We start from the raw sequence: 72,089 nt of genomic DNA, 5'->3' as shown, positions 1-72,089 counted from the left end.
AAATGAACCCCGCCCCCCAAAGCCCAATGGGAGTGGCTGTGCACTGTCTCGCCATTGGTTCATAAGGCGGCCTGTGCAAACGGCGCTATACATTTATGAAATACCTTGCCCGTTGCTTTCCGTGATGTTGTGCAGCAGAGACAATGCTCGCTCTTCAAGTTACAGAACCATGATGAAGGGAATCGCATTGCCATAATCCGAGTCTACCACCCCAAATTCCCAACCCTTTGCGCACCCAAACTACAGTATATCCGATAATATGGTTGCGCTCTGCTAAGTAGTGCTGCGCACTTTTAGTATTAGTTCCTAAACCAGTTTATTTAGCAAAAAACACTAATTGTATACCATTAAAACACAGTGCTTACTAATCTGCGATTTTTCCATCCCCTGGAATGCGGAAACTTTTGGTCCTAGGGAAAAAATGAATCTGACACTTTATGAAGGAAATACAGTATAATTAAATTTTGTAATGGAAATATTTTCGCTACATGCTGCTGTTTTAGAGATATTCAAGAGAAACATATAAAAGTTAACCTCCATACGCCCGGCCCACCCCCACTCTTACGCTCACACCCTATTGGTCAGAATTTTTATTTGTTGTTCATGACACGACCTCCTTGCACTGTATAAAAAATTGCGACTACATGAATCTTTACCCCCGTCGACATTATTCGGTTTTCGTTGACTGGGCTATATTACAGCACTTGAGAATCCACCAGCACTCAGAAACGTGAGCTGCCATCTATCTAGGCATACCGGACAGTCTAGCACTAGATCACCTGATTGATTGCAGCGCCACGTGTTTTAATCTGTTATCAGGTGGGAGAGAGTGGTGATTTACTGTACAGGGTTCCACCCTACATCATAAACGCCTCGCCTTCCTACCCAAACGAGATGCTTTCTGTACTCACCACTATATTATATAACTCGGAAAAGGTCTGAAATTTATTTGTGAAAAGACTGCACGACCGATCTTCTGTACGCTTACCTTCTAGAATACCATTTACTGCCTACAGTTTGGTAATCCTAAGGCAAACATCTGACATGGCTAGCCGAGCATCCTCTATATACCTAACGAATGGCCACTATTATTTTGAATGTGATAGAAATGTTGACTGACCAACTAATTGTTAATTCTCCTAGACAAATATTTCATACGACAATTTCTTATAGAGGCTGACGAACTGCTCACGGTTATCGAGGGAGTCGGGTTAAAATTTTGTTCAATTTGCCACAGATCAACGTATAAATAATTAGAAAGACGATTGAATGGGTCATTTGTAGAGCTCTGGCCTGACTAAGGAAACGAATGGTTATCCACAAAAGATGTACAGTCTCAATAATAGTGTTTATCGATAACTTTTCAGTGCTGTATGCAACTGACAAAAGCGGAATTGATAATTTCTTAAACAGCCTGCAGCCTTCCTCGCTATTCCCAAACGAGGCTTCAAACCACTCACTACGATCTCTTGGATCAGGAAGAGGACTATCTTCCCTATCCGGCCCAGAGGTATCTTTCCAACTCAACAAACAGGTAGCAGGTTGTAACTGAATGACTTTACTGCGCAGCTAAAAAAAAAGGGTCATCTTTAGAATCAGTATTTACCAAACATAAATTCTGAAGGCGCTTACACAAGTGATTCAGATGTGTTGAACCCTAAGGACTTGTAAAGTGAGGCTTCAGTTCCCTGAATAACTCAATAGAGAGCAAACTGCCACACATGGAGCAGGCGTCACACAACTCGTCAACGTTTTCAGTTGTCTTATTGTGGTGGAGCGGCGGTGCAGTGCATCGTGCAACAGGCGACTAAGCTTGGCTATGCTCTTTTTTACGGGTAGATCTCGATACAGCCTTTACAGACACCTGAAATCAACGACACACGCAATATATGTTGCCCACACTATACAACCATATGTATTACTCAAACTCCGTAATTTATTTATAACACGAATGCAATATCGAAACGATACTCTGTCAACACACAAACTGAGGGGAGCTTGAAATTTTCAGTGGGCGTTAAGGCCACAATCATTTTCAACATATTTATTAGCCACAGAGGTCAGCTTCAACATAAATAATGAACAATTAAACATAAACACTACACAATTAAACTCAAGGAAACACCAAAATGCACCACAACAAGTTATCAAAACCTTAAATACCACCTTTGAATACTTCTGAGAGTACCCTTTTTTTTAATTTATAGCAAAAAAAAAAAAGATTTGGAATTGATAAACACTAAGAAATTGTCACCTAAGCTATTCAGTTGATTTAATAATAATTTAAGACCATTCAAAATCTATATTACAAAAACCACAATATGAATAACACTTTAAACATTTAAAAAATCTTTCATGATAGCAGAATATGTAACTTGTACATTGGTTTCAAAATAAGAAATGGATCTTTGTCCAATCAACAAGCTAAGGAAATTATCATTCACAAGAGCAACCACAGATAGGTTCAAATTCTATAAAGGAAGAGAAACACATGGATTATCTAATGCATAATAACTGGTTTGACCTCTTCCCTCATCCAAAACGATTGCTCAGTTCAGTTCAGATTCTAATTCCCATACATAGAGTAAATATCAGCTTTCCATACAAAAAAAATCATAAGCAGTGCACTCCAAACATCATAAAAAAATCAAGGCACACAACTGAGCTCATTTGATCAACAAGGAATAATGGAGTGAGATTTACACAGAATTAATTATAACATGTACATGACTATTTAATCCTAACTCAGGAACCCAAATCAAATAACTGAGTCTATTTGAACCCATGTAACTGGTTTTCATTTTTGTCTTCTCAATCCCAGGGTGGTAAACAAACATTCTACATAGCTATTAATTTTTACCCTGTAATACCGGTAATGTTAGGTATGGATGGTCTCAAATTATTAGAAATTCTGCTGTGACATAAGAGGAATGCACAAATCGATATAAATGAGAGTTTGGGATATTTTCTAAAATCACAACACAACATCTCCCTTTTCCATTCTATATTTAATTTATCACTGATTTCAGGGTTCAAGTGATACATAACAAGCAAGTTCACTTACTTTCAACTCTCAATAAAATACTTAAAAATTAGACACTGAATATGTGACTATTAAATCTTTATCTCTATATATGAGAATGTTATAACCAGCAAAACAATTAAATCTTCATCAGTGAAATCTACACCTACATTGTTGTAGCTGTTCAATGAACTAAGTTGGTGGAGAATGAAATTTTATCTTTTAAACTAATCAAACTCCCATGTACTCAATGAAGGGTATGTTAGTATTCAGCTCTGGAAATTCTATATTCACAGTGCACACAGGTTGGAAGTATCAAACTCTCGACTCAACATTTAATGTCGCCTAATGCGCATTGGTATATTACCAATCAGGAACTGTGGTGGCGTTGTCTCTATGCTGGATCTGAAACGCTAGTTCCCTACTCTGGCCTTGACTGAATCAGTAAGTCTCAACTTTCCTGTGTTCTGTAGAACGTTAAATTATCCCTAGTCAAAATAATGGCTATTTCACACTCGCTAAGGGATGGAGCAATGTGCACAATGCTCTGCCCACATAAATTCCTGCAGGAATATGAATTACCTCTTTACATCAGTCACCACGATACATAAAGTATACCGCCCTCACTTTGCAGATGCAAAGGTCTCAATGTCTTCACTATTTTTTTCACACATAGGTGTGGCCTGCTGCAAGAGAAGAGAGCTCTGTTAATTTAGTTCTCAAAAATGATTTTATATGACTTGACTCTCCCCACCATGTCTCTTCTATGTCCCACAGTATGGCTTCTGCCAACTGCTTTCTCGTTGTAGGTGAATTTTTATTTTTCTTTGTGGGTCGCCACTGGCCTTGTTAATGCTGTGTAGCCATTTACCCACGGTCTCGGCTGTGTTTATTTAAAAGATATTACGTTGTTCTCGCCTTATTTAATTTTGTGCTGCAGCTGAGCCTTCTTTTGTTAATGTTAATTGGGGTTTCCCAACGCCATTAGCCACGTGCACAGTCCACCTATAAACTGCATTCACTTTATCTCATTTACACATGTCCCTGTCGTTATAGGGGTGCATTTTATTTTCTTATTTGGTACATGAGATTATTTCATTTGTTTGCTGATAACAAGTTAGAGTTTCTGGGGATTTCATTCTGAACCGTAATTATGAAGCTCATGTAAGGTCTGAAAATGCAGACACCTTACACATGCCCTTCCAGCTTTATATTGTGCTGCTGTGAGCAATGGTTTGGGAATTGGTCATTGCAGTGCAAAATTATAAGCTCAATTAATTTTTTATCTTTGTTCAGCTACTGGTCTAGCTTATTCTAGCGATCTTGTCTTAATATTCTAAATTTTTAATTTGAAATCTGCCTTTACACGGTATTGTCTATCTAGATGATTACTGTTTTGTCTTTACAGTCTTTCATAGCAGCTGTGATTAATTTAATCCTACAATATTTCCATTGTCTTATTGTTAACTTGAGTCAAATGGTTCATCCACTCTTTATCTTGTCCCTTTTTTTATTCCAGGCATTCCAGAGTTACCAAGCACTCATGATGTTGATTATGGAAGATGAATTGAAGTTAAGGAAGCGTTTGTTTCTATTATCAGTAGTCTCAACACATCTGCTACATTAATTAAATTGTTATCATATCTAAAATAATTAATAATTTTTTCATAATAGAAATTTTACATTCATTCACATTATTTATCTTTACAAATACTGTTTCCTTAATATCTACAACACACAAATATCAGATTAACTGATCAAACTTTGTATATGAAATACAAAATATAAAAATACTGTACATTTTTAATTACATTCCAATTACAAGTGAAATTACAAAATACAATGAATTACAAAATTACAAATGCGCAGTGGTACAGGTGTGATTTATTATTTACTGGTATTTCAATTCTTTGTTCAAATGAGTGTCATTCTCACCCTTTTTACAATATTACAATGACTTTGCCACATACATCACCTTTTTTTGTTACACTTTCACATTAATTTTGGGCAGGGTTTCTTCTCGATGCTTCTGTTGTTGATAAGTAGTGGCTGATGTGAATAGTCAGTTGTCGACTCTGCTGTTGCTGAAGATCATCTGTGTCTACAGTCCTGAGTGGCTGATTACGATGGCTATTACATGGTCCATTCATCCAAGGCACTGTCATGATGTAATGACTGAGGTGTCCTTGTCCCTTTTTGGGGTAGTTGTTATCGCAGTGGATTGCTGCAGGTTGATGTATGTTGTCCCCAATATGCAAGCTCTGCTTGTAAGTATGATCGCCTTTATTCAAGGAATAAGTTAATTGTTATGGTTTGTTGAATACTACTTCCAGTTCATTTTGCTTAATCTCATCCTGGTTTAAGGTAAGTGATGGGGAAGGAATCTTTTGTATTCTGCCCTTATCTTGGGACCTTTTTTACTTTTTGTTTTTTGCTGTAACTTCATGTCTTCTTTCTTGGAGCTTGTGACTTCTCTGGCATAGGGATAGAATTTGTTGTTTAGTGAAAATTATTTGAAATGATTAACAGTTATGTGATACGAAGTTTGAATGGATCATGGAAGTGATAATCTGCCTTCAGATATAGGTAATTAAGAGAAATGTTCTCGTGTTTATTTTTCCCAGGTGATCGTAATGGTAATGCGGAGCTTGTTTCTGGTCGCTGCTATTGTTGTGGAGGCTATTATCTGTCACTAACAGGGTTTGCTTGCTTTCCGCACAGGTGTGCATCCCTTGTCCCGTGCTGCCACTGGACTTCCCCCATCCTTTTGGTAATGGGGCGAGGCGTGAGACACATTCTTTAACTTCCACCTCGCTTGTTATCTGCCCTAATGTAAGGCGTGAGTCAGTGAATTATTTTTATTGGTCGCTGGTCTGATGCTAAGGCCATGTTCTTGAACCGTTTACTCTCTCACTCAGACCTGTAGCTTCCCATCGACTTTGCGCTTTTTACATCAGCTTAGCTGTTACTTCCTTCCCAAGATGATAGTAATGAAATGGTTCTGCTTATTCTGTATCACCTCATGATCACTACTTACAAGTTTATATCATATAATTATACAGATAACATAACAAATATGAACTTTTACATCGAATAATTACATAGATAACATTGTACCTGAATAACTCAATGAATTCAATGATGGATATTACATTTCCTCCCCCCCCATCCCATGAACCATGGACCTTGCCGTTGGTGGGGAGGCTTGCGTGCCTCAGCGATACAGATGGCCATACCGTACACGCAACCACAACGGATGGGTATCTGTTGAGAGGCCAGACAAATGTATGGTTCCTGAAGAGGGACAGCAGCCTTTTCAGTAGTTGCAGGGGCAACAGTCTGGATGATTGACTGATCTGGCCTTGTAACACTAACCAAAACGGCCTTGCAGTACTGGTATTGCGAACAGCTGAAAGCAAGGGGAAACTACAACCACAATTTTTACCGAGGGCATACAGCTTTACTGTATGGTTAAATGATTATGGCGTCCTCTTGGGTAAAATATTCCGGAGGTGAAATAGCCCAATATTCGGATCTCCGGGCGGGGACTACTCAAGAGGACGTCATTATCAGGAGAAAGAAAACTGGGATTCTACAGATCGAAGCGTGGAATGTCAGATCCCTTAATCGAGCAGGTAGGTTAGAAAATTTATAAAGGGAAATGGATAGGTTAAAGTTATATACAGTGGGAATTAGTGAAGTTTGGTGGCAGGAGGAGCAAGACTTTTGGTCAAGTGAACACAGGGTTATAAATACAAAATAAAATAGATGTAAGGCAGTAGTAGGTTTAATAATGAATAAAAAAATAGGAAGCGGGTAAGCTACTACAAACAGCATAGTGAACACATTATTGTGGCCAAGATAGACATGAAGCCCTTGCCTACTAAATGGCTCTGAGCACTATGGGACTTCACTGCTGTGGTCATCAGTCCCCTAGAACTTAGAACTACTTAAACCTACCGAGTGAGGTGGCGCAGTGGTAGCACATTCAGAAGGGCGACGGTTCAATCCCGCGTCTGGCCATCTTGAGTTAGGTTTTCCGTGATTTCCCTAAATCGCTCCAGGCAAATGGTGGGATGGTTCCTTTGAAAGGGCACAGCCAACTTCCTTCCCCATCCTTCCCTAATCCAATGATACTGATGACCTCACTGTTTGGTCTCTTCCCACAACGAACCAACCAACCTACTTAAACCTAACTAACCTAAGGACACCACACACATTGATGCCCAAGGCAGGATTCGAACCTGCGACCATAGCGGACGTGCGGTTCCAGACTGTTGCACCTAGAACCGCTCGGTCACTAAGGCTGGCCCCCATGCCTACTACAGTAGCACATGTTTATATGCCAATTAGCTCTGCAGATAATGAAGAAATTGATTAAATGTATGATGAGATAAAAGAAATTATTCAGGTAGTGAAGGAGACGAAAATTTAATAGTCATGGTTGACTGTAATTCGAGAGTAGGAAAAGGGAGAGAAGGAAACATAGTAGGTGAATATGGATTGGGGGTAAGAAATGAAAGAGGAAGCGGCCTGGTAGTATTTTGCACAGAGCATAACTTGATCATAGCTAACACTTGGTCCAAGATCATAAAAGAAGGTTGTATACATAGAAGAATCCTGGAGATACTAGAAGTTATCAGATAGATTATATAATGGTAAGACAGGGATTTAGGAACCAGGTTTTAAAATGTAAGACATTTCCAGGGGCAGATGTGGACCCTGACCACACTCTATTGGTTATGAGATGTAGATTAAAACTGAAGAAACAGCAAAAAGGTAGGAATTTAAGGAGATGGGACATGGATAAACTGACTTAACCAGAGGTTGTACAGAGTTTCAGGGAGAGCATAAGGGAACAATTCACAGGAATGGGGGAAAGAAATACAGTAGATGAAGAATGGGTAGCTCTGAGCGATCAATTAGCGAAGGCAGCAGAAGATCAAGTAGGTAAAAAGACGACGGCTAGTAGAAATCCTTGGGAAACAGAAGAAAAATTGAATTTAATTGATGAAAGGAGAAATAAAAATGCAAAAAGGAATACAAACCTCTCAGAAATGAGATCGACAGGAAGTGCAAAATGGCTAAGCAGGGATGGCTAGAGGACATACGTAAGGATGTAGAGGCTTATCTCACTAGGGGTAAGATGGATACTGCCTACAGGAAAATATAACAGACCTTTGGAAAAAAGAGCCACTAGTATGAATATTAAGAGCTCAGATGGAAACCCAGTTCTAAGCAAAGAAGGGAAAGCAGAAAGGTGGAAGGAGTATATAGAGGGTCTATACAAGGGTCATGTACTTGAGGACAATATTATAGAAATGGAAGAGGATGTAGATGAAGGTGAAATGGGAGATACGATACTGCGTGAAGAGTTTGACAGAGCACTGAAAGACCTAAGTCGAAACAAGGCCCCGGGAGTAGACAACATTGCATTAGAACTACTAACGGCCTTAAGCGAGCCAGTCCTGACAAAACTCTACCATCTGGTGAACAAGATGTATGAGACAGGCGAAATACCCTCAGACTTCAAGAAGAATATAATAATTCCAATCCCAAAGAAAGCAGGTGTTGACAGATGTGAAAATTACCGAACTATCAGTTTAATAAGTCACAGCTGCAAAATACTAACGCGAATTCTGTACAGACGAATGGAAAAACTGGTAGAAGCCGACCTCAGCGAAGATCAGTTTGGATTCCGTAGAAATGTTGGAACACGTGAGGCAATACTGACCCTACGACTGATCTTAGAAGAAAGATTAAGGAAAGGCAAACCTACATTTCTAGCATTTGTAAACATAGAGAAAGCTTTTGACAATGTTGACTGAAATACTCTCTTTCAAATTCTAAAGGTGGCCGGGGTAAAATACAGGGATCGAAAGGCTATTTACAATTTGTACAGAAACCAGATGGCAGTTATAGGAGTCGAGGGACATGAAAAGGAAGCAGTGGTTGGGAAGGGAGTGAGATAGGGTTTTAGCCTCTCCCCATTGTTATTCAATTTGTATATTGAGGAAGCAATAAAGGAACCAAAAGAGAAATTCGGAGTAGGTATTAAAATCCATGGAGAAGAAATAAAAACTTTGAGGTTCGCCGATGACATTGTAATTCTGTCAGACACAGCAAACGACTTGGAAGAGCAGTTGAACGGAATGGACAGTGTCTTGAAAGAAGGATATAAGATGAACATCAACAAAAGCAAAACGAGGATAATGGAGTGTAGTCGAATTGAGTCGGGTGATGCTGAGGGAATTAGATTAGTAAATGAGACCCTTTAAGTACTATTGGAGTTTTGCTGTTTGGGGAGCAAAATAACTGATGATGGTCGAAGTAGATAGGATACAAAATGTAGACTTGCAATGGCAGGGAAAGCGTTTCTTAAGAAGAGAAATTTGTTTACATCGAGTATAGATTTAAGCGTCAGGAAGTCGTTTCTGAAAGTATTTGTATGGAGTGTAACCATGTATGGAAGTGAAACATCGACGATAAATAGTTTGAACAAGAAGAGAATAGAAACTTTCGAAATGTGGTGCTACAGAAGAATGCTGAAGATTAGATGGGTAGATCACATAACTAATGAGAAGGTGCTGAATATAATTGGGGAGACGAGGAGTTTGTGGCACAACTTGTCAAGAAGAAGGGACCGGTTGGTAGGACATGTTCTGAGGCATAAAGGGATCACAAATTTAGCATTGGAGGGCAGCGTGGAGGGTAAAAATCGTAGAGGTAGACCAAGAGATGAATACACCAGCCAGATTCAGAAGGATGTAGGTTGCAGTAGGTACTGGGAGATGAAGAAACTTGCACAGGATAGAGAGGCATGGAGAGCTGCATCAAACCAGTCTCAGGACTGAAGACCGTAACAACAAATTAAATTTTTTCTCAGTACTTTACACGAATTTATCATTTACATACTTTAGATTACTTTATTTTGGTTTTTTATAATGTTTCTTTGACTTCGTGTATGAGTATGGATTGGTGATATGTGGATTTGTTAGTTAGTTCGTCATGCTAGTAGTTTCCTTTTATTAATATCTTTCTGATCTACTTAGACGATTTAATTGATTAGTATTATGGTATTTAATTTTGAATAATTACTTGTTTGTAGCTGTTCTTATCTGCCTCTTGATTTCTGCTGCTTCCTGAAACATATCTACGGTTTTTCTGTATTATCTGTGATCCATTTATTTTTATTTTCCTTGGTAATGGCCATACCATTACTCTAATAAATTTTATTAAGGTGTCTGACGAGTTGTAGATCTATATTCTTTCCCATCTATGGGTTCACCAATTCCACTACACTGACATGAACTACCTTATTAATTTACTTAGGTCCTTTATACATGGAGTAAAATTTGTGACAAAACTGTTTCCATTTATTCGATAACAAGTGAGTTCTAACAAGAGCCAACTGTCCCACCATGAATACTTGTGTGGCCGCACCTCTATCACTTTTGCGCTTCCGTTTGTCCGCTGCTACTTCGATGTTTTCAAGTGACACTTATTATCTGCTGGTATGATGGTCTTCTGGATGGGGGGAACTGTATGACTCCTCTTATCCTATTCACTGGTCTTTTATTCTTAAGTACAGTGACTGGTGGTAAGCGTGTAGTACTGTGTGGCATTTCATTAACGATAGTTTGTAACTGATGTAAATTTGCATCCCATGTAGTGTGTCGTGAACTACAGCACAACTGACACCATGTCCCAATATCCTTCACTGTTCGTTCTGCACTATTGGCGCTTGGTTTGTATCTAAATATGAAGGTGGGTTTAACTTTGTGTCTTTTTAAAGTTACCAACCAAGGTTTAGATCTATATTGGAGCCCATTGTCTGAAATCAACCTTTCTACGTGTGTTGCTTGTTTGAAGAAATCATGTTGAAGTTCTTTACTGATTGTAACACCTGTTGCACGTTTCAAAGGGGTCAGTGTGACATATTTTGATGTTAATTCTACAACCATGGAAATAAATGTGTTCCTATTGCGTGTCCCTGGTAACGGTCCCATCAAATCTGTTGCTGCCAAATGTTTTAGTTTTTTAGGTATTATAGGTGATAATGCCGTCTAGTCTGAAATGTAACATGTTTGCCTCGTTGGCAATCTTTACATGTTTTAAATATATGACCAATTCGTCTTTCTATGCTGGGGAAATGTGAGTCTCTTTAAGTTTCATATAACATTTCTTCGCCCCAAAATGTCCATTACTAAAATGAGTGTTCCATATATACTTGTTCATGAATTCATCATCACCGTCCACAAACTAGTGCTTGGGTCTCATCTGTGCAACAGCAAATCATTTTTTAGCAAATAACCTGACGAATGTCAACCGAGTTCTTGTCTTTCCATCTCTGTTTGACCCTTAACACTTCTGGATCTTTGTTCTGTTCATTCGCAATGTTTGAAAAGGCTGTTGTGATGTAATTCTCAAAAGGAACTCTTCCTATACAATATATGCCAGCTTGGTCTTCATCTGTACCAAACTTACCTGGGGTTGCACCATGTGGACATCGGGAAAGAAAATCTGCTAAAGTGTAAGCTGGTCCTGGATTATGTTATACACAGAAATCATACCCTTGCCAGATTAAAATCCACCTTGCTAGCCTTTGCTGTGAGTAAAAACTCGAGAGCTTTATAATCAGTGTATATAATAGTTTTCCTCCTGAATAGAAAATATCTAAACTTTCGGAAACCCCAGACTACTGCTAAATCTTAAACCTCTGTAATGATATAGTTCCTTTCGGTCTTTGATAAGACACGACTCGCCAATGAAATGGTTGTATGTATTATCTGTCCATCTTATTGGTAGTGTTGAATTAATACTTCGCCTAATACAGTCTTGGCGCTGTCTGTTGCCATACAAAAATCTTGTGTAAGATCTGGGTGTGACAGAATCAGTGCTTCCGGTAATGCCTTTTTCAAATTCTGAAATTCTTGTTCTGCCATATGATCCCATATCCATATCCATGGAGTGTTTTTACCAGTTAAACTGCATAATCGTGGTGTAGCTAGAGTGTCTATATAGATGAACCATTTAAAGAACGTTACTAGTCCCAGGAACCCTCTGAGTGTTTTCCTATTATACGATGTTAAAAAATTTCTTATTGCCTCTAGTTTCTCTGGATTCGGCTTTATTCCCTGTGCAGATATGACATATCCTAGAAAGTTTGTCTGTTGTGTTCCAAATAAGGATGTTTCCAAATTTACCGTTACCCCACGTTCCTTAAGTGTTTTCAGTAATATATCGAAAATTTCATTATGTTTCTCCCATGATGACTCTGCTATGTGGATGTGATCTACATAACATGTCAATAGTTCCTGAAATTCCTTAGGTAAAATACTTCCTAGACCTCGAATAAAAGCTGTGGATGAAATGTTCAGTCAGAAAAAGAGTCCTTTAAATCTATAACACCTTCCAAAAGCAGTAAATGCAGTATATTTCCTGCAATCTGGCGCTAGTTCAGTTTGCCAAAAACTACTTCGTAAAGCGAGTGACGAGAATGCCTTTACATTATGAAACTTTTGTAGTAAATCTTCTAATTTCTCGGGATGATCTGTTTCTGGAAATATGATTGTGTTAATTTGTCTGGAATCTAACACTAAACGTATCGTTCCATCCTTCTTTTGTACAACACGTAACGGGCTATTATAAGTTGATGGTACCTGTTTAATAACACCCTCTTGTTCCATCTTATTTAATTCTAAGAATACAGTTCATCGGTAACTCAGTGGAATGTTATATGGAGCTACTCGAAAAGGCTTGTGGTCCTTAACCTCGAATCTGTGCTGCAAATTTTTAATTGCTCCCGGTTTCGGTTCAAATACCATCGCATGCTTGCATAATATTCTATCTAAATCCAACTTTTGCTGATCTGTTAACTCCTCTAGACTTTGTATTTTTTTCGATCTTATTTTTTTCGATCTCTGTGTGAATGTCTTCAAGTATTTCTACAGCCATAGGCTCTAATTCGTTCATCGTTAGATATCGCGGATTATCCTGGCACGCAATATTTCGATCTACTTGCAACTGTAACTGGGTATAATTTCCGCATATTTCTTCATGTTTCAGTTTGTCTTCAAATTTTGAAGTGATTTCTCTTAAAGTGACACTTCCTCTGCCCACGTCTAACACAGCTCTTTATGTTGACTATTAAAATCAGCTCCAATAATGATATCTACTGAAATCTTTGGTACTATGACGATATTCGTTTTTATTGTATGATGCTGGCAGTCAAATTCAAGTCTTGTGTGGCTTGTGACGTTCGACGAACGTCCCATAATTGGTTCGTGTACTTTAACCTTCCGCGTTTTGAACACTAACAAATTTAATAACGACTCTGATATCGGCGTTAACTGACTCTCACTATCTATTATAGCGTTAACAATACCCTTTACTAATACACGTAGTATCGGACTTATCTCCGAAGTACTCTTACTCCATTAATATGTCCTCAATTCAAGATGGCTCTGAGTACTATGGGACTTAACTTCTGAGGTCATCAGTCCCCTAGACCTCAGAACTACTTAAACCTAACTAACCTAAGGACATCACACACATCCATGCCCGAGGCAGGATTCGAACCTGTGACCGTAGCGGTCGGGCGGTTCCAGACTGTAGCGCCTAGAACCGCTCGGCCACTTCGGCCGGCTTGTCCTCAATTACATCGTAATTTAATCGGTTTTTTTGTGTTTGTTCGATAGTTTAGGGAGAAGTATTGCCTCTCAAATCATCTAACTGTATTCTTGCCGCTTTCAGATCAGCTTCTAACTTAACCAATCTAGATTTTAAAGCCTCGTTTTGAGACCTTGCTCTCTCTTTTACATTTGTCTCTTCGTCACACAACCGCATGATCGTATTTAATTTGGATTTTCAAACATGGCACGTATTCTTTAAAAGCGATAGGACCTCAAGTTTAGATTCTTGGGATTCATCAGATTCTACGTTAGGTGCATCTATTCTCGCACCCTGATTCAATTCGTTTTCGTTTTTGTTGTCTGCCACGGAGCGCTGCTGATGCAGACTTTTACCTATGTAGTCAATTATTACGACCTTGTTTTCTGTGTCTGGTTTGATGATTACATAATCTCGGTAATACTATGTCCTCATATGTGCCACAATTGTACACGTTAGACTCTGATGTATGCACCTGTTTAGATACGTTATGATCTGGTTCGTTTTCCGATCCAGACGAAATATTTGCCCTAGCATTGACCTCTCTATGATCTGCTTGTTCTTCCCTATTCTGTTCGATTCCCTGTATCCATAACGCTTCCGACTCTTTCTGCTTTTCTTCAAAAGTTTTATGGAAGGATTTTAGTAAATCTTGTATCGAACTTTTTATTAGGTGTACTTATTCGTACCTTCCTCTTTTGTTTTTGACCTAAATTAGTCGTATTTTGTGGGCTACTCCTGTCGTCTAGATCAATAATACTGTGACTGATTATGTTAGTATATGTATTATCCTGCTGAAAATCATATTTCGTCTGTGCAGAAACAAACTTCTACACCATATACATCACTGCTTCCTCATTATTACCTAGTTCATGATTAGGTAAAGCTAGGAGTTCGTCCTCATAGTCAGTATGTGTCCAATCTATCTCGTCCCAACACTTCAGCTGTGACTTCCTGCCTGTCTGCGGTATGTGTTCGGATACTTTTGATGATCCTTCTGTCGTTCCTACTTCCACTTCCGATCCGTGTCCTAACCTGTTTAACGCTGTGGTTACTTTGTTATCCGTCTCTGCAGAAAGTGTATTATCTGCTTGAACCCCTGCAATACCTAACGTCTGTCATTCCACAAGCTACCCAGGATTTGGTGGTCGTAATTCAACCTCCCTCTGTGGTTCATTTCTCCGGCAAGAACCTGAAGTATTTGGCTGTGGCTGCATTCTTGTACCACCTCCCCAACTGCTTTCTCTCTATTGACCTGGCGATCGCTGATTAAAATCAGTTTGCCGGTTTTCCCGACTTCTCCACTTTCCATTCCTATTTCCGTCTCTATTTGTCCTGTTCCAATTATTATTATTAAAACCATATCCATTACGTTGTGATTTCGTGTTTCCACTATTCCCATTTACGTAACTATTTCCAATTCGTCCCGAATTCATGCCCTATACTATTATTGTTATTTTCCTTGTTATTATTTGTTCTTTCAAAGTTATTGTGTCCTGAATGACGACGTCTTTGAGCGTCGTTTTCATACATGAATTCGACGTCTCGCAAAGCTCCTTTGAAGGTTTCTACATTATCGCCCCACGCCCTATCAATGCTTGTTGATACTTCATCGGTAGTTCCGCTTTGCATATCAATTCTCCGTCACTATACGAATATTGGTTCCTTTTAGCCATATTCTCAAAGAATTTGACTGCTGTTTTCTCTAGCAAATTTTCAAATGAGACATTTTGTAATAAGCCATATTTTATTCTCATTTGCGCCTCAGGTGACCAACAACTGGCTGTAAAGGCTGCTCGAAACGAATCATACGAATCGTAGGTTTCCGCTATCTTCTGCATCGTTTCAGCATTACTTCCTTCCATGTGTGCAGAAATGAAATCTAGTTTATGTTTCAAAGGCCAGTAATATGGTATACCTACTTTGAATTGATCGATAAATGTGCGAGGATGAAGACTATTTGCACCTTCCTTACAGTGCTGATATTTGCGCACTGTCAGAAAGTGGTTACCATCAATATTTCTCATTTCGCTCTGTGATATACCTTCTGTGTTTTGGAAACTGGAATTCTGTCCTAGGTTTGCATCAAATCTAAGCAAACGTGTATAATTTGGCTCATTCTGTTACATTTGTGCCGCAGAATCACTTGCAGGTTTCGTTGGGCAATATGCGTGCATAACACCCGCCACCGGCTCTGTATCTTGTCTTGTAAGCAACTCTGGCTCGTTAGATACGGTATTGTAACCCGTCGTTATTTGTCCTATATGTTGTGATGTTGCGTAATGTGTCGCTATAACTTGATCTGCATATGTGACGCTTTGTGCTTGACATGCGAAATGTTGCTGGAAAACCACACACGCATATTCCCGCCTGACCTGTTATTCTTTCGTGAACAAGTGGTCGCAATCCACTCCGTTCCCTACTGTTACCGTACTGTTCTGGGATATGCTGTTTTGTACTAATTTCCTGCTCTCTGTTTGCGGTTTCGGACTGACATTCGCATGTGCCTTTCCATCTTGCGTCACACGTACTTTAGCGTTCTCTTTCTGTCGTGTTATCGGCGACTGTTGATTTTGCCGTGTTAACAGTATTATCTACCGACATTACCGTGCATTCTGTCGGTTGCTGTACCTTACTAACGCTTTTTACGTCCCCTCGACTTGCTATTGAACGTAAAACTTCCCATCTGAGCCATTAAAATAGATTTTCGTTTTTCTCTTGTATTTTTAAAATAAGAGCATCGCATTTCCTTAACACAGCTTTGGTTGTTCTTTTGTGAGACATCGTCTCAGCAGTTACATGTCTCGCTTTCGTGGATGCTCTAATAGCAAAAGCTTCGAACTGTTTTTTAACTTTTTTGACACTTTGTTCTGTAACTTCGCGTAACGTATTCATGTCTGCTTGGACAGCGTAAAATGTCTGTTCTCATTTGTGTGTGTCCTGTAACAAGAGTTTGAAGCGTAATTTGTGCTTATTATGCTTCAGTTCGGATCTGATGTAACTACCGAGCGAGGTGGCGCAGTGGTTAGCACACTGGACTCGCATTCGGGAGGACGACGGTTCAATCCCGTCTCCGGCCATCCTGATTTAGGTTTTCCGTGATTTCCCTAAATCGTTTCAGGCAAATGCCGGGATGGTTCCTTTGAAAGGGCACGGCCGATTTCCTTCCCAATCCTTCCCTAACCCGAGCTTGCGCTCCGTCTCTAATGACCTCGTTGTCGACGGAACGTTAAACACTACCCACCACCACCACCACCTGATGTAACTGGCCTTGTATATCAACACGCGTTTTTTGTATTTCCCTGTTAGTTTCTGTCAGCCCTAATGTTAATTCTGTTTGTCCTTGTGTTATGGCCGGCCGGGATGGCCGAGCGGTTCTAGACGCTACAGTCTGGAACCGCGCGACCGTTACGGTCGCAGGTTCGAATCCTGCCTCGGGCATGGGTGTGTGTGATGTCCTTAGGTTAGTTAGGTTTAAGTAGTTCTAAGTTCTAGGGGACTCATGACCTCAGATGTTAAGTCCCATAGTGCTCAGAACCAACCAACCTTGTGTTATGCACCCTTCTAAACGCTTTTCTGATTCCTGAGATTGTTGTAATAACTGCTCCAACATTCCTAATATGTTGGCATTTTCTACACCTACACCATTATCGCCTGTTGCCATCTGATGTAACCGTTCCCTATCTCGTTTTTCGTCAACTGTTTCCTTCTCTTTCAAACATAGTGTAGGAGCACTAACACTCGTTCTTTTATGTGATTGCTAACCTGTCTGATTCAGTATGATGACGTTCGGTTCTACATACTGTAAATCACTGGCAACAGATTCTGCGTCTGAATCATTTGCAACGCTGTTCTCATGTCCATTCTTTTGACCAAACTGAACATCATGCTTTGCATTTTTCCGGTCTCATTCGGTGTTTCTACGTCCTATGTATCATGTTGTTCACAGTGATCTAACTGTTGCATGTCCATCTTGATCCTACCAAGATCTGCCATTACTTCTCTCTGCCTTGACCTATTGTCTTTTTGTCATTTTTGAGCGTTGCTGTTCAAGAAATTTTGGAACTTGACTATGCATTAACATGTAAGATTTGACTCTACCCCAAAATATCATTCACACAGTCCTATATTCAATCGGTTTACTCATCTTTCATTTAGCCTTTTTAGTTACTGGAGTTGAGACAGAACTCACCACAACCCAATCCAACTATATATTGCACCAGCAATTAAACATACAATTAATACACTTCTATCTACACTTATTTACTTACTTACTTATTTACTTACTTCTACACATTTGAGTCGCATTTACTTTTGCAAAAAAAATTTTCTCAGTTTGCATCAGTTTTTTTTTTTTTTTTACTATCATTCTATCAGATTTCTATCCTGCCAGACTATCAAAATGCTGTTAATTCAGAATCCTGGCGGGGTCACCATTTGTAATGTGTATTCACTTTGTTAAAGTGCTGGTGGGTAACGCTATTTTGTGATTGCGTGCAAGTGGATAATGTATCTTACTGTCTTCTCAAGCCCAGGGTGGTAAACAGACATTCTAGGCCTATATAGTTAGTTTTGGCCCTGTAATACCGCTAATGTTAGATGTGGACCATCTCAAGTTAATTAGAAATTCTGCTGTGACATAAAAAGAATGCACAAATTGATATAAATGAGAGTTTGGGATTTTTTCTAAAATGACAACACAACCTCTCCCATTTTCATTCTACATTTAATTTATCACTGCTTTCAGGGTTCAAGTGATGCATAACAAGCAAGTTCAATTACTTTCAACTCTCAACAAAATAATTAACATTTAGACATTGAATATATGATTATTAAATCTTTATGTCTCTTTATGAGAATGTTATAACTAGCAAAACAATTAAATCTTCATCAGTGAGATTTACATCTACACTGTCGTAGCTGTTCAAGTTGGTGGAGAATGAAATTTTATCTGTTAAACAAATCAAACTCTGCCGGTCGGTATGGCCGAGCGGTTCTAGGCACTTCTATCTGGAACCGCGCAAACGCTATGGTCGCAGGTTCGAATCCTGCCTCGGGTATGGATATGTGTGATGTCCTTAGGTTAGTTGGCTTTAAGTAGTTCTAAGTTCTAGGGGACTGATGACCTCAGATGTCAGATGTCCCATAGTGCTCAGAGCCAAATCAAACTTTCGTGTACTCAATGGAGGATATGTTGGTATTCAAAGTGTACACCTGTTGGAGTGATCAAACTCTCGACTCAACATTTAATGTCGCCTAATGCTCATTGGTACATTACCATTTGGGAACTGTGGCGGCATTGTCTCTGTGCTGGATCTGAAACGCTAATTCCCTACTCTGGCCTAGACTGAATCACTCAGTCTCAACTACCCTGTGTTCCGTAGAACGTTAAATTTTCCCTAGTCGAAATAATGGCTATTGCACACTCACTAAGGGTTGGAGAGATGTGCACAATGCTCTGCCCACAAAAATTCCCGCCGGAATATGAAGTGCCACTTTACATCTGTTGCCACAGTACGTGAAGCGTACCGCCCTCACTTCACAGACGTAAAAGTCTCAACGTCTTCGCTATTTTTCCACACATAGGTGTGGCCCGCTGCAAGAAGAGAGAGCTCTGTTAATTTACTTCTCAAAAATGCTTTTATATGACATGTCTCTCCCCACCGCGTCTCTTCTGTCATACAGTATGGCTTCAGCCAGCCGCTTCCTCATTATAGGCAAATTTTTATTTTTCTTGCCTGGTCGCCAGTAGCCTTGTTAATGCTGTGTAGCCACTTACCCACAGTCTCGGCTGTGTTTATTTAAAATGTATTATATTGTTCTCGCCTTATTTCTTTCTGCGGTGGTCCTGGGCCTTCATTTGTTAATGTTAATTGGGGTTTCCTGATGCCATTATCCACGTGCAGAGTCCACCTCCAAACTGCGTTCACTTTATCTCATTTAAGCATGCCTTGTCGTTATAAGGGTGGTTATTGTTTTGTTATTTGGTACATGAGATTATTACAGTTGCTTCCTGTTTACAGCATAGACCTATTTTCTGGGGATTTTATTCTGTCTCGTAATTATGAAGCTCATGTAGGGTCCGAAAAATGAGGACGCCTTACACCTACATATTTAAGTTTAACTTATAATGAAAAATATTAAGGATATTGAAAGTTAGAAAATGCATGCAACAGTAGTATAGGTAAAATCAAGTTTTTTTTCTAAATGAGGTTTTCACGAAAGGGAACTAGCAAAAATGCAACGTCTCTTCGGTTCGATCCATGTTTAACTCAGTCACAATCTTACTATGGAGATGCTGACCCACTATTAGGGAAAAGGGAAAAGTGAGGGCCAGTGGTATAACCTGAACTGGCTTTTGGTAAGAACGTCAAACAAAACTCACTTACAAAACCGCTAGAGTATGCACAGTCAGCAACGGACCTTCATCACACTCAAGGTATCCTGCTCACTTTTACTCCAGTGTGGGGCCTGAGATAATTAAGGACGGTGTTCGTGGCCACGTTCACCAACCAAGTCGGCGAAAAACAGGCCTAGTGGAACTCCAATGTACGACGTACTACAGAAAAGGCGGAGGGAGGCAGTGACACTCCTCTGGGCATGGGCACTATAACATAATAATTTTTTATCGATTCAGTATCGACCATGTGCATTTCTTCTATTTGCATTTTTCTTTTTGTTGCAAGGTCAATGAAACGAAATCGATATTTTCAGTCTGTTTTTCTATCTTATGCTGTCTTAAAAGTATGAGGTCGTTTCTAGTACGCCTAAACAAATTGCTGATAGCTACCATAATTTTGGCACATTATGACTTTATATTTATTACGCATACCCGTCCTGTATCCACGATTATTTATATTATCGCATTTTATGTTTCAGCTATTCATTTCCGTTGCGAAGTACAAAGTTCGTGATGTGATGACTACATGGCATCTGTGTACCTTTACATGATTAATTACTTCTTTTATTTTAGAGCCTGCAGTCTGATATACCTTAAAGTCGACACCCGATTTTTCTTGCTGTGCTGTTCAATATAATTCATTTTACTGCCATGTCACACGTTCGCACATGACACAGCTTATTGCTATGGCAACATGGAATTATGCACCTGTATTCATCTCAACACAGTGTAAAAAGGAAAGTTTACATGCGCAGAATCAGCTACATTGGAGTTTTAATGCAACGTATCTCATTTTGAAGTTATTTAAAGTCATTTCCTTTCCCATTGCAGGTCTTGGAATATAACCTGTCACTATGCAAATAACACTTTATCTTCACACCATAATTAATATGACTTACGGGATTCATTACAACTGCCTTGCATATCAGGGCCCTCTGTACTCTGTCTGGCTGCACACTGTTGGATAAACTTATTGATAGAATGGACAAGCGATTAAAAAAGGTGAAGGAATCGGAAGGATAAAACGTTTCTTGGAACCAAACAAGAACAATTATAACTGTGAAAATAGAAGTATTCGTACAGCTGCCTGTGCTCCACGTATTGCATCAGGTAAGGATCGTACAGTTTATTGCAGAATCTTCTGTATAAAGTTGTGTCGGTGCAGTCAGTACTCATTCAACATCTTTCTTATGAAAAGAGGATGAACAGTTTTATTATCAAATTGAATTTATTGACTTGTAAGAGATGTAGGAATTCATGTGGAAGAAGTACATTACAGGGCAGTGATGTTTCACTGTTTTAGCTTAGACATGTCCTATTGCAAGAACATTCTTTCCCACTACGAGTAATTATTTGCTAATTCAAAAAATGGTTCAAATGGCTCTGAGCACTATGGGACTTAACTTCTGAGGTCATCAGTCGCCTAAAACTTAGAACTACTTAAACCTAACTAATCTAAGGACATCACACACACCCATACCCGAGGCAGTATACGAACCTGCGACCGTAGCGGTCGCGCGGTTCCAGATTGTAGCGCCTAGAACCGCTCGGCCACCTCGGTCGGCATTTGCTAATTCACTTAAATAAAGTAAAATGCAGTCATGTTACACTGTTATGGGAAAGATAGGAAAATTAACTACTTTGTATTCAGCAACAAAACACAACGCCATATCCCTTGCTGACGAGAATGAGATTGGAGACGAAGTCACAGAAAATACGAACGCTTCAGGGTGCAAAGATGAATAGCAAGCTGAAAACAAACCTGATAATACCCAGGTTAATTCTGTAATTAACGCTGTGTTAACTTCAACCACCCGTCAAGTACCTGATCCAGATACTGTTTTGTACCTAGTCTTACAGGAAAGCAAGGAGACGTCCCCTTCTAGGCCTGTTGATACATCAACTGAATTTGATGAATTGTCCTCTAATTATCGGGTGAAATTTGATGAGTTTCTTAACAAAGTTTCTACAATTTGGCTATAGAAAAGTCAAAATTAACATCACAATCTTCCGACTGACTTAGCAGATATGTCTCATCAACCCCGATTTACATTATTTAAGTAGTATTTAAATCTCTTTGTTCTTTTTTATCTTCCTGAGCAAAATACATAGAAGCCGAGTTTCTGGAACTCTGCGAAATCCCTACACTGCGCAGTATGTAACGAGCCAGTGTACATGAGCTCATCTGCACAAGAAATGCTGCTGCAAGTTTTCCCTGTGTGAGCTCAGAGAGGTCAGATGTAAGTGGATCCCTGTTTGCTGGCAATAACTGACCAATTTGTTGTACTCATTCGACCTTATTTATTGAAGGAACAATTAGTTTGCATGCATTTAACTTTCATTGTATTTTTATAAATTCTGGTGGCAGACGACGAGAAGTTGAAATAGGGTTGTTCGAGGATGAAACGATCGAACTCTATTTGTGTCCTATCACTAATCTTTCTTTAATTGAAGACAGAAGCCCCCTGTGAATAATTTGCCAGTAGTTTCTCTTTACCTTACGTAATTATCTCCGTAAGATCTGTTCTCAACTGATCGATCACACATCATCGAACAATAGCGGCACTAAATATTTTCATTGGTCTGATGTGGTCCCTCTACTTCTTTCTGACAACTGTGGATTTAAACCATGAATCCTATTTAGCAGTATTATCAGTTCATTTGCACTCCACCGCGCTTCCATAAAAAGAGTTTTTCCCATCATCATCGGAACATTCTTACTTATAACGAGGTAAGTTCGTTTCAGGTAAGCTAACGATATACTGAAGGATGAACCACACATATTGATACACGTTCCTATTACAGTTTGGGTTTCTAAAATCAATATTCCCAAGATTTTAACTTATAATCAAGTATTTTGTTGAGATAAATCAATTTTATAGACAGGTGCAGTTCCTAATGAAGAGGAACAATGTCAAGTAATATACAGGGTGTTTCCGTAACAGCGTGCAAACATTTAACAGGACATACAGGATGCTCCACTGAACAATTGGAGGCAGGGTACCTGGGGTCCGAGAAGCCAGCTTAAGGAGATAATATGAGTAAATTCAAACTACTGTTTACTTTTTTATTTACATTCATCATCAGTTATCTGCGATATTAGCAGGTCCTTCGCCTCTCCATTTTCTGCGATCCATTGCTTCCTTCTTAAGGCTGCTGTATGTTGTACCGTCCATCATGTCATCCAGTATCTGGAATTTCTTCCTTCCTCGCTTCCTTTTCCCTTCTAGATAACCTTCTAAAACTTCTTAATATATGCCCAATCCAATTTCTTTTTTTTCTCTTTATTACATTTAGTAACTGTCTTTTCTCTCCTACTCTTCTCAGTACCTCTTCGTTTTTTACTCTGTCCATCCAACTTATTCTTTGCATCCTCCGCCATGTCCAGATCTCAAAATCCTCCAGCCTTTCTCTGTCTTTCTTCCTCATGGTCCATGTTTCAGCGCCATATAGAAGAACATACAAGACATTTTACGAGTCTCTTCCTGAGTTCTCTGTCCAGACCGGTGCATAAAATTCTCCTTTCCTTATAAAACGCATCTTTTGCCATTGCTATCCTTGTTTTAATTTCTGTTGTGCACTTCCAGTCGGTGTCCATCCTGCTTCCAAGATACTTAAAATTTTGAACCTGTTCTAGTATTTCTCCATTCAGCATAATTTTTATTTTCTTATTTCCTCCTAGTGCCAATACTTTTGTATTATTTGTGTTAATTTTCGTTCCATATTTTTTCCGTTAGTTTCACTGGTGTCCACCAAATCGTGAAATTCTTTTTCACCCGTGGCTAGAAGCACCATGTCGTCAGCAAACCTCAAACACCCTACTCTTCTTCCTCCAATTTCTACGCCTTTGTCATGTAATGAGCATTGGTCAATCATATTTTTCAAGTAGAGGTTGAAAAGAGTAGGTGATAAACAGCATCCTTGTCTTACTCCTTTTCCTAGTCCGATCCAGTTTGTACTTTCTCCTCTCACTTTAACTGAAACTTTTTGATTAAGATATAATGAGTTTATAAGTCTTCTGGTTTTCCAGTCCACTCTCTTTTCCCTCATTATAGTCGCCAGCTTGTCCCAAACCAGATTGTCAAACGCCTTTTCTAGATAGATGAAGCACATATATAGGTCTCTTCCTTTTTCAATAAACCTTTCTCCCAAGATTCGTAGGAGCCCTGTTGCATCTCTAGTGCCCGTATTCCGTCTAAAACCAAACTGCTCCTCGCCAAGATTCTCCTCCATTCCTTTTTCAAGTCTTTTATTAATTATTCTTAACATCACTTTGGCTGCATGTGAAATGAGGCTGATTGTCCTGTGCTCACTGCATTTCTTGGTTCCTTGTTTTTTCGGTAATGGAATCGTTACTGTTGTCAGAAAGTCCTCAGGCCATTCACCACTGTCACATATTTTATTACGTAATCTCAATATTTCTCTTATTCCATCTTGGTTCAAACATTTTAATATTTCTCCCGGTATCGTATCTGTACCTACCGCTTTTCCATTTTTCATTGCAGCTATGGCAGACTTCACTTCTTCCATTATGATGGTTGGTCCTTTCTCGTCATCACTTACACTGTTGTGCGATTCAAGTTCCAGAGTTTCTGGTTTGCTATTTGTGTCATACAGCTCTTTTAGATATTCTTCCCATCTCTGGAGGACATCGTCACGATCTTTGTACACTATCTCTTCGTCTTTACTCAAAATTTCCGTAGTAGCACTTCCTGCTCAGTTTTGTTCCCATGTCATAGTCTTTACTCTGTTGTATATTAAGTCGTATCTTCCCTTCCCGTCCAGTTCTTCAATTTCATCACATTCCTCTTTTAGCCATTTTTTCCTAGTCTGCTCTGTTTCTCTTCGCAGTTCATTATTTAACTTTCGGTATATCTTTCTTGCATCTTCAGTGCTCTTGTTTTTCAATTTTCTTCTCTCCTCCATCTTGGAAATCATTTCTTGTGTGACCCGTGGTTTTTTTTACCTTTTCCCTTTTACATATCCTATATCTTGCTGTCCTGCTTTAATGGTTCCTTCTTTCAGCATAGTCCAGTACTCGTTGGCATTATCAGGTGGTTCTTTGTCTTGTAATTTGTTTGGAAACTTCTGAGACAGCGTTTCTGTGATTTGTTCTTTGTTGGATCTTATCTCCTCTATATCCCACCTCTTCACCATGGTCGCCTTCTTCAGCTTTTTCATTCTTATTTCTATTTCTGCCATAAGTAAGTTGTGGTCACTATTAATATCTGCACCTGTTAATGTGTGCACCTTCTTGATTCCATTCCTGTATCTTTCTTCTACCAGTATAAAATCGATTTGGTTTCTGTATTTATCCCCTGGTGATTTCCAAGTGTAGAGCCTCCTCTTATGGTTGTAGAACCACGTGTTTATCACTATCAGCTGCCTTTCCCTGCAGAAATCAATTAGCCATTCACCTCTATCATTTCTCTTTCCAAGACCATGACTGCCTACTATGTTTCCCTCTTTCCCTTTTCCCACAATGGCGTTCCAGTCTCCCATTACTATTTTGCAGCATTTTTTATTTTCGTTTACATTAGTTAACTACAAATACAATGAACGTCCCATCCGTACTGTATCTTACAAAATGTGCTGAAAACGACGCACCCTGACAAGATTCTGACACATCCTCATAAACATCCTTGTGTGTTTCGAATCACATCACACGCAGCTACAGTTCTGGCAGCTAACTCCATCTTCGTATGCACTGGGGTCTCATACGTAAGTGTCTTTAGATATCCCCATAGGAAATTATCAACGGGATTCAGATCCGCTGACCTCGCAGATCTTGGAATAGGACCTCCTCTTCCAATCCAGCGACCAGGAAATAATGTACTTGTACTGATCTATCGTATTGTGCTGTACGTCTCCGAATAGCACTGAGTAATGAATGGGTCTGTCACTGATTCATAGCACATTCTGTTATCGGGCAAAGAAATACTATACAACAGAGCCACCTTATGGACTACTAAAATAAACAAAACCTGCAACATGAGCTCCGGGTAATCAGTTTCGTCCTCCCTGTTCCCTTGCAGGAAATACAGAATGTACATGTAAATAAACAGCATAGTACGTGTGAACTTGTACGCATGTTAAATGTAAATTAGCTGGAAAATAGTAATGCTAGACAAAGGGGTAGACAAGTTTATTTCCATATCTCCTTAAGCTGGCTTCTGCAACTCCAGGTTCCCTATCTCAACTGTTCAGTGGAGCATTCTCTATGTCACGTTTGTGTACGCTCTTACGAAAAATCCCTGTAAACGCTAATACGTAGTCGATAGAGCACCCTTTATCGCACTACAAAAACATATAGCGCTTGTTAGCTGATACCGCTATATGAAATATGCATCAAATGGCATAGTGTTATTATACAAACAAACGAGACAACCTTGAAGGCCCAGCAGTACCGCCTGGCTGCTGTGTCGCCCTCATCCCTTAGGCATCACCAGATGTGGATACGGAGGGCCCTGTGGTCAGCACACTACTCTTCCGTGTCGCTCAGCCAAGTAGCTGCTCAGTTTGCCTCACAAGCGCGGAATGCACCCCACTTGCCAACACCTCTCGGCAGTCCCGGACGGTAACCAATCCAAGCGCTAGTCAAGCCCGACTGCGCCTAATTTTGGTGATATCATGGGAACCAGTGCTACCACTGCGGCAAGGCAGCTGGCAGTGGTGTATAATAACTACGTAAAAGAATTAATATCTATTTAATACGCATTCAAAATCCAACACATACTTGCAACTCATTTACAATACCTAGTATTCATGATCATTAGGGAAGTCAAATTTGGTTGTGGAAACAGTTACTTGTACGAAAGTTTAAACCAAAATATAAATAGACATGATCTTAAATAGAGGAACATCATATACATATAGGATAGGAAAGACTCGCTTCGGCACACATTTTAATCTGCCAGTAAGTTTAATATCGGCGCCTACTCCACTTTAGAGTGAAAATTTCATTCTGAAAAAAGCCGAAGAAATATCTTCTCTTCTAGAAGTGCTAGTTCTGCTAGGTCTACAGGAGAGCTTCTGTGAAGTTTGGAAGGTAGAAGAGGTGGAACGAGCGGAAGTAAAGCTTTGAGGAGGGGTCGTGATTCGTGCTTGAGTAGCTCAAATGGAGCCGGTAGCTCAGTGTGTTCGGCCAGAGGGTTAACTGCCCTCTGTAATAGGGAAACTGAGTGAATCGACCAACGATGAACCTGAACCGTCATGGGCCGTCCGCACATAACAAATTGAACGAACAAAATGAGATAAACAAAAAAAAAAGTGGTACAGCGCTTGCCCGTGAAAGGCGAAGGTCCCATCTTTCGGCCCGGCACACAGTTTTAATATTCCAATAAGTTTCATATAAACGCACACTCCGCTGCAAAGTGAAAATTTCGTTCTCTCTAGTATGTTGAATAGGCAAATTTTTTTCAGTGGTTTCACACTTCATGTTGTGAAGTATAGTGCAATACTAAAATATATTTTCTTACGTACGGCGCAAGAGGTACTGACCATTCCTACGATCCTCTTCTCGCAACACAGCACAAATAGTGGTAATCCTTAGCTGAGAAGGCGTATAGGAGCGACTACAGGTATTTGATGAAGAAGCTTCTCGAAGAAAGAACCGTTTCGAGCCATGACTGCGGCAGGGCTCACTAGATGGCATGAAGGTCGCTCGCCTACATTTATCTGGATCCATGGCACTTCAGTACTGGTAGTCCCCAATGTCTTCCTTACAGTGAGCATATTCGTCGCGGGTGCTACACATGAATACATACAAAATTTACAAATGAGATAGCACCAAAAAATTCATACTTAGCTAAGGCGCTTCTGTTCCTTGATACCAAGGGCTGTTAATATCGGAACTGGTGTCAACATCACCGGCGCAATTTCTCTTCCGTTATAACTTGTAACTGGTGGATAAATACACTCCTGGAAATGGAAAAAAGAACACATTGACACCGGTGTGTCAGACCCACCATACTTGCTCCGGACACTGCGAGAGGGCTGTACAAGCAATGATCACACGCACGGCACAGCGGACACACCAGGAACCGCGGTGTTGGCCGTCGAATGGCGCTAGCTGCGCAGCATTTGTGCACTGTCGCCGTCAGTGTCAGCCAGTTTGCCGTGGCATACGGAGCTCCATCGCAGTCTTTAACACTGGTAGCATGCCGCGACAGCGTGGACGTGAACCGTATGTGCAGTTGACGGACTTTGAGCGAGGGCGTATAGTGGGCATGCGGGAGGCCGGGTGGACGTACCGCCGAATTGCTCAACACGTGGGGCATGAGGTCTCCACAGTACATCGATGTTGTCGCCAGTGGTCGGCGGAAGGTGCACGTGCCCGTCGACCTGGGACCGGACCGCAGCGATGCACGGATGCACGCCAAGACCGTAGGATCCTACGCAGTGCCGTAGGGGACCGCACCGCCACTTCCCAGCAAATTAGGGACACTGTTGCTCCTGGGGTATCGGCGAGGACCATTCGCAACCGTCTCCATGAAGCTGGGCTACGGTCCCGCTCACCGTTAGGCCGTCGTCCGCTCACGCTCCAACATCGTGCAGCCCGCCTCCAGTGGTGTCGCGACAGGCGTGAATGGAGGGACGAATGGAGACGTGTCGTCTTCAGCGATGAGAGTCGCTTCTGCCTTGGTGCCAATGATGGTCGTATGCGTGTTTGGCGCCGTGCAGGTGAGCGCCACAATCAGGACTGCATACGACCGAGGCACACAGGGCCAACACCCGGCATCATGGTGTGGGGAGCGATCTCCTACACTGGCCGTACACCACTGGTGATCGTCGAGGGGACACTGAATAGTGCACGGTACATCCAAACCGTCATCGAACCCATCGTTCTACCATTCCTAGACCGGCAAGGGAACTTGCTGTTCCAACAGGACAATGCACGTCTGCATGTATCCCGTGCCACCCAACGTGCTCTAGAAGGTGTAAGTCAACTACCCTGGCCAGCAAGATCTCCGGATCTGTCCCCCATTGAGCATGTTTGGGACTGGATGAAGCGTCGTCTCACGCGGTCTGCACGTCCAGCACGAACGCTGGTCCAACTGAGGCGCCAGGTGGAAATGGCATGGCAAGCCGTTCCACAGGACTACATCCAGCATCTCTACGATCGTCTCCATGGGAGAATAGCAGCCTGCATTGCTGCGAAAGGTGGATATACACTGTACTAGTGCCGACATTGTGCATGCTCTGTTGCCTGTGTCTATGTGCCTGTGGTTCTGTCAGTGTGATCATGTGATGTATCTGACCCCAGGAATGTGTCAATAAAGTTTCCCCTTCCTGGGACAATGAATTCTCGGTGTTCTTATTTCAATTTCCAGGAGTGTATGTTCAGTAGAATGAAATTTGAATCTTCATTCATTCTCCATGCGTGGAAGTTAATGAACACAACCCAATTCCTTTGTGTTAAGCCCATGAGCTCTATATCTGACTGATACATAACTGAATCGTCTCATAGTTGGAAAAAGCCTCCTTCTGCTGACGCTGCTGTACCGCCCGCCGTTGGCGTGCACATTCGGGCAATATCTGTGTCTGGCTCTCTAGCAAGTTTCACAAACCATTTGTCGGTTGACGAATCCTAAGCAACGCTGACGCGTCCTGGAGAAGGATTACATGCTATGGCTCAGGCATACTACCTCTGATTATAAGAAGTACTTATTACATTGGCCGAGCGGTTAAAGGCGCTACAGTCTGGAACCGCACGACCGCTACGGTCGCAGGTTCGAATCCTGCCTCGGGCATGGATGTGTGTGATGTCCTTAGGTTAGTTAGGTTTAAGTAGTTTTAAGTTCTAGGGGACTTATGACCACAGCAGTTGAGTCCCATAGTGCTCAGAGCCATTTGAACCATTTGAACTTATTACGTATAAAATGATACAAAATCTGCAAGGGGACCTACTTCCGAGTCTAAGATGAAATAAACTTTTACAAAGTTGATATATGATGTTATGGACTGCCTACGAGTAAAGTTGCTGCCACGTATTTCTACAGAGAGCGGTACTGCAATTGCGACAGTGTGTTCATCTCGATAGGGCATTGAAAATCGATTTTTTTGGACGAGTAGCTCCACGGATACTAGTCTACTCGTGGTCTGTTTTGACAACAGAGAGACATTTATCAAAATGGTTCAAATGGCTCTGAGTACTATGGGACTTTTCTGAGGTCATCAGTCCCCTAAAACTTAGAACTACTTAAACCTAACTAACCTAAGGACATCACGCACATCCATGCCCGAGGCAGGATTCGAACCTGCGACCGTAGTGGAGACATTTATCAGGTGATAAGTAACAGATTCGGGCATAGTACTGCAGATGCTTGTCAGTTTCTTGTCGGATTAACCAGTGACGATGAAACAAACGAGTCTCGCGATGTGGGAGCCTAGTAAGGACGCATTGCAGTCTTGCTCATAGACATACGGTTTATAATCAGAAATACGTGAAAGATCTTTAAGCACCCAAGGACCGATCGAAACTTTCTAATTATACACTATACATGATTTACATGACAGTCATTTGCCAACATAAAGAAGTTTTACAATCCAAGACCAGACCCTCCTGGTAGTGTGAAGGTGGCTGTATGTCCCAGACCATTTCCTTACAACGAACACAAACATTATTTATGTTAAAGATTTTGAAACCTTTGACAGTTCATTGTACTACAGCGTAACGGTATAATTTTACATTACTATACGCCAATGCTGATATATTTGTGCCTTGAATTGATTGAGAATTACTATCCATCAATGTCTAATTCAAATGGGCCACAATTTCTAGATGTTGCAGTTTTCACAATAGAGAGTATACCTTGAACGCGTTGTACTCTCGGTTGAAGACCACTTTCTACGTGGAAACTGGGCACACTGCCCTGCTGTGAGGCTACGAGAGGCTGTCTCACGGAGCGGAAGACAGTGGTGTGCACTCGACGCCGCTGTCAGCCAGCCGAGGCGGTCGAGCTGCGAGCGAGGCGGGGCAGCTGGCCGGACCAGCAAGGCCGACGCCTTGTTCAATTATGCAGGCGACCAGAGGCCGCAAGCGGGCGGTTGGTAGCAATCCCAGGCGGCAGGGAGCTATCCCGTTCTCCTGCAGGACGTTCCGGACAATGGTGTCTTCTAGAATTCTCTGTTGATTATCTGAACCCGATTAAGCGCAACATAAACCTAACAGGTGCATTCAGTCGGTTGGTTACCGCTTTAAACAGCAAGTCAGTGTTAGCAATGACTTATTTCAAGTATACTTCAGAGATATACGTCAAGAGGGCGAAAGCTGGATACATATTCTGTTTTTTTTTTCTTTCCTTACTCGTCGGAGTACCTTTCTTTTCTGAATATACTTGTATGATATGCGCCGGCGATATGTGCTGACAAGAATATCTCAAACCGCTGCGCTCTTGCTTTTGCAGTTTTAAACTAGCGAAACTTTCTGACCTTACATATTGTAAGTAGGCTGTTTAGGTTTTTATGTTGGTAAGGACACGTAGTGCTCTGTATGAAAATCACTGACTGTGCTGAGTGCAGTCTGTGGCTGGTTGGACTCATTGTTGGAATATTCGCTTGTGTAGTGTTCGTCAGTTGGATGTGACCGGCGCGTAGCGTTGCGCAGTTGGAGGTGAGCCGCCAGCAGTGGTGCATGTGGGGACAGAGATGCCATAGTTTTGAGAGCGGACGATATGGACGTGTGTCCGTAAGACTGGATGTCATGAAATGATGACTTTTGAACATTATTAAGCTAAATACATTGTTTGTTCTCTATCAAAATCTTGCATTTGCTAACTATGCCTATCAGTGTTCCATAAAAAGCTTTAAACATATGCCTATCAGTAGTTAGTGCCTTCCGTAGAATCTTTTATTTAGCTGGCTGTATTTGGGCTCGCTGTATTGCAGTAGTTCGAGTAACGAAGATTTTTGTGAGGTGAGTGATCCATGAAAGGTATAGGTTATTGTTAGTCAGGGCCATTCTTTTGTAGGGATTATTGAAAATCAGGTTGCGTTGCGCTAAACACATTGTGTGTCAGTTTATTGATGATCAGAATAAGTAAAGAGAGAAATGTCTGAGTACGTTCAGTTCTACTCAGCTGTCTCTGTATCAAATAACGTAGGAGTTTACCATCACAGTAATTCATAATTTTTTTAAGGGGACGTTACAGTATCTGCACGCAATGAAATTAAAATACGAACAAATCCACTCAACCCCTAACTTATGCATCTGACTATTATTTTTGTAAATTAATTACGTATTTTTTAATAAATCTGATTTTTCTACAAGGACGTGTAGTATTACTTTTTAATTAGTAGTATTTATTTTGCTTTTAAAATTATTTCCGACATTTACAGAGTCAGAGATTCCATATTACATCCTGTCTTATAGTTTCATCTCTGTGTATTTACCGATGTATGTGCTTACCTGCAGCCTCTGTTTAATTTCGTTAGTCATTTTTATGTCTACCTCTTTTGTCTAGTATCCGCTGGTTTTTGTTTTGCTCTGTTCCCACTGTGATTAGGTACGGACGCAGGACGTATTGTCATGACTCTCTGTATGAATCTATGTTAAAATGTACGTTAAGTGCTTATAATACAGTCAAAGTTAACTTTACCATGATTTTCATTTCTAATTTTCAACCCTCCGTCTCACTTTGTTATTAGTATTTTATGATTTATGTTTTTCGGACGATCACGGTTGGAAAAGAGGCGCCGACGACCCATTGTTAGTGGACGTATATGGCCGAATACTTCTCGTGTTCAGTCAATAATTTCAAACGGCGTATATCGCTCCACGTCCCTGAGATGGGTGTGGCGATCATTTCATTTGCATCTTGCCGCAGTTTCCACACGAGTGACGCAAAGAATGATTCGGCCCGCCGTCCACTAACAGTGACGTCGTTGTGCGACCTACACCAGTCGGACACAGGCCCTGCTTCGTTCAAATTATTGACGGTGGTCCATGTTTTAATTTTTAGTTGATACCAGCCGCTTAGCGCCGAACTCAGCACGGAGCGTTGCAGTTTCATCGCGCTGCGCCATCCGTATTTCGGGCGATAACACGCGCGCGACTGCCATCTAATGGCACTTTCCTCCATTTTTATTAATTTGGAATGCTAACATTTTTGCTTCTCCTTTAAGGCTAGGAAACGTGTCAGACGTCACAAATAATGTTAGCGTCTGTACCAAAGCCTATTCCGATCTTCACCAGCTCAATGACATTTAATTAATAAAACTTTTGCTTTTAAATCCACTAATATAATCACTACCAACATTTAGTTTTCTTTTTTCTTTTGAGTAGAACTAAAAGTCAGAGAGGCAAGTAATGCCTTTTCAATAATAACTTCTGCTATGCTCGTTCCAACTGATAATAGCGTAAACATTACTAATTTTACCTTCAGCTATTTGTATGAGTCAAAAATAAAAATTAACTGTCAGCCCACATGTTTTAAAAAGCAATGATAGACGCTTCAAAATGTAGAGTTTCAGACTTTAGACGGTTAAAATACAAAATGAATATAATATTTCTTTGAAAAATAGGTCAGTTACCATACAAGCATGTTTCAGAAAGACTAAATACGCCAAAGAATTCACGGTGATGAAATGAGCTCATATCAATTTTAACCATATTTATTGACCTAATATTTAAAAAGTGATAATTATTTTTAATTAAATAACTTATAAAAATTAAAACAATTGAAACAATATCTGCATATGATTCATCATGTGAAAGCGAGCAATATCAGTAATCACCAAAACCAACTATTATATTTTTGTTAAATCGGGCATGTATTAAGCAATTATTATAGACAGCTTTACTGAACTGATATGCAAATAGTGCACTGATGCACGAACCATTAAAAGATCGTTACCTATTACTCTTTGAGGCTGAGCAACTGTAATTTTGATATTTAAGAAGTGTATGTAATTTTGAGTTTGAACACCTTGTAGGGCGAGATGTATGTATACATTCATGAACTTTATTCCTCATTTATACAATTTTATGTCGACATTTTAATAAGAGGTCGCGAAGTGACTGTATGAATTTTCTTTTCGTTCTAGTGTGACTTTCTTTAAGACTAAATGGAAGTCAGTGTTTTAAACAGCTTGACTTGTATTCCGTAGTTGTGACGTCACAAAGTGCCTAAATGAGAAAGCAAATTTGGACAAATGTGGTTTCGTTTGGTCTTTAGTCAGTTGATGAGTCAAATGTGCAGCCGAGGTGCCACATGGTTTAGATTAACGTTTGTTACATTCAAAATTTCTTGTGTGTACAAGTGAATACTTCGTAGAGTCACGGGTCTTAAAATAATTGCGCGAACGCAAGTGCCAGATTCGAAATTCTTACCGGCTTAGAATTATTTGCGTAGTTTTTGCTGATTTGTGCCACTAGGGCAAACTGCGAGACTGCTGGAGATTAGATTTAGTGATCATGTGGCATTACAGAGGAGAGATATGTAGTTGAAAAATCAAATTTTGCTACCCATCTTATTGACTCTGGTCGTGGTCCTCCTTATCTGACTTCGCTACTGGAGTAGCTATATAGAGGCAATAACGGCAGGTTTTTGGATCTCATTTATCAGAGACCTCCCCCCCCCCCCCCCCCCATGACACCTTGCTCAATGAATGGGTGTCAATAGGTGGCACCCAGTCCTAGGATTTTTTCAAAAGACACGTAATTGATAAAAATAAGGGGCTTTTCGAGCTCCAAAGTAGGCCACTATGTAATGCTGTACGATGGCTCATTAAGTGTGAACAGAATTCGTAGGGCACGAACCAAACAATTTTTCCAGTAGCCGCTGACACTGCATGCATCAGTCTTATAGTTAATGGCAAACAAAGTTACGTATGGTTTTGTAATAAAGTGCAGTAAGTTATATGAGTCAATTTGTAACTTGCATGTCCTTGACATCGTAACACTGGTTCACATTTCATCATATAATTTACGTTTCGTAGTGTAAGCCAGCACTATCAAAGGCCTTAGAATATATAGTTCATGACCAGCTCACCAACTACCTAACTACTAGCAACCTATTAGACGAATACCAATCAGGTTTCCGTAAACATCGAAGCACAACATCCACTCTGATAAAGGTGACAGATGACCTGAAACTTGCCATGGACAGACAAGAAGCGACTATCATTTGCTTCTTAGATTTCAGCAAAGCATTTGATACTGTCGACTTCGACATCTTACTAGCCAAACTTAGCGGTCTAAATTTCTCACCAAGCGCAGTGCAATGGTTTCGCTCATACATGACGTCTCGTCAGCAACGCGTCCTGTCTGGGGATATAAAATCACAATGGCGGCAGGTAGTGTCAAGCGTTCCCCAAGGCTCAGTATTAGGTCCTATACTCTTCTCTCTTTATGTCAATGATGTGTCATCGGTCCTGACCTATTGAAAATACCATATGTATGCTGATGACCTTCAGTTGTATCTAAGTGCGAAACCAAGCACTCTTAAGAAAGCTATTGAAAATTTCAATACTGACCTCGACGCACTGTCAGAATGGGCACAGGACATAGGTCTAAAACTAAACCCATCTAAAACCCAAGCGGTACTTGTTGGTCACTCTAAGCTCATTAGCCCAAAACATCGGGAATCCGTACCACCTCTTATCCTAAATGGAACAATTATTAACTTCTCGTCCTCAGCAAAGAGTTTGGGAGTAATAGTAGATGAAAATCTAAATTGGACAGAGCACGTAACCGCAGTGTGCAAAAAAGCATCAGCATCCCTTCATGTCCTACAAAAATATAAAAAACTCTTCCCTTTCGATCTGAAAAAGAAATTAGTACAAACGCTTATACTCCCAATCATTGACTACAGCGATATTATCCTACAAGGCCTCTCTCAGGAAAATTCCCGACGTCTAGAACTGGTCACGAATGCCTGCGTCCGCTATATCTGTGACGTTCGACTTTTTGATCACATTTCACCAGCATATGCAAAATTGTCCTGGCTGCGTGCAGACAAACGCAGAGATTTCCATACACTCTGTCTCATCTACTGCCTTATAAATGTACACTGTCCCTCATATCTCTCCTCGTCCCTAACATTCATGTCGGAACAACATGACAGAAACACATGTTCCCATCATAATAAAATCCTCTCCGTTTCACTACATCGCTCAGTCACCTTCTCCAAGTCCTTTACAGTAGCGGGAACCCGACTCTGGAATAACCTCCCTCGTTGTGTTAGAGAACTTAAAAACATGACCGGCTTCAAAAAACAGTTAATGACGTATCTACTTAAGCAACAGTAATGCCTTCCTCTGTACATGAGTGCACTTCACCTCATTACTTCCCTCTCTCCCCCTCCTTAAACCTCCCTTACCCAAAACTCGCTATACTAGTAAACACACCAAAATATTAATGTACATCTGCACAAACCTTCATTACCATTGCGAATCTTTCTCATGTTTGTCATTATTATTTGATTTTTTTTACTGTTATTATTATTGCTTTCACCATAATCTGTATGTATAGCACCTGATGTAAAAATACTGCCAGCATTTACTTTATTAGGTCTTAGTCATGTTTATCATTATTATTTGATTTTTTGTTTTACTGTTATTATTATTGCTTTTATCATAATCTGTATGTATAGCAACTGTTGTAAAAATACTTCCGCATTTACTTTATTAGGTCTTAGTCACTAGTCTTTATTCATATTGTCACTAGAGTAAGCTAATTTTCTGATTTAAACTATGTTCATGATGTTACTCTGATGTGTGAAATGCTGCATGTGTGGAACACTGGTCCGATGTAAGAGAGGGCCTGATGGCCCTAATCTGATCAGGTTAAATAAATAAGTAAATAAATAAATAAATAAATAATTATGGACTCAGTGTGGATATATATCCATAACATATAACTTGGTTTCTACTATTGATTTTAGTTTTTATACAAAATCAGATGTTATTAGTATTTTAATTTGTGCCACCTATAGGTGAATCCTTAGTTCTGGCCTTAACATAATTACTGAAACTATTTTAGTATTTAAGCATGCACAGTAACTTTACGTAAGCCTATTTCATTTCACATTATTTTGTAAATAATTTAAAACAAAATATATAATACGAATATCTGCAAATGAAAAAGCGCTAGTTAGTATTGACGTCATATACGAAGGTTTGCTGCATTGAAATGTAAGCAGCAATCTCAGTTCAACTGGTCATTACGCGTTTGCTATCTTGTCTATCTTATATCTAATTTGTCTCTCTTCGAATTAAAGTCTGAAGAACATTCCTATAGTACATAATTGGACTTAAAATCGACAGTGTGCTACCGACCCTCCTGAAATAAGGAAAGCCAGGCTAACAAAATTTTGGTCGTGCATTGCCCTCGCCAAATGCTCAACGGTAAAACCGCTCGTGCGGTGGTAAACCTTAGCGTCGTTGACGCTACGGCGACAATACCGCACTATTTAAATTTAATGGGAAAAATTAAAACAAAATCATTTGCGTAAGTCTCGTCTGCAGCGGGATTTTCTTTTGACAATAATATAGAGACCGGTAAGAGATGTTTTCAGTTGTGGACCGTCATTAATGGTTAGAACAGGTATATTTTCCATGATATGCATTCGAGACTGTGCGTGACACTACTTCTTCATACTGCTTCGAAACTCTGCTCTTTTACTGTGAAGCGCCCTGCGACAGTTCTATAGAAGTGTCAGTCGAACACTCTGTGCGGAAAATCTGTTATACTCAGGAGTAGGTTGTGAAATATCCGTGATCATAATGTTCACAGCTACAGACACAGGAGACAAGTAGCTTCAGTAGGCTCTCTTGTTTTTGGAGTCTAAATGGCCGTAGCCTAAAATTCATTTCTTTTAGATGAAGTTTCATAGCGAAAACGACTAAAAAGTAAAAATGAAAAACCTTCTAACAACCAGGATACTATTAGCAGACCGTGACACTAGTGCAGGTCTGCATCGCGAGACAACTGTTTAGTCAGTGTGCAAAAACGCACATGGAAAATGTGAGGATAATATTATAGATGAAACTTGGCAGATTAAAACTGTGTACCGGACCGAGACTCGAACTCGGGACCTTTGCCTTTCGCTGGCAAGTGCTCTACCAACTGAGCTACCCAAGCACGACTCACGCTCCGTCCTTACAGCTTTACTTCTGCCAGTACCTCGTCTCTTACCTTCCAAACTTTACAGAAGCTCTCCTGCGAACCTTGCAGAACTAGCACTCCTGAAAGATAGGAGAGCTTCTGTAAAGTTTGGAAGGTAGTAGACGAGGTACTGGCAGAAGTAAAGCTGTAAGGACGGGGCGTGAATCGTGCTTGGGTCGCTCAGTTGGTAGAGCACTTGCCCGCGAAAGGCAAAGGTCCCGAGTTCGAGTCTCGGTCCGGCACACAGTTTTAATCTGCCAGGAAGTTTCATATCAGCGCACACTCCGCTGCAGAGTGAAAATCTCATTCTGGGAATATTGTAGATCTCTTCATATCATAGTCTGTCCATAATTACATTAGGATTGACAGTTCGGCAGGAGCATGTGGAGGTGCGGAACAGATGTGCCACACCCCGCACGTAACAAATTTCATTCAACTCGCGCTAAGAGGCAAACCATTCACTTTACAGATATAGACATTGCATCAATGTGTTCTGAGAGAATGATATTGCATTTTGATTATAGTTTTACTGCGGCAGCAAATTATTAAGATGATATAAGGACAGTGTATTTTGTCGCGACCTTACCCAAATTTCGACACGGGGTAAACGTTTTCGTTATGTATGTTAGGTGAATACATTATGGGTACACGTACGGTTTCGACTAGAGAAACAGATCGCTATATATTTGTAATAAAACTTATCATTTTTTATGGTTCACCAGCCTAACTCTAACACAACAAAAAATTAGATTAAGCGTTTTCATAACGGTGGGAAAACGTAATTTAACTAGGCCACCTTCTACTGCTTGGACTTTAGAAAGATTAAAAGTGATAAAAATAACGGGACCTCTGTATTGAAGCAGTTATATTGTAATCAGTAATATTTATTTTATATAACACATAGGGAATTCCTGAGATGGGGTTCCATTGGAATTAGTTGCTATTAAGGCGTTATTAAAATTTCAAAACTTGCGACGACATAATTTTGCTATGTAAATATTTACAGATGTAAACTGCGCACGCCAAAAATGTGGTTGGACAAGCTTGTGCTCCATTTGTACGGAGATAATGGAACAACTCTGCTGATATCAGTCGTTGCTATGAAGGATTCCTGAAGTGTCACTGTCACTGTTGTCATTTAATGAAATTATCATCTCCTTATAACTGCCCACGTCGTACTGTGCCGACTCCACTGTAGCTTGAATGGATTTTTAAGTTTGTTTTATATGCCCGACTTCTAATTTCATCGCCTTCACTACCCAAGTCTCCAGGGTTGAGCAGTTATTGCCCGATGACGACACGCAATACAGTTTGTTAAAGCGGAATTCGCCGTTATTAATTATGTTTTAGATTCAATTTTATTACTCGTACAGAGACTCAACGTTCCTTTGTTTAACAGCGCGTCGTAATGTCGACTATTGAGTTAAATTTCGTACCTGTTTTGCCATTTTAGAGAAGAGAAACAAATGGTTCAAATGGCTCTGAGCACTATGCGACTTAACTTCTGAGGTCATCAGTCGCCTAGAACTTAGAACTAATTAAACCTAACTAACCTAGGGACATCACACACATCCATGCCCGAGGCAGTATTCGAACCTGCGACCGTAGCGGTCGCTCGGTTCCAGACTGTAGCGCCCAGAACCGCACGGCCACTCCGGCCGGCAGAAGTGAAACCTTAAAGCGCTTCTGCTTCTATAGTCTCAGTATCAAATGTTCACTAATTTCAATTTACTTCCTATCTCAGTTCAGTATTTAACACAAATTATATATCAATGTCATTTCAGAGATATTACGTCGGTTCCACCCTAACGGAATAACACGTAATTGTCATTTAACATCACTTTTATTAATAATCCTTTTTCTTATGACGTAAATGTTAATGAATGATCACTATCTAGGAGGAAAGAGGGATTGATCCTAATCATGAGATAATAACTTTTAATCAGCCCGCAACCGTTAATTAAATAAAAATTCCCGTTCAAGGATGATATGCGAACAACTTTCGTTACGCCAGTTTTTACGTATGTGTCAAAACTAATCCTGTCGCCCACAATTCAAATTAACACTGACGTTAACCCCTTTTGTCGGAACATCGAATCGTAACTATTATGTGAAAGTTTATTCTAGTCCCCGAATTAATTCCTTTCAGATACGCGCACGACCGAACAACAGAACGGAACACAAACGACTTGTTTTAACAACCGAACAACCCAATGACACATTACGACAATGTCCACCCAATGAACATCTCTTTGACTTTATCTTCTATACTCTGCTTAATTAAATTATTCCTAATTACAATTTATTCAGCTATTTAACGAAAACATCTAACAAAAAATAAAATAAATTTATCCCAACGTAAAAGATTCGTTATATTCTCCACTGAATTTTCAACCGTAGTTTTATTCCGTCAGCCCTTTCCATGATGCTCTGCGCATATTTGGCGGCTTTCTTCCAAAGTTCAGCGGTGACGTTCCTGGCAGCTTCTCTTGTGAGTACTTCGACTGCAGAGAACATAAATTTATCAATCTTCTCGCAACGTAACCTTCAATGTTGGCCCATTTTAAGTGTATTGGGTTGAAATGGCGGTGTTAACGTGGTGGACTAACGCCTGCATGCTCGTGTTGTTTTGCCAATTCGCCGATTACGTATAGAGGAAACTGTGGCTTGTGGAGAGATTTTTTCCATAAGTTTCACCTTTTTACGGTTATCATAAGAGATACCTGTTTAAATCTTGTATGTGCCACGATGGTAAAATACTAAACAGTGTCGTGTGGTGAAATAATGGTGAAGTGTGAAATGAAAGCCTATACAGTGCGTCCACAACAAATAAAACGTATAAAGAATAGCAGATGGCAATGTTCGCTTTGGATAAACTCATCAATCTCTGTGGCGTAATAAATATATACAGCGCTGCCAGAGAGAAAATTGTCTAACTCTTTTTTGTCTCTTTGTAGAAGAAGGAAGTTGTGTAATAGCACCTCTGACACTTGCTGCTTATTAAACGAAATCGTATTTGAAACTTCCTGGCAGATTAAAACTGTGTGCCCGACCGAGACTCGAACTCGGGACCTTTGCCTTTCGCGGGCAAGTGCTCTACCAACTGAGCTACCGAAGCACGACTCACGCCCGGTACTCACAGCTTTACTTCTTCCAGTACCTCGTCTCCTACCTTCCAAACTTTACAGAAGCTCTCCTGCGAACCTTGCAGAACTAGCACTCCTGAAAGAAAGGATATTGCGGAGACATGGCTTAGCCACAGCCTGGGGGATGTTTCCAGAATGAGATTTTCACTCTGCTGCAGAGTGAAAATCTCATTCTGGAAATCGTATTTGTTGTAAACGTATTAGTTTGTGCTTAATTCCAGAATAAAATTCTAACTTACTTTGTTTCTTTCTGAAAAGCTTCTCTCCTTCACTTATTAAGTAAATACCTAAGAGTTTTCTAACGACCATAAGCCATTGCAGATCTTTTCTGGATCGCGGCCATAAATTGCTAATGGCTTTATCTTCATGTAATAATTTGCGGGTTCACATGTGTTCTTGAATACTATTACAGGAATAAAAATCTGCACAAAATTTAGTCTTTTAGTGATACCATTATACATGAGCGCTCAGGAATAAATTTTTGCTTACGTAATAAAATGCCGTGACTTGATCTACTTCGCTTCAAGCAATCTGATACCAGTGAATGTTTTATTAAAGGATTACTTTGAAGGCAAATTCTGAACAGATAACTGAAGTGGAGTTTTTTCCTTCTGGATGCTTAAATAATAAGAATTACTTCATTAAAATAATTTTTCGTTACGTGATAGTTTGTACTGGGCAGTCTCTCTCGATAATGGATGTCGGGCAAATCTACACAATTTCTAACTTTTGACGTCGTATACTCGAAGCTTTATCAGACATATTGGTTCGGAAGATTGATTTCAAAATCTTTTGCTCACGTAATGTCAAATCATTAACAGTGACAAACGCAAGACAGTTTTCCGCTCTTTGTCGCTGTATTCGTTTCATTCTTTTCAAACGTCGAGCAGCTGCGGCGAGCGTGTCTGTAAACCACTACCGTTAAATCCAGCCGCGCGACCACCGACCAAGTAAGATCAATACGATCGCTCATTCTTCAACAATACATATAAAATCAATTCAAATAAAAATCTACACTAAGGATTGAAGGTTACTGGAACTGGGGGGGGGGGGGGGGGGCCAACTTGGGGCCAGACAATTTTCAAAATGAACCATGGTTTTAATAGAATAATCTTCTCCCCTGTAGATCATGTTTGCATGTTGTGATTTATCTTATATACAGGAGTACAAGTATTAATACTAACTGGGAATAATTTTCTTTTTCATGTGCAAATACCTACCCTGTATAATGACGAGTAAATTTGAGTGTGCAATATCTGGAAATAAACCTTATGAGAAATTACAAGAAAGCTGTTACCACTCCCTGTAACTGAGGCTGCCTGTGACAGTTCTGTGTAACAAGGTAAGGTCATCAGTGTGTCGTCCTGTGCTTTTCTTATAGGTAGTCGAGACGGGACAGTGCTGCAAGAGACCAGGATGCATTATATTGAATTTCGTGATCTAATAAATTTTAGTGTTTCAGAAGTATAGGTAGTTAAAGTATGCAGGATCATGACTATAATATGTAAATATTTAACTGGTGTTAGTTTAGTTAACTGATTTTACGTACTCCAACAAAATGAGTAGGATTCGAACAAAAGGTCAGCCACGCTCAGAAGCTGACATTCGATCAGATGCTGAGGAAGCTGATTACGTCCATGAAATGGACAATCAAGTGGAGCATGACTCGCCTCCTTCATTGAATCAGACTGCGGTACACAATTCTCTGAATCAGAATGATAAACCTGAGTCGAATGTTACTCAGGCAGGTGTGGCTGTGACTCAGTCCACTCACACTATTCCTGCTACGACAAGTTCAGTAAGTCGTGCAACCAGTGGAGACTGGTTAATTTAATTATTTAGAAGACTTGAATTACACGAGCAGGAATAAAAAGGGAAAGGGAAAACGCGATTAGGAAAAAAAGGGGGAAGAGAAAATCGCGCGCAGAAAAAAGAAAGGGAAAGATAAAAATGCGAGCAGGAAAAAGAAAGGGAAAGATTAGAAAGAGAGAAAGAACGTTATACAAAACAAAAAATCAGGTATGATAGTCTAACGTCACAACTGAATACGATTTTAGAAAATAGACTTTTGGTCGTAAGATAGACGATGGTCTGCAAGGGATATTGACTGAAGTCCGCCTGAAGGAGGAAGCTTATAAGGGCCTACCACAATCAGTTGAACAATTAACAGAGGAGATTAAAAAACGTCAAACCTCCAAAAAGTTATTTAAATCAAGAAGTGTGACAAGTAACCAGTAGATTAGGTTAAAACAAGAGCAGCAGATAAACGAATATATGAAGGTGCATACTGACAAACTTGACAAAAATTTCAAACAGTGGTTGCATCAGAAATATGAAGAAATAACAGCTCACGTTAAGACAGAAGTACAGTCTGCAATGTCCAGAGCGACTATGGAAGCTGCTTTGGAAATGGTGAGTCGGCCAGCGAGCTTACAGCCGAATTATGAAGCATTACACAATCTTTGAGGTAGATTTGCCCTAGTGGAGGCGAGAAATGTCATCTCGCGAAGTCTGCACTGAGCGAACACATGTGTTCGTGAATAACAGCGAAGCTTACGTCACGCCACAGCATAAGCAATATGGAAATGAAGCGAGGCATCAATTTACGCCGGTATCTGACTTTGAGGATGCAGAAATCCGTGGTACAGGAAATGGGCCTCCTGTGGTGACGGTCTGTCAGAAGACGGGCTTGCTCAAGCATTATATTGCAGAAAAGTTTAATAAAATAAAACATAGGCATTTCACGAGCTTATACCACGAGAAGCGAACAGTTCATCCAGTAATATTTATGAAAGGTTTTAAGTTGTTTTGACGAAAGTATGGTCAGAAAATGAGAAATACAGTCTGTAGTCACTCACATAACAGGTTATTCCGCTCTCTCGGCCATGGTAACTGCTGAAACTTGCAGTACATGACAACAGTTTGATAACGCATTCCTTGCGAAGTTCTCGAGCCCTTGTATGAAAGAAAGGCTTCGTAAGGAAGTGTAGGATCCAGATCCATACACCCAGAAAAAATGAACTACGCGAAATTTCATAGACAAATACATAAATAAGACTCGGTACTTGGATCAGCCCGTGTCTTTAAGAAACGTACTTAGGATTTTGAAGACATAGTTATACAGGTAAATACAGGAACGGCATTACCAAACTGATGGGGAAAACAGAATAAAAATAATAAGCTTGGAAAGTCCAATATAATCTCCTTGCGAAAGGGTATATATCACAACGGAAATTGAAGCTTTAGCCATGGCGTGGGTCCTTCGCACGCTCCACTACTGTGTGTGTGGACATCGGGTGCAGGTATACTGTGATCATCAATCCGTCAGTTTCGTGCTATCGTGTAGGTTACTCAATGCGAGATTAGCGAGATGGGCACTCGCTTTGCAGGAGCACCGTCTGGATACCATATACGTTAAAGGAAGTCATAGCGGATGCATTGTCGCATTTGCAATGAGGACTACCACAGTTTGCAGAACTGAATGTTATCTGATCATTATAAAGTGGAAAATAGAATTTTATTCCACAGAAAAGACAGACATAGTGACGTGTGGTGTGCCTGTATACGAACGGCATTTCTAGATATTATGAACAATGCAAGGTCGCATTTCTGAATGCAAAAATGTACCCAGAAAATCTCAATGTATTATTAAATCTGAAAGGGAAGGTACACTATCTTAGAGGGACATGTGTGCGCCATCTCAGAAGGCAAAACACACCACTGTCTCTGTGAAAACCGAACTCCACTCCATATTGCCAACTAAAGCACTCCAACTCACATCTATTGATGTCTGTAGGCCACTACCAACTGCCTGTGTGTGTGTGTGTGGGGGGGGGGGGGGCTGTCAAGCGTTTTCGAAATATATAAAGCTGTACACTAGTAAAATAGCAACTTCCACGCCCATAATGGTTCATATTTCTTGAGCATGAAATGGAAACTGTTCTTGCAGGACGAGACATAACCTACGTTTTGATTTCACATTTTCATCCTGGAAATAGCCCTGTTAGGAGAACTTTCAAAGAATTCAACAGATTTATTCGGACATATGCACCAAGACAACACAGGCGCTGTGGTGATTATGTAACACATTTTGAAGCAGTTTACAATAGGTTGCCCAATTCCTCAACAGGATACGCTCCAAGTGAAATCATGTGTCAGGGCAGGGAAAACAAAGTGTGGATAAATTCGATCCTTGAAGTACCCAGTCTAAACCAAACAAGGACACAAAAATAACTACGGCCTTACTAACCTCACAAAAGAAGCTGAGGCTAGGACAGCCAGATACGATAAAAAACTGAACAAAGTTGAAACCTATGATGTAGGAGAATTGGTGTTGTAGAAAACGTCTCCAGAATCCTCCAGCATAAAGCGACAAAACAGCAAATGGCACTTGCTAGCGCTGGGCCCTTCGAAATAGCTGAAATTACGATACACGGCAGTTACCATGCAGCCTATCCTAACACAATGCATGTGAAGGGTTCCACTTTACTGAGCGTTTAAAACCATATGTACAATAGTAGTAACTTAGTTTTTCATGTTCTTTGTGATCGTAACTATTACCATTAGTTGTTGTTGTTGTTGTGGTCTTCAGTCCTGAGACTGGTTTGATGCAGCTCTCCATGCAACTCTATCCTGTGCAAGCTTTTTCATCTCCCAGTACCTACTGCAACCTACATCCTTCTGAATCTGCTTAGTGTATTCATCTCTTGGTCTCCCTCTACGATTTTTACCCTCCACGCTGCCCTCCAATACTAAATTGGTGATCCCTTGATGCCTCAGAACATGTCCTACCAACCGATCCCTTCTTCTGGTCAAGTTGTGCCACAAACTTCTCTTCTCCCCAATCCTATTCAATACTTCCTCATTAGTTACGTGATCTACCCATCTAATCTTCAGCATTCTTCTGTAGCACCACATTTCGAAAGCTTCTATTCTCTTCTTGTCCAAACTATTTATCGTCCATGTTTCACTTCCATACATGGCTACACTCCATACGAATACTTTCAGAAATGACTTCCTGACACTTAAATCAATACTGGATGTTAACAAATTTCTCTTCTTCAGAAACGCTTTCCTTGCCATTGCCAGCCTACATTTTATATCCTCTCTACTTCGACCATCATCAGTTATTTTGCTCCCCAAATAGCAAAACTCCTTTACTACTTTAAGTGCCTCATTTCCTAATCTAATTCCCTCAGCATCACCCGACTTAATTAGACTACATTCCATTATCCTCGTTTTGCTTTTGTTGATGTTCATCTTATATCCTCCTTTCAAGACTCTGTCCATTCCATTCAACTGCTCTTCCAAGTCCTTTGCTGTCTCTGACAGAATTACAATGTCATCGGCGAACCTCAAAGTTTTTATTTCTTCTCCATGAATTTTAATACCTACTCCGAATTTTTCTTTTGTTTCCTTTACTGCTTGCTCAATATACAGATTGAACAACATCGGGGAGAGGCTACAACCCTGTCTCACTCCCTTCCCAACCACTGCTTCCCTTTCATGTCCCTCGACTCTTATAACTGCCATCTGGTTTCTGTACAAATTGTAAATAGCCTTTCGCTCCCTGTATTTTACCCCTGCCACCTTTAGAATTTGAAAGAGAGTATTCCAGTCAACATTGTCAAAAGCTTTCTCTAAGTCTACAAATGCTAGAAACATAGGTTTGCCTTTCCTTAATCTTTACCATTAGTATTAGATTATAATATTAGTTGTATCTGTTGTGATTGTACATAAGTTGTAGTATGTAGAGAATACGTTTCATTTGCCACAGTGGTGACATGATTCAACTGATGTGAAAATGACTGGCTGGTAATTTAATAAAAGTATTTTAATTCCATAGGGTGGCATTAAATTCAAAACAGAACGTAGACTCAAGTGATCATTCTTTTAAGTGACTTTCAGGTCACATGTTGGCCTGTGAGAAATTTGATGTGTTTCAGGCAAAACCTCATGTCATAGCAGAAGTAAACTTTATTGATGTTCTGTTAGAAGCTAAGTTCATTTTAAGATCTGAGATTCTAATAGTGTACAGTTTTATGATTTCTTTTTTATGTAAACAGTAATATTGAGATTTTTTTGTCAATTTGAGACAAAACACCTCTATAAGACGTGACCATTCCATGTAGTTTGATAAAGTAGTACACTTTACACTTGTCCACATTTGTGAAAAAACGTAGAGAAGGGCATTACAGAGTTTTGGACGCACAAATTATTGTACGAAGCACAATTCAAAAGCGCGAAATCACTTTTTATGACCGCACTGGGTCATTTGTCGTTCGTAAAAGTAGATGCCAGTGATTGTGACATTAATAAGTCTAGAATACACAGTGGTGCCCTCAATAGCTTCTTTAACTTCCTTGCAAATGAAGTTGGTTCAGAGAAATTGTCCCTTTGTGAATTAAGCAAAAGCTTTACGAAAATATACGTTCAAGGAGTGCAGCGTAAAAAGAAAAGAAAAAACGAAGCCGAATGAGTTAGGCTTGTAGCAACTAGTAACGTTCCTTAATTAAGAACAATTTCAGTGCTCATAAAGGTAATTGTGGGGCTGCATTATCGGTCAGCGTGAGAAAGCAAAGACATAAAGTGAACTCGGCGAGACCATGATAAATGCAAGTATGTAGTGACGATGTGAGCTAGGATGCACAAATAACAATGACGAACATAAATATGTGAGTGTTGTTTCTTAAACCTCGTAGTGTGATGCATCAACAGACAAGAATCAGCCGATGCAGCACTACTTATGGGACAGAATGTGTTAATAAACACACGCTTCAACAACGTAGACTAGACACGCTGTGTGATGCAGAGCCTAGCTGGTCCTGTGTATTCACAAAATAACTGGCAGTGATGGTAGAACTGTGTTACATGACGGACAAGATGTTTGTTGTTTGGCATCTTCTGCGGCCAGGCTGTGAATGCACCCAACTGTGCGTCAATTGCGGTGAAAAACATTCATTCACCTGATGACCTGGAGAGGAATTGGACTGGCAAGAGAAACAAGAGACCGCTACGTACAACATGGTAAACAACTGAACACAGTGAAACACCCATAGTGTGTCAAACGCAATGACTTACTAACTTCTTTTCAGTGAAAACCAACTTGTTACAATAGAATGTTGATGCTGCTTGTATTATTTTCATATACTAGATTCGATTCCGGGGCGAGGTGACCAGGTAGCTGTTCCGGTCAAGGGATCCTGCCATCGGGCAAATGCGAAGTCAACAATCAGGTGTGACGAAGAGAAAGCCTTCAACGACGCCGCCACTTCTACAACTGCACGCGCCGACCACGCAATTTGCTGTTACGTCAGAAGGGCGTGGTCGTCATCGCTTGCTGATCTTCGCCGCCCTAACGACGCAACATAACAACTATTGAAAATGTTTAAATGTTTCAATGAAAAACTATCAAAATCTGAAACCTATTTCTTTTACCATGTATATATTGAATGTTTTTTATACTGTGATATATAATGTACCCCCCCCCCCCCCCCTCCCATGAACCATGGACCTTGCCGTTGGTGGGTAGGCTTGCGTGCCTCAGCGATACAGATAGCCGTACCGTAGGTGCAACCACAACGGAGGTGTATCTGTTGAGAGGCCAGACAAACCTGTGGTTCCTGAAGAGGGGCAGCAGCCTTTTCAGTAGTAAGGGCAACAGTCTGGATGATTGACTGATCTGGCCTTGTAACAATAACCAAAACGGCCTTGCTGTACTGGTACTGCGAACGGCTGAAAGCAAGGGGAAACTACAGCCGTAATTTTTCCCGAGGGCATGCAGCTTTACTGTATGATTAAATGATTTAGATGGGTAGATCACATAACTAATGAGGAAGTACTGAATAGGATTGGGGAGAAGAGAAGTTTGTGGCACAACTTGACTAGAAGAAGGGATCGATTGGTAGGACATGTTCTGAGGCATCAAGGGATCACAAATTTAGTATTGGAGGGCAGCGTGGAGGGTAAAAGTCGTAGAGGGAGACCAAGAGATCAATACACTAAGCAGATTCAGAAGGATGTAGGTTGCACTAGGTACTGGGAGATGAAGAAGCTTGCACAGGATAGAGTAGCATGGAGAGCTGCATCAAACCAGTCTCAGGACTGAAGACCACAACAACAACAACATATAATGTACCATATAGCATTCGCCAATTTCAACCTTATCGAAATTATGCTTCACCAGGCCCATATATAGGAGGGGGGAGGGAGGGGGGGGGGGAAACCGGGGTATCTGCCCCGGTCAGCAATTTCAGGGGATGCTAAATTCATATTCTTGAAGAAAAAAACGTTTTCTCTCACAAAGCGGCTAGCGTCCAACTCACGTTGGTCTATCGATTATTCATATGATTTTGAAACGCTTCCCTGTTGGCTTCTGAACATTTTTGAACACATTCCAAATTGATCTCTGAACGAATCATAAGTTGATTTTTGAATGTGTGCATAGTGTACGTGATGTCTCTGCCAGCGGACTCCTCGACGCATCATGAAATAAAAAACTTCCCCACAGACAAAAGGGGACGGAACTATACGAACAGAGCTTAATAAATCCGGACGGGTGAATACCAATCGCTGTTTGTGCATGTGGTTGACTGGGTCTACATCTACATCATACTGCGCAAGCCACCTAGTGGTGTGTGGCGGAGGACATTTTCGGTACCACTACTTGATTCCTCCAACCCTGTGCCCCTCGCGAATAGTGAGTGGGAAGAATGATTGTCGGTAAGCCTCTGTAATGACTCAAATTTCTCGAATTTTCTCCTCGTGGTCAACATAATGTATGTGGAAGGAAGTAATAAGTTGTCCGACTCCTCCTGAAAAGGGCTTCTTCGAAATTACAATAGCAAATCTCTCCGTGATGCACAACACCTCTCTTGTAACGTCTGCCAGTGGAATTTGGTTAGCATCTCCGTAACGCGATCTCGCCAGCTAAACGATCCCGTGACGAAACTCGCCGCCCTTCGCTGGATCTTCCCTATCTCATCAGTCCTAGCTGATAGGGATCCCAGACAGATGAACAATACTCAATAATCGGCCTAAAAAGTGCCTTATAAGCTACCTGTTTCGTGGATGAGTTACATTTCCTTAAGATTCTTCCGATGAATCTAGGTCTGGCGTCTGCTTTTCCGACTATCTGTTTTACATGGTCATTCCACTTAAGGTCTCTATGGATAGTTACGCCTAGATACTTTACGGCAGACGCTGTCTCCAGCTGTTTGTCATCAATAGTGTAGCTGTACAGTAGTGGATTTCTTTTCCTGTGGATGCGCAATATGTTACATTTATTTGCGTTCAGGTTCAACTGCCAGAGCCTGCACCATTCATCAGTTCTCTGCAGGTCGTTCTGAAAATTCTTACTATCTTTTGGCGTTGCTACTTTGTTACAGACATCCGCGAATAACCTTAAAGAGCATCAGACGCTTTCTACTAGGTACTCCGGATATTACCTTTACATCTGCCGATTTTGTTCCGTTAAGAGCGACGTGTTGAGTTCTATCTTGCAAGAAAGTCTTGAACCCGATCGCAAGTCTGCTCCGATACTCCATATATTCGTATTTTCTTCATTAAAGGCAGTGAGGGACGGTATCAAGTGCCTTACTGAATCAAGGAACATGGCATCAGCCTGAGCGCCGTTGTCCACTGCACTGTGGATCTCATGGAGGAACAGAACGAGCTGTTTTGCAGGATCTCTGTTTGCAGTATCCATGTTGATTTTCATAGAGGAGATGCGCGAATGATAAGCGTTGTTATGATTGTTAGCGAAATTCATAGATACAGACTAGCAGACTGGAAATAAACGACTAACAGGAATAACAGCTAAGAAAGGATACATATTAATCTTCTCGGTGTATCAAAGGTAATGAAATTTTACAGAAGTTTTTGCCAGCTCGCTACACTATTTAGGGTCAGTTGTACAGTCGCCGGTTAGCAGTAGTTTAAGTTCTATTCTTGGAATAGCGCGGAAAACGCGCACGAACACGTAATAACATCTAGCCGTAGAATATGTGCTGGATAACTAAACCGATAATTCTGGTAGGGTCAGTGAAGTTAAACGGAGAATCAATTTTGACAATGGCAGGGACAGTTGCAGAATTAGGTTAACGAGACTGTTTATTAGAATGAGGACTTCACACAAATGAAACTGAAGAATATGAAAAACCCAGATTTATATAAGAATTTCGTACTACTACTACTTTTCGATCTACAGTTGAATGTGCTCACCACAACTGGTTTGGCTGGTGGTGGATTGTTTGTAGAACACCGAGTTGGTTTATGTCGTATTGCACAGCAATTATTAATTATGGCATCTGTTTTTTTCTTTTAATCGATGCCCAGTTTTTGGAAATCCATGCTCCCTGAAGTGAGGATCCAATAGTGTTGCTTCATCTGCAAACTTTTGAAGACAGCTTTTGACAGGTTTACATTTCTTTCGCTGCTGATTTCTGATGTGACTTGCTCAAAAGGAGATAGTACTTCACAAGATTTTTCAATAACTGGCCAGTATTTATTGGACAGTTTTATTTGTGAACCCACACTGCAGATGGAGAGGGTGCTTTGCAAAGTCTGTTTGATTTTCAAAAGCCTGTCAGACATTTCATACGTGGATCCATCTTGTAGGGCAATCTCGTTTCGGTGTTAAAATAAGGAAGCCCATTTGCTTCTGAATATTGCGTAATTTCTCAAGTGCTTGATGACTTCTTTTGAAAAATTCCACTATTGACTTCACTTTTGCCCTTGTGTCTGTAATTGGTTCTAGGCTTACTTCCACAATTAAATTCAGTGTATATGCAAAACAAAGTACATGCCACCATTTGCACATCATCACTGCCTTCACCATATTAGGTGCATTATCCACAGTGCAAGCTACAATTTTACTGGAAATACCCCAGGTTGAAGTCACATTTTGTAATTCACTGGAAATGTTTTCAGCTGTATGCTTGTCATGGAATTTACAACGACATAACAAATACACTCCTGGAAGTTGAAATAAGAACACCATGAATTCATTGTCCCAGGAAGGGGAAACTTTATTGACACATTCCTAGGGTCAGATACATCACATGATCACACTGACAGAACCACAGGCACATAGACACAGGCAACAGAGCATGCACAATGTCGGCACTAGTACAGTGTATATCCACCTTTCGCAGCAATGCAGGCTGCTATTCTCCCATGGAGACGATCGTAGAGATGCTGGATGTAGTCCTGTGGAACGGCTTGCCATGCCATTTCCTCCTGGCGCCTCAGTTGGACCAGCGTTCGTGTTGGACGTGCAGACCGCGTGAGACGACGCTTCATCCAGTCCCAAACATGCTCAATGGGGGACAGATCCGGAGATCTTGCTGGCCAGGGTAGTTAACTTACACCTTCTAGAGCACGTTGGGTGGCACGGGATACATACGGACGTGCATTGTCCTGTTGGAACAGCAAGTTCCCTTGCCGGTCTAGGAATGGTGGAACGATGGGTTCGATGACGGTTTGGATGTACCGTGCACTATTCAGTGTCCCCTCGACGATCACCAGTGGTGTACGGCCAGTGTAGGAGATCGCTCCCCACACCATGACGCCGGGTGTTGGCCCTGTGTGCCTCGGTCGTATGCAGTCCTGATTGTGGCGCTCACCTGCACGGCGCCAAACACGCATACGACCATCATTGGCACCAAGGCAGAAGCGACTCTCATCGTTGAAGACGACACGTCTCCATTCGTCCCTCCATTCACGCCTGTCGCGACACCACTGGAGGCGGGCTGCACGATGTTGGGGCGTGAGCGGAAGACGGCCTAACGGTGTGCGGGACCGTAGCCCAGCTTCATGGAGACGATTGCGAATGGTCCTCGCCGATACCCCAGGAGCAACAGTGTCCCTAATTTGCTGGGAAGTGGCGGTGCGGTCCCCTACGGCACTGCGTAGGATCCTACGGTCTTGGCGTGCATCCATGCGTCGCTGCGGTCCGGTCCCAGGTCGACGGGCACGTGCACCTTCCGCCGACCACTGGCGACAACATCGATGTACTGTGGAGACCTCACGCCCCACGTGTTGAGCAATTCGGCGGTACGTCCACCCGGCCTCCCGCATGCCCACTATACGCCCTCGCTCAAAGTCCGTCAACTGCACATACGGTTCACGTCCACGCTGTCGCGGCATGCTACCAGTGTTAAAGACTGCGATGGAGCTCCGTATGCCACGGCAAACTGGCTGACACTGACGGCGGCGGTGCACAAATGCTGCGCAGCTAGCGCCATTCGACGGCCAACACCGCGGTTCCTGGTGTGTCCGCTGTGCCGTGCGTGTGATCATTGCTTGTACAGCCCTCTCGCAGTGTCCGGAGCAAGTATGGTGGGTCTGACACACCGGTGTCAATGTGTTCTTTTTTCCATTTCCAGGAGTGTATGACTTCAGATTGCAGTTTTTATCAAAAAATGGTTCAAATGGCTCGGAGCACTATGGGACTCAACTGCTGAGGTCATTAGTCCCCTAGAACTTAGAACTAGTTAAACCTAACTAACCTAAGGACATCACAAACATCCATGCCCGAGGCAGGATTCGAACCTGCGACCGTAGCGGTCTTGCGGTTCCAGACTGCAGCACCTTTAACCGCACGGCCACTTCGGCCGGCGAGCCGTTTTTAACAATGAAGTGAGCAGTCACTGCAATATAATTCTCATTTTTCACAGATGTCCATCCATTAGTCCTAATGCAGATGTAGGATGTAGCTTGCATTGCAGATCTTACTCGCACTAGCTTGTTATCGAATGCTTGGGAGAGTAAACTGTTGGAGAGTGTTTTTCTACTGGGGGGATATATAGTGTTCATTTAATAAATACGTCATTTTTCTAAACTCTACACTCTCAGCTATATTAAATGGAAGATATTCTTTGACAACAAGTCTTAAGACCTGTTCGTCTATTTTGGCTCGTTTGAATGAAGGCACTGTTCTCGATGCAAATCCAGTAATCTTTGTTTGTCTACCACGCCTACCCAGAACTGAACATGTTGAATTGCAGGGTATTTCTTGCACAGATTGTTCATCATGACACACAGACATTGAAATGGCAGACTCCTGAACAGTTGGTGTGGAAACTGAACTGGGTTCGTCACTGCCCAGTTTCATAAAAACTGTTTTCGAACGAGTTTCACTTAAATTACCTGTTGGATGCTTATGTCGCAAATGTCTGTTTAAGCAAGAAGTTGAACAACTTTTTAACGACAACACTGCCGAGCACAAGTTACATATAATTGTCTTAGGGTTCATCTTCATAAAGTAATCCCACACCGGTCTTCGTAACGCCATAGCTGAAGGCAGAAGAACCAACACGAACAGAACTGGAGGCTGGAGCATACTTTAGAAACAACTGATACACTACTCGGATTCCCACATTCCGTTAGTATGAATAATATACCCGCCCTGCTAATTTCTACGCACACAGAGGGAATCATTACGGAGAATAAGCACATTGACTATAGACTCACAAATAACGCCACCTAATTGGAATAAAAAACAAAATTTAAGAGATATACCTTTTGTTCCCCATGCTTCCCAGCCCTTCCCGTTCATCATTACACCATCAATGATCCGTCAATCAGATAGCTTGCAAGTATACATACATCCAATTTATGTATATGCCTAAACAGTGCCACTATACGCGTTTTTTTTATTCAAACTGTTGTAGGTTTACTTGCATTTTTTAATATGATTACTGTACATGAACAAAGCAGCGTATGTTATAAGAGATGTGTAATTTAACTGAATGTTTCTCACACTTTTATTATTTTGAGTGCGTGTAGTGTGCGTTGTTCTATTGTTTGTTAGTGTTTATAAAGCAGATATTACGCCATTTCGGAACAGGGCAGTCAATTAGAAACGAAGTTTTATTTTCCGAAATCAGTTGTGTGCCAATAAGATTTCGACACCCTTGAGGGTGTTTTCTGAAGTGATAAGTTAAACGTGTTTTCAGTATCTGTGCTCGAATCTCGGCCGAGCGGAATAAAACATCACTGTTTCGATACAAATAGTCCGCTCCAAGCACAAGTGGACTGAAACAGCGTTATTTTGAAACAACGATACAGTTTCCGCGTGTAGCTCGAGATCGAATTGGGTCCCGCTATCCGTGACAGTGAAACATAGCCGTTTCGAAACGCTGAAACAGTTCCACGCATCGATACACTGTATCGAAACATAGGAACAGTGGCCAAGTCTAGCCGGAAGGCATTGCCACTGCTTCGAAGCTCTGTCGTCTCTCCAAGCCTGTTTGACAATGTGACCAGAACGACCCACGGAAGTCAAGCCACGCCGCTTGATCTGTATTTATGCTACGGATCGCCCTTAAAAATCGCCATCGCCATTCAGCTCCACATGAAGAGCTTACGGCCACAGAAACGTCCATAGTGAAAAAATGGTCCTGTAAAACTGTGGGCAAGGATGTTCAACTGTCTTGAAAAAGCCCTGATACTTTAAGTGTGATCAGTAACTCTATGAGTGTTGTATATTGTTCCCATGACAATAATCATAAATATGACAGTGTGAGGACGAATCGCATCCACTGCAAACGAATCAATATTTGGTACCCTCTTCTCCTACGACGCTTTTTCCAGGGATGTTAAGTTTACATGGTTCTCCAGTTTCCATCTTTATCGATTATTTCCTTTACAAATTCGACAACAGTGCTTTTGTTTATATTCAAAGCAGCAGCAGCAGCTATGTTGATCATTTTGATAACAGAGAGCAGCGGGCCACCATTAAGTTTCTAATTCTGAAAGTAAGTATTCCTTGTGACTGACCTCGTATAGTGGCAATCCGCTGGCCAAGAGAATGACATCGCAACTTTTCCATTTACACCGTTCTACGAACTTCTCGCTGACATCCGTCAGTATCACACAACGAATAACGGTAACAACGAATAACGATAACAACAAATAAAAGATTAGTAAAACAAACGCAAAAACTAACACGCAGGGAGTCATAGGTAGCAACGATCACACATGAGAGAAAGCTACGTACCCGCAACCGAAGCCCACTGTGAGCAGGAAGTGTTGTAAAGCGGCCCGTTCCTGCCGCGTGGGCTTGTCCCCCTGCCATTTCCGTCCTCGCTGTCAATCGTAAAGTAATTTTGGACAGAATACAGCAAAAATATTAGTCGGTACACTAGATGCTAGTTACGAGACTGCGCAGATTGCTAGGCAAAACATTTTATGCACTTATAAATGAAAGTATTCTAGATACATATAAATAATTGTGCTATTGCACAGAGGTTATGGAATGCAGCTGTAAAATATGAACGACCCTGAAGGGCAAGAAAGAGCAAATATTAGTTTGTTTCATTTGATTGAAAATCTGTTAAATTCCTTCTACTACTAACACAGCACACTGATATAGTAATTCATGGGTAACGGTACGGATATAATCATCCAGTGAAAACAATACTTAGAAACGATTTTAACTACACCGCTTATTAATTGTCAAAACGCACTAACACTCAAAATGTGGTCAATGTACAAACGTTGCTCGATAATGTATTCACTACTGCAAAACGTAAAAGAAAATTAGCAACCATTAGAATTCGGTATGCTGTCGAGTTGTGTTAAACCAATATCTTCGTTGAATAATCGTCTTATCACAGTGCCAGTACTAGTGTGCACGTTTTTCTGCGATTTTGTTCGAGATTTCATCAACATGTTGTTCATTCTTGAGGCTACTGATATGAGCTGCGTTGTATCCGCATAGTGATCATGGTTGTTGTAACTGCTACAATGTCTGCCTTCGTTAGACACGTGTGGATAATGTATTTTTAATATTGGAAACGATATTCTCCGAAACCTTACTTTGGGCTCAGGAGTAGAATTTACGGACGTCTACGCGGCATGTGAAACACGAATCCTACTTCTCCAGGAGAAATGATTCACCCATGGCCTGTATATAAACATAAGGTTTCGTGGTGCTGCTCTCCCGGTTAAAAATTTGTAGTACAGAATGTAAGGCTGGCGATTCAGGTACGCCCAAAATGTTAGGAGCAGCACTAAACTCAGTCGCCTGTATTGATAATCTGAACTGTGGCGTAACGCAATAAGTAAAACTATGCCGCACTAGCATCACTCATTGTTGTGTAGACATACACTGAAGTGCCAGAGAAACTGGTACAGCTGCCTAATATCGTGTAGGTCCTACGCGAGCACACAGAAATGCGAAACACGACATTGTATGCACTCGACTAATGTCTGAAGTTGTGCTGGAGGGAACTGACACCATGAATCCTACAGGGCTAACCATAAGAGAACTAGGGCTGGAGATCTCTTCAGAACAGCACGTTGCAAGGCATACCGGACACGCTCAATAATGTTCATGACTGGGGAATCTGGTGGCCACCGGAAGTGTTTAAACTCAGAAGATTGTTCCTGGAGCCACTCTGTAGAAATTCTGGTTGCCCAAGTCCGTCGGAATGCACAAGGATGGAATAGATGCAAGTGACCAGGTAAGATGCTTACGTAGGTATCGCCTATCAGAGTCGTATCTAAACGTATCAGGGGTTCCATATAAATCCAACTGCATACGCCCCACACCATTACAGATCCTCCGCCAGGTTGAACAGTCCACTGTTGACATGGAGGGTACATGAATTCATGACGTTGCCTCCATACTCGTACAAGTCTATCCGCTGGATACAATTTGAAACGAGACTCGCCCGACCAGACAACGTGTCTCCAGTCATCAACAGTCCAATGTCGGTGTTGAAGAGCCCACGCGAGGCGTAAAGCTTTATGTAGTGCAGTCATCAATGGTACACGCATGGACCTTCGGCTCCGAAAGCCCATATCGATGATGTTTGTGGTGTCACCGCCAGACACCACACTTGCTAGGTGGTAGTTTTAAATCGGCCGCGGTCCATTAGTACATGTCGGACCCGCGTGTCGCCACTGTCAGTGATCGCAGACCGAGCGCCACCACAAGGCAGGTCTCGAGATACGGACTAGCACTCGCCCCAGTTGTACGGACGACTTTGCTAGCGACTACACTGACGAAGCCTCGCTCCTTTGCCGAGCAGATAGTTAGAATAGCCTTCAGCTAAGTCCATGGCTACGACCTAGCAAGGCGCCATTAGCCTTACATAGCAATTGATACTTATCGTATAAAGCATGTCTCATCAAGAACGATGTATACAACAAGGATGGATTAAAGTTAAGTATTCCAAAAGCTACGTACTTTTCTTTATAGCATTCATTACGTATCCTGTTTCAGACCTCACGCCATCCTTCGTGTGTTTATAGCGTGCATTGCGGTCGCCTCAAATCGCACTGTGTCGGCACTTCTGTCGACACATCAATGTTTAGTTGAATGGTTCACACGCCGAGACTTGTTGATGGCCCAGCATTGAAATCTTCAGCAATTTGCGGAAGGGGTGCACTTCCATCACGTTGAAGGACTCTCTTTAGTCCTCGTTGGACCATTCTTGCAGGATCTTTCTCCGACAGCAGCGATGTCGGAGATTTGATGTTTTTCCAAATTCCTGATATTCACGGTACACTCGTGAAACGGTCATACGCGAAAATTCCCACTTCATCGCTACCTCGGAGATGCTGTGTCCCATCGCTCGTGCTCCGACTATAACACCGCGTTCAAACTCACTTAAATCTTGATAATCTGCCGTTGTAGCAGCAGTAACCCATCTAACAACTGCACCAGCAACTTTGTCTTATATTGGCGCTGTGGGCCGCAGCGCCGTATTCTGAATATTTACATATCTCTGTATTTGAATACGCATGCCTATACCCGTTTCTCTGGTGCTCCAGTGTAGTTACGCTATTATCTTTCACTGAAGTCCCGTCGAACCCAGTTAGCGTGCCCACCGAATGTCTAATCCTTTTCAGAGGTCTCAAATCAAAGTTGCAGATTTATAACGAGAGAAAATGTTTGGTGTACAGGATATAGGCTTTTCCACACCGTTACATTTCAACCCCTACAAAGCACGCTACTTTGACAGAAAGACGTCTGTGCAGCTTTGGATAAATGGCATATGCAACGACCAAAGGGAGCCGGAGTACGAAAATCGATTCCACAACTAATGGGTTCTTCCACCTCCCGAAGAATATCCATACTGGGCTCAGTAGTTCTGCCCGCAGTGTTGGTTAACACTGAATCACTGCATCTGGTGCGGATCTCTCTGCGTCGCCGGTTCGACACCTTCTGCTCCTTGCTTGGCTGACGCTACGTATGCTAACGAGGGACTTATATTGGCCAAGAAGAAATGATGTGGTTAAGAAGGAGTTTCACTTTAACCAATCTCAAAACGGTAACTGCAAAATGTCATAGATACCTGCCGTATTCTAAAAGTAAGTCTCGTTTGCATATATTGTGGATCACAATGAACTTGTAGGGTGTGGTACTATTTCTTGATTCTTTTGGAGCCACTGAAGTCATTGTTTTCGTTTCATTGTTCTTGTGGTTTCCATTTTCTTTTTTCGCTTGACTGTGGATGAAAGCTAACCATTATGGATTCAAGCAGCGTTGCTCGCGACTGTTGCGAAGTGCATGCTGTATCGTGACTCGAATGTTTGTATGCAACAGGATTTATTGCTGTAAACATTTGTACGGAATTCTGCCTAGTTTACGAGCCTGTGGTAATGAGCAAAGAAAGGTGGGGCAATGGTATCGAGGCACTAAAAGTCGACGTACAAATATCAATCATAATGAGGCCCAATGTCTAGGCCGATGAAATCCTGCAACAAGCGAAAAAAACTGCGATCAGGTCGACGAGCTACAACTGGTGCTTTCGTTGATGAAAGTGTCTTGTCAGGCACACAATTATTTAAGCGATCGCCTAGAAAGAGCTCTGACATGGTAAAGCGTATTTCAAGACGGTTAGAAACGCACTTACTGACCTACATAAAAAGCGAAAAATCTCAAGTGGGCGAGAATTTTCGCACCGCTATCTACCAGATGGAAGTAATTTGTTTTCTCATTTCGCTTGGGGATACGAGACGTAGATATTGTCCATAATCGAGATCGAAAAATAATCACAGCCGTGGCAACATGCAGTTTCGCCAAAACTGAAGAAATTCAAACAGTCTAATTATTCAATACGAAAGATGGTGGTTACCGTGCTCTCGGCCGAGTACTGCAGTTCTTTCCTTTGTTTTTATGGAACGTGGGTCAGCATTTACGGTGACATGTAGTGTCAAAACCTCATGAAACGGAGAAGTAACATCAAAAATCGTCATCATGGATAATCATTCTTCGCAACATCGCTTCCATCCTAACTGCTCGTACAGAGGAGAGGATTCAACATTTCCGTTCGGTATTTTTGGGCCACCACCTACAGTCCGACTTCGCAAACAGCCGATATCTTCCAATAGAGACCATCACTTGGTGGACAACGGTTTCAAGATAATGAGGAACTAAGAACCACCGTTGTGACTTGGTTCAACTCCTAGGCGCAGAACGTCTGTGGAGAGGTGATGAAAGAGAATCAATGAAACTGAAACTAAGCGTTGTCCTTACGGTCCCGCATTGTGCGCAGCATAGGGCCGAACGCCAAGAGTGAGGATTTTCGGCGCCGCGAGGTACAGCATGCTGTCTATTCTCACAATTCAGAAACGAGAAAACCAGACAGACAGACGTCTCACGAAGCATTTCTAAGAATACTGAGTGTCTATAATTAAGAGACTTTTATTTTTACATACAGAGGTCCGCAAAATTATAATATTTTGGGTACAAGTGAAAGTTGTGTATGTGTTACTACCATTATAAAGACAGCAGCATTGTTTCAGGTACATGCTCAGAGACGATATTGTCTTTGTCAAATGTTTCAGCGGAGCGAAAAGAAAGACCTCGTTTAAGTTACGCAATGGATTTTTGTCTCAACTCTCACAGCCAAACGAATTGTCCAACATGGGATACCAAACCGACCAGATTGAAGTATAGTTCCCAACAGTGGATTATTTGTGGGAAAGTAATCAGGGTAATGAAAAAATATTTAATTATTTATTTCAAGGAAAATTACACAATCGATTCTTTTTCACATTTTCGTAAACAAACCAAAGTTCAGAAGTAGATAAATAAGGAATCCAATTGACCAGCGCGAAGCCTAATCGTGCGAAATGAGGTTTAATTGCTTGGAAGTAAACTGCGTAATTAAGTAGTGCATAGTTACTGAACTGAAGAGACATTTTTGTTCGAGCTTTCTTATCCAAACAAAAAATGGGAAGTGGACAAATCGATTATCAATGTTACCAGCTTGAGGTCTAGTTTTGCTAAAAAAAATTTCATGGAAACTCATTCGAAGTTTAAAGGTCTGTGTCAGACCGGGACTAGAAACTGAAACTACCATTCGTGAGCAAGTGCTCTACAGACAGGTAGCTAAGCGGATGACGGCGGAGATGGCCATCTAAAGCTCGAGAGTTTTACTCCAATTGACAAGTGTTTATTCCGCCGAAATCCTTTAGCAACCTTTAAAATTCCAAGTTAAATGTTTATCCTTCAATTCTCAATTGACACTACATTTGTTTTCTCTTGATCCATACATTCTTATTAATAACAGATTACCCAACGATATTTTAAATATATTGTATGCCATTCTTTATGAACAAACCATGTAAATAAAAACATGAATAAGTGTCTAGTACTTTGTGAAATGATCTGTCTGAAAGTAAGAACTAAAATAAACAGGAGAAACATTTGATGCGCCTTTAAATTGTGCTCGAAATAATGTACAACAAATTCAATGTTTCACTTAGAGTCAAAGAATCTTCTAGAATAGTAGAGGACGTTCGTCAGATAGATTATGTAGACCGTGCAGTCTGCTGTTCTATTGCCTCGACATGTTTCTGTCATCTGTGCTCGAAGGTGTTAAAATTTCCATCAAATTTTCAGTATATCTGGAAAGAGAATGCGTATGGCGCAAGAAGTAATATCTCTCCTACAAGAGCTGTCGACATTATTATTCTGGCTCACTCACATTTCCGGATTAATAAAGAAGAATAAATGTGGAAAGATAAATCAGGAAGTTGTTCCAGTCGAAATGCGGGTTCTACTTACTGGTGCTCTTTGTACGTAACTCACCTATGGGTGCTCTAACTACTACTGTGCTCTAACTACTACTGTTCTTTGTTTATAATTTTAAATATTTAAATACTTAATTTTGAAATGCAACGTGAACCGCATTTTTAGGTCGATGTTCGAAGTGTTGTGTATGATAACCGAGCATCATTCAAAGGCGCGCTAAATGTTTCGCTAATCTTTTTTTTATCTCATTTTCACACAAATAATATCACACAAACCATTTGACAGATCGTTTTCTGAACTTTTTTTACACTTTTTAAAGACAGTGAAATATACGTCGTTATTCCTCATTTATTTGATTTTCTGCCTGTCACTCGAGTATTGCATTCTGGTTCTGCATGTTTAACTTCATTCGTAATAGAAAGACCTTCGCACTCTCATCTTCCAGATTTATCTTGGGGTACAACAAAATCGATTTGTTTCCTACTACGCAATAAGACAATTTTCGTACACAATTCACTGTTTTGAATTCCGTTTCGGTTTGTTGAAAAGATAGCACTAAGTTTTAGTTACAGTTCTCTTTCTCTGCGTTATCTGTCTCTCTGAAGTACACCTGATAATTCTAAGGAGTTTAATGGGTAGGCTAATGACAAACGTATGACGGAAATGAAAGGCAGACAGTTCTATCACCTTGCTTGAAGATTCGGCTCTTTCCGCTTAACCGAAGGAAGTCGGAGTCCACTGGAATGGGGCCAGACACCGGCCCCCGGGAAACTGTTTTCTACTGCCTAAAACTATACATGGCACGAAAGTCAGTGGAGGCTGATAACCACACATTCGCAGTTAGCTCGTAAAATAGCATGTTTGTGGACCCATGTATACTGGAACTGTTTTGCTGCTATTATCGAATCCCTCCTCTCGTGACAGTTTTCATTCTAAATTATGATACACACTGTATTTTTCTTCTTATTATTATTATTATTCCTATTATTATTATTATTATTATTATTATTATTATTATCATCGAATGTCTTCACTCGTGGCCATTTTCGTTATCAGTTATAATACACACTGAAATTGTCTAATTATTTGCTTTTTTCTTCAGTGAAATGCGGTGGTCAGGTTTTAACCTGTAAAGACGTTTCTCTTCTGTGCTAATTCGCTGCACAGCTATAGATTCGTTACATTGTGACTACGTCCTGTACTAAAGTACCAACATAAATGAGTGCTAATGGATCTTAAAGTAGGCACAGAGAAGTGGTAGGTGGTATAGCAGCCCTTAGTAATGAACTTGATAGCCTCTAGCATACAAACCAGTTGTAAAGCCAACGACTTAAAAGAAAAAAAAGAGAAAGGTCGTTACAATCACTCAAAGCTGCTAACCGCTCGAGGAAGTATTATCTTGCAAAGCAGTTGCAATAATTGCTACATAACTTCTCCATTAAACTTAACTTCCATGTAGTGAACTGTTTCACCAACTGGTCAGTCAGAATCTGTACACAGAGATGGAAGTAAAGTAAACCAACGACATGTATGGAAAGTCAAATAAACTTCAGGGACAAAAACCGACACTTTCAGGCAGCTGATATCATTGTGATACTGTCAGAGACGGCAACGGACTTGTAACAGTAGCTGAATAGAATGAATAGCATCTTGAAAGGAGATCATAACATGAATATTAACAAAAATAAAAGAAGATAATGGAATGTAGTCGAATTAATATTAGTAAATGAGACACAGAACGACAATCGGTATAAAGGAAGAACACCTTCATTAGTAATTATTTGACCCTCCAGATTGGCGGTTGAGGCGTTAGGCCTGTTCCCTGTCATTAGGAAAATTTCAACCGGCAAAAGATGTAAGGGTGAAATTTCAGTGACAGATCGGAATTAAATGGAATCGACCCAGCAAACCAAGGCAGTAAATGAATTTTGGTGAATGAAACGTTCAGGATATTGCAACAAATGAAAAACAGCAGTATTCAAAGAAATGCACCGAAATAATGAACGCATAATAGCCTAATGAAAACAAAAATGAAAGGGAAGGGAGCAGAGTAGATGAACGATTACAGTGAAGTTAGCAATTAGTAATTCTGCAAAGAAGGGGATATGACTTGCGGTTCATAAAAAGTGGAAAAGCAGCTTCAAGAAATGGGACTGTGTGAACGAACGTCAGACGTGTGTGAATATGAAGCTAAAAGTATACCACGTAGCGACCATTGCAGAATGTGCCCCAGAGACAATGCTATAGGCCTTGAAAAAAATAATTTTTTTAATGATTCGACTCGCCTCCTAGATGTCAACAACATAAAAGGAGCTGTATCTCTTACGAGATTTTAATGGACGAATAGGTAAGCAGTATCGCAGAAAGGTTGCAGAAAAATTTGGGAAGGATATTGTGAATAATAATCGAGCGAGGGTGGTAGAAAATTGTAACAGTAGAGTCTTAAGATACAGAATGGCACAAAGACATCCATAAATATACAGGGACACAGAGCACAAGAATGTCACAATCTGTTTATTGATTCTGCCGTGGGAAAAGAAAGTAATCGTATTAAGGTAGAAGTTTCATGGCTTAATGGGGAGTATAATGCGAATCTGACCATTTCGTACTTCGATGAGCACTTTGGTTCCTCTTTCAAAAACAAGTAGGTACCAAAACAATGGTAATGATAATGGAGAAAAGTTGAACCAACCACAGTGTAATTAAATTTACTGCAGGATGCGACAATTGCCTTCTTAGATCAGCTGTCATATCGTGGGGAAGTTACATCAGACATATGATACGATAGTGAAAGTGGTATATATGGCAAATGTGAGAAGAACTAATGACAGAAGTAGTATAAAATCAACAGCCGATTAGCCTAGACAAATGGACGACATACTATGAAACCAGTTTAAAGACAGTGATTCGAATTTGAAGATACATGCTCTGTTGCACGCTGTGAATGTGACACAGAAATCTAAATCATGACAACAGCGAAAGTACCGGAGACAGTTAAACAAAAATGGCAAAGCAGCAGGGCATGACACTGTTTATAGGGAGTTATCAATGACCGGGCAAAACGTATAGTTTGATTATCTCCCGAAGCTATTTAATCTCCGTCTTACTAGTTAGTGGAGAGAAAATCCCTGTAGGTTTGATGCAGGTTTCACCAAAAAGCATATTTATAAAGAAAACTTATTTTCTTCTGTAAATATGCTTTTTGCTGAAACCTACACATATTATCGAGAAATCACAGTTCCCACTCTTATATCGAGACTGTATAGTAAGATCCTTAATAGTACAATTGTGAGAGTAATGGAGGAAGCAGAACAACCAGAGAGGTTTCCGGGCAGGAAAGTTTTGTATTGATAATATCTGCAGCAGACGAAGTAGACCACGAAGTTGGAGGCACATGTCATAGACATCCATGAGGCCTATTACACTTTAACACATTTTAGGATGTGACAAGCAGTTAACAAACAGAACATTCATAAATGTTATGTACAAATCATCATGAAACTGCGTACAGATAATGCTTGTTGTGTTAATGTTGCGAAGCTATTGTCACAGAAATTTAAGGTTAGCAGAGGACTGAGTCAATGACACTGCTTAGCGCATACAGTCATTAAAACGTTTTTTAATGAAGCATTGATAATTTGGAAGTGGAAAACACAAGAACATTGCAATTACAATAGGTGATGGCATCCTGTTCTGCCTAATTTTCGCCGACGATCACTTCATTTTCGACGAGGAACAAGAGTATTTATATCGTATTTATAGAAAGGTTAAAGGAGAATATCATCTTTGGGGTATGAAAATGACTTTCACATACACTGAATACGAGTATTTGATTGTCGGAGGAATTGGAAGTGATCTTGCTATGGGTGATGAGTCTATGGTAAACTGTAGTCGATCATATAAATATTTAGGAGCAATTAATTCGGGCTAGGGTGGAAACAAGAGTAATGAAGGTAAATAAAGTACTGAATAGGAAAGGGAAAAGTGGCAAATAGGCATCTACACTTCATTATTTAGAATAAAAATACGTAAAAAAATTAGGAAAATAGGGTATATTAAACTGTAGATGAGAGTATTGCTCTGTAACATGCTGACCTGTGAGAAATCTTGCCACCGCCCTGTTAAATTGTTAAAAACTTAGTCAGCCGATGTCGTAGTTTTGAAATGAGGGTTAGTATGAATGTCGCGTAATAAATATTTCCCGTGAAGCGCCATTGCGACAGAGGCAAAGGTCAATTGTGGAAACTAAGCCACTGAATATTAAAAAAGTAAGGTATACACCCGACTGACTACACAAAATAAGAGGCCACGTCCATTCCCGAGTGAGTGGTTCAAGATAAGGATTAATACTGTAAGGGAAATGGGTCATAAATGTAGTTACGTCGGTACACAGTTGTATGCGAACGTACGATCGGAATAGAGGCATCTACGTTCTATCAAACCCCGTGGTCTGGGTAAAAAGAATTGTGGCTAAAATGAATTTATTAATCTCAGAAAGAAAATAATCGGACTTCGTAATTAAATGAAAAGGAAGATCGCAGGTTCTGAATGTCGCGGCAGATATGACCTAAATATTGAAACTGACTTTGGCGGCCACGAAGGGAAGGAGATAAATACATTCACATACCTCTGTTGTTGAGCATCGCCGTCTTGAAGGTCGTCGCCTCCATCTAAATTCCCCACACAGAATTAAATTAATAATAATCTTCTAGAGTTACAAGAACTGGAACCCATGGTATGGCAAATGAGAAAATCGTATTGTTTCAGAAGATGCTTTCATTACTTAGCACAATTTCACTTGAAATTACAGAGCGCTTCGTTTACACGTCTTATCACCAGGACATGAGAACAACGAAAGGAAACTACACTAAAACTAATAAACGAAGAGCATAAATCTTCTTTTGTTCGTCAGTGTTAAATACTATTCAGATGAATCGTTTGTATGAGAGTCGAATAATTATCTATACAATTATGAATTAGAAAAAGTCATTAAGACGTGAGGTAGCTTCTGCAAGATTATCAATAGTCATTCGTTAGACTGCCACTAGTCTGAGTTACCATCTTGTGAAGTGAATGCATTTCTTGGCTGCCTATCTCACCGCCCGCGAAAGTGTTTGTTGCCGGACCTTCTCAGAGGTCGATTCCTGGAGCACCGTATGTGGCTCCTTGGTTCTTGTAAGACGTGTGTTCTAAAAGGAGGTCTGATGGCCAGTCGTTCAGTCTAACTCTCCTTCGCACGCCCCTTGAACGAACTTATCTACTTGTCCTTATGTTTTATTATTGTATTATTTATTACAATACCTTGTAATGCCTACATTAAAGGTTATATGTGTCTAGTTAATAGTTCTGGTCGCCTTCTGGAATACATCTAACAGTGTAGTGTTCAGTGGATGTTAAGGGTTGTGTTACAAAGTCTACCATCATCTTATTTCACCTGTTTGGTGATCAGTTGCTTGTTTTTTAATTAACCTTTGCTATTCTATTTGCTGTTTTACAGCAGGTTTCTGGATTTTTTTTTATTATTGTCGTTCCTGGCGTGTAAGGCCTTCAGCCGTGATTGTAGTCATTTGCCTCAAAATTCTAATTTGGTATTTGTATTTTAGCATCTGTTTGCGGCGACTTACCTTTAATATTTCAATACCGGTAAGTTGTAAATTGCAGCTAGTTCTTAAACAATTCCTAATTCATTGCCATTCTTGGTGTGTAAGGCCTTCAGCAGTGATTGTTATCACTTGCCTTAAAATTCTAATTTGGTATTTGTATTTACGCAGAAAGCCTTTAAAAGCTTATTTACTGCCATTCCTGGCGTCTGATGCCTTCTGCTGCGTTTGTGGCGACTTGCCTTTAATATTCCAATACCTGTAATTTGAAGTTTAAGCGAGTTTTAAATAATTTGTAATTTATTGCCATTTCTGACGTGTAAGGCCTTCTGCCCAGATCACATTATCTGCTCTATTTGTATTTAATGGTGATTTGGTAAATTATAACTCACTGAAAACACTATTATTTACACACTTGTTTATTCCTTCATTAATAACGTGTGGTATATTTATTTATTGTTGAGTCTGGAATTACTGGGTTAAAATAAATTGAGTGTAACTGTAAAAGGCCAACAATAGTAACTGATTACGGTCCGTCCATGATCGTAACCGCACTTCCCTTGAATACCGCGTTTCAGTTGTTGTGGTCTTCAGTCGAGAGACCGGTTTGATGCAGCTTTCCTGCTACTCTATCCTGCGCAAGCTTCTTCATCTCCAAGTAACTAGTTCACCCTACACCCTTTTGAATCTGCTTATTGTAGACATCTCTTGGTCTCCCTCTACGATTTTTAACCTCCATGTTGCCTTCCAATACTAAATTGGTGATCTCTTGATGCCTCAGAACGTCTCCTACCAATCTATCCCTTCTCCTAGTCCAGTTGTACCACAAATTCCTCTTCTCCCCAATTCTTTTCAGTACCTCCTCATTAGTTACGTGATCTACCCATCTAATCTTCATCATTCTTCTGTACCACATTTGGAAAGCTTCTATTCTCTTCTTGTCTAAACTATTTATCGTCCATGTTTCACTTCCATACATGGCTACGCTCCATATAAACACTCTCAGAAACGACTTGCTGACACTTAAATCTATACTCGATGTTAACAAATTTCTCTTCTTCAGAAACGCTTTCCTTCCCGTTGCCAGTCTACATTTTATATCCTCTCTACTTCGACCATCATCAGTTATTTTGCTCCACAAATAGCTAAACTCCTTTACTACTTTAAGTGTATCATTTTCTAATCTAACTCCCTCAGCATCACCTGATTTAATTCGACTACATTCCATTATCTTCGTTTTGTTTTTGTTGATGTTCATCTTTTATCCTCCTTTCAAGACATAGTCCATTTCGTTCGAATGCTCGTCCAGCTCTTTTGCTATCTCTGACAGAATTACAATGTCATCGGCAAACCTGTAAATTTTTATTCCTTCTCCATGGATTTTAATTCCTACTCCAAATTTTCCTTTTGTTTCTTTACTGCTTGCTCAATATACAGATTGAATAACATCGGGGGCAGACTACAACCCTGGCTCGCTCCCTTCCCAAACACTGCTTCCCTTTGATGCCCTCTCGACTCTTATAACTGCCATTTGGTTTCTGTACAAATTGTAAATCGCCTTTCGCTCCCTGCATTTGGCCCCTGCCACCTTCACAATTTGAAAGAGAGTATTCCAGTCAACATAGTCAAAAGCTTTCTCTACGTTAACAAATGCTAGAAACGTAAGTTTGCAGTTCCGTATTCCACCTTATGAGAGTAGTCGTTCGGTTAGTATTGCCTAACGTATTCCAACATTTCTACGGAATCCAAATTGATATTCCCCGAGGTCGGCTTTTACCAGTTTTTCCATTCGATTGTAAAGAATCTGTGTTAGTTATTTGCATACGTGACTTACTAAACTAACAATTCGGTATTTTTCACACCTGTCAACATCTCCTTTATTTGGGATTGGTATTATTATATTCTTCTTGAAGTCTGTGGGTATTACGACAGTCTCATACATCTTGCTCACCAGATGGTAGAGTTTTGTCAGGACATGCTCTCCCAAGGCTATCAGTAGTTCTAACGGTATGTTGTCTACTACTGGGGCCTTTTTTCGACTTAGGTCCTTCAGTGCTCTGTCAAATTCTTCACGCAGTATCATATCTCCCATTTCATTTCATCTACGTCCTATAATATCACCCTCTACATACTCCTTCCACCTTCTTGCTTTCCCTTCTTTGCTTAGGACTTGTTTTCTACCTAATCTCTTGATATTCATACTGGTGGTGCTCTTTTCTCCAAAGATCTTTTTAATTTTCCTGTTGGCAGTATCTATCTTACCCCTAGTGATATGTGCCTCTGCATCCTTATATTTGTCCTCTAGTAATCCCTGCTTAGCCATTTTGCATTTCCTGTCGATCTCATTTTTGAGACTTTTGTACTCCTTTTCGCCTGCTTCATTTACTGCATTTGTATATTTTCAACTTTTACCAACTAATTCATTATCTCTTCTGTTACCCAAGGATTTCTACTAGCCCGCGTCTGTTTATCTAATAGATCCTCTGCTGCCTTACTATTCAAGCTCTCAAAGCTACCCATTCTTCTTCTACTAAATTTTTCCCCTATTCTTTTCAATCATTCCCTAAAGCTCTCTCTGAAACTCTCCAGGTCTCATATCCTTGCATACGCACCTTTTTTCAGTTTCTTCGGTTTTAATCTACAGTTCATAGCCAACAGTTTGTGGTTAGAGTCCACATCTGCCCCTGGAAATGTCTTACAATTTAAAAGCTGATTCCTAAATTTCTGTCTTACCATTACATATTCTATCTGAAACCTTCCAGTATATCAAGGCCTCTTCCACGTATACAAACGCCCTTCACGATTCTTAAACCAAGTTTTAGCTGTGATTAAGTTATGCTCTGTGCAAAATTCTACCAGGTGGCTTCCTCTTTCATTCCTTACACCCATTACATATTCACCTACTACTTCTCCTTCTCTTCCTTTTCTTACTATCGAATTCCAGTCCCCCATGACAAATTTTCGTTTCCCTTCCGTATCTGAATGATTTCTTTTATCTCATCATACATTTCTTCCATCTCTTCGTTGTCTGCGGAGGTAGTTGTCATATAAACCTGTGCTACTGTATTAGGCGTGGGCTTCGTGTCTATCCTGGCTATAGTAATCACTAGCTTACCCGCGCTCCTATGTTTTTATTTATTATGAAACAGTGTCGTCGTAACTGCCGTCTGCTTCACGTCTGTTGTGCAGCGAGCTACGTTAATTTAAGTATTAACTGTATTTTTCTTACTTGTCACTTCTTCTTCCGTGTGTTTTTGCTTTTAGGAAGCTTTAATTGTCGAGTGGTAGTAATAGTGTTCCACAGATTTCGTGTTTGTTTTGAATACAGTCAGAGAGAGTCCCTTTAGTCAGCCATAGTACCAGTAGTGCTAGAGTTTGTTTTCAATACAGTCCAGAGACAGGTAGTCCTATTTTCATTGTTTTCTACAAGAAGTGTCTAGCAACCACAGTTTAGTCAACTATCAGCCGCCTTTAGTGAATTAGCAGTCTAGTTAAAAGTTGATTAACTCTCTACAGTAAATTGATTTCTTAGGATGGATAGGATGTTTGACTGCTGTGTACGGACGCAGGAGGAGCCGGCCACTGTTCACGAACAGCTGAGCGTGTTGATGGCCGCGGTCAGCCGTCTTCAGGCTGCTGCCTCGGAGTGTAGCGGCAGTGGGGAGTCTGATGCGTCGCATGGTACATCCCAGGTGTTACATGCTTCACCCACTGTCCCTGCTGTCGAGACATATTCGCGGGTACCGAGCGCGGTTGGGCCACCCTCTCCCCAAGGGGAGTGGCGGGTTCAGCGGCATTCGCGGCGCACGAGGAGGAGGGTCAATGTGGAGGCTTGTCGTGTGGCATCGCCCGCTCTGCCTGTGAGTGGACATGTGGCCGCTCCTTCAGCAAGGTCCGAGCAGGCACACGGGGGGAGGGGTTTATTAGTTATTGGGAGCTCCAATGTTAGGCGGGTGATGGAGCCCCTTAGGTAAATAGCGGAAAGGTCGGAGAAGAAGGCCAGTGTTTGTCTGGTTGCCGGGGGGTCTCATCCGAGATGTGGAGGAGGCCCTGCCGGCGGCGATAGAGAGCACCGGGTGCACGCGACTGCAAATTGTTGCTCATGGCACCAATGACTCATGCCGCCTTGGTTCAGAGGTCATCCTT

The sequence above is a fragment of the Schistocerca piceifrons genome, chromosome 7, assembly GCF_021461385.2.
Source record: "Schistocerca piceifrons isolate TAMUIC-IGC-003096 chromosome 7, iqSchPice1.1, whole genome shotgun sequence".
NCBI lineage: Eukaryota > Metazoa > Arthropoda > Insecta > Orthoptera > Acrididae > Schistocerca > Schistocerca piceifrons.
Note: the sequence above shows the minus strand (reverse complement) of the source record.